Source organism: Aegilops tauschii, chromosome 4 (genome assembly GCF_002575655.3).
Source record: "Aegilops tauschii subsp. strangulata cultivar AL8/78 chromosome 4, Aet v6.0, whole genome shotgun sequence".
Classification (NCBI taxonomy): Eukaryota; Viridiplantae; Streptophyta; class Magnoliopsida; order Poales; family Poaceae; genus Aegilops; species Aegilops tauschii.
Genome location: NC_053038.3, coordinates 16,715,160 through 16,787,248, shown reverse-complemented (window position 1 = coordinate 16,787,248; position 72,089 = coordinate 16,715,160). Strand labels below are relative to the sequence as shown.

Genomic DNA, 72,089 nt, shown 5'->3' with positions numbered 1-72,089 from the left:
ATACTACTAATAGGATCGAACTAAGAAAAACGGTAAAGATAGGAGTGTGATGGTGATACGATACCGGGGCACCTCCCCCAATCTTGGCAGTTGCCAAGGGGAGTGCCCATACCCATGTGATTATGTCTCCCTTTTCGGTGATGAAGGTGGAGTTGTTGTTGATGGCGTAGGCTTCTTCCTTAATTTGCGCTTGAGGACAGAATTTTGATCCCTCAAGTCGTCAATCTCCTGCTCCAGGATTAATATCTTTTTGCATAATTCCTGCTTGTTTTCTTGCAAAAGACGAAACGGGATAAACTCGATCTTATGTTTCTTTGCTCTATCCGGGAGGCTTGACTTTTTGAACTCCACATGCATGTCCCCAGGTTGAGGTAATGGGGCTTCATCTTCATCTGAGCTCGTCTCCTCCTTCCTCTTAGGTTCATAGTCCTCTTCTTCCTCCGTAGTCCAACCACAATGCTCCACATCTCCATAGACCTTAGGATATGCAAGGTAATCATCCACATAGCTTTCTCCTTCCGAATCCTGGGACGACATGTTGCTCTAATCTGCAGCAGAACAGCTCGAAACAAAAACAGAAGACAATTGCGTGGTACGGGAGTCAAAACCTTCGGGAGATTATATAATGAATTTTTACCGACCAAAATACGTATCGTGCAAGAAAACGGAGTCCGGAGAGCACACGAGGTGCCCACGAGGTAGGGGGCGCGCCCTCCACCCTCGTGGAGCCCTCGTGTCCTTCCCAGACTGCTTATTATTTTTCTATTTTTCTAAATATTCCAAAACGGAGAAATATTGCCATAAAAATTGTTTTGGAGTCGGTTTACTTACCGTACCACATATCTATTCCTTTTCGGAGTCTGAAACATTCCAGAAAGTGTCCCTTATGTATTCCTCCGGGGTTACAGTTTCAACAACATTGGTTTCAACATTTATAGGATTACCTGAGATATAATGTTTGATTCTTTGACCGTTTACCACCTTCGGATTTGTGCCTTCGAAGTTGTTGATTCTTATGGCACCGGAACGATAGACCTCCTCGATAACGTAAGGTCCTTCCCATTTAGAGAGAAGTTTTCCTGCAAAAAATCTTAAACGAGAGTTGTATAGCAATACATAGTCACCTACATTAAACTCACGCTTTTGTATCCTTTTGTCATGCCATCTTTTAACTTTTTCTTTAAACAACTTGGCATTTTCATAAGCTTGGGTTCTCCATTCATCAAGTGAGCTAATATCAAATAACCTCTTCTCACCGGCAAGTTTGAAATCATAATTGAGCTCTTTAATAGCTCAATATGCCTTATGTTCTAGTTCGAGAGGTAAGTGACATGCTTTTCCATAAACCATTTTATACGGAGACATACCCATAGGATTTTTATATGCAGTTCTATAGGCCCATAATGTATCATCAAGTTTCTTGGACCAATTCTTGTAGATCTATTAACAGTCTTTTGCAAAATTAATTTGAGTTCCCTATTACTCAATTCTACTTGACCACTAGACTGCGGGTGATAAGGAGATGCAATTCTATGATTAACATCATACTTAGCAAGCATTTTACGAAAAGCACCATGAATAAAGTGTGAACCACCATCAGTCATTAAATATCTAGGGACTCCAAACCTTGAAAAAATAACTTCTTTAAGCATTTTAATAGAAGTGTTATGATTAGCACTACTAGTTGGAATAGCTTCTACCCACTTAGTAACGTAATCAACAGGAACTAAAATATGTGTGTATCCATTAGAGGCAGGAAAAGGTCCCATATAATCAAAACCCCAAACATCAAATGGTTCAATAACAAGTGAATAGTTCATAGGCATTTCTTGACGTCTACTAATATTACCAATTCTTTGACATTCATCACAAGATAAGACAAACTTACGGGCATCCTTGAAGAGAGTAGGCCAATAGAAACCGGATTGCAGTACCTTATGTGCAGTTCTATCTCCAGCGTGGTGTCCTCCATAAGCTTCGGAGTGACACTTGCGTAGGATCTGTTCCTGTTCATGCTCAGGTACACAACGTCTAATAACACCATCCACTCCTTCTTTATAAAGATGTGGGTCATCCCAAAAGTAATGTCTCAAATCATAGAAAAACTTTTTCTTTTGCTGGTATGTGAAACTAGGTGGTATAAATTTAGCAACAATGTAATTAGCATAATCAGCATACCATGAAGCAGTACGAGAAGTATTTATGACATTTAGTTGTTCATCAGGAAAGCTATCATCAATAGGTAGTGGGTCATCAAGAACATTTTCTAACCTAGACAAGTTGTCTGCAACTGGGTTCTCAGCTCCTTTTCTATCAACAATATGCAAATCAAATTCTTGTAGCAAGAGAACCCATCTAATAAGTCTAGGTTTAACATCTTTCTTTTCCATAAGATATTTAATAGCAGCATGATCCGTGTGAATAGTTACTTTAGAATCAACAATATAAGGTCTGACCTTATAACAAGCAAATACAACTGCTAAGAATTCTTTTTCAGTAGTAGCATAATTTCTTTGAGCATTGTCTAGAGTCTTACTAGCATATTGAATAACATTTAATTTCTTATCGACTCTTTGCCCTAGAACAGCACCTACAGCATAATCACTAGCATGACACATAATTTCAAAGGGTAAATTCCAATCAGGTGGCTGAACAATAGGTGTAGAGATCAATGCTTTCTTAGGTATTTCAAATGCTTCTACACAATCATCATCAAAGACAAATGGTATACCTTTTTGTAATAAATTAGTCAGAGGCCGAGAAAATTTTTGAGAAGTCCTTAATGAACCTCCTATAAAACCCGGCATGACCAAGGAAACTTCCTATACCTTTGATGTCCTTGGGACATGGCATCCTTTCAATAGCATCAACCTTGGCTTTATCAACCTCAATACCTCTTTCAGAAACTTTTTGCCCCAAGACAATACCTTCATTAACCATAAAGTGGCACTTTTCCCAATTCAAGACAAGATTAGTTTCTTCACATCTCTACAAAACTCGATCAAGGTTGCTCAAGCAATCATCAAAAGAGGATCCATAGACGGAGAAGTCGTCCATGAAAACCTCACAAGTCTTTTCACAAAAGTCAGAGAATATAGCCATCATGCATCTTTGAAAGGTAGCAGGTGCATTACATAAAACAAAAGGCATACGTCTATAAGCAAAAGTACCAAAAGGGCAAGTAAAAGTAGTCTTTGATTGATCATTGGCTGACACAGGTATTTGAGACAAACCAGAATAACCATCTAGAAAGCAAAAAATGTGTATGTTTGGATAATCTTTCTAGCATTTGATCGATAAAAGGTAAGGGGTAATGATCTTTCTTAGTAGCCTTGTTTAATTTGCGGAAATCAATTACCATCCTATAACCTGTAATAATTCTTTGCGGAATCAATTCATCTTTATCATTAGGAACGACGGTAATACCTCCCTTCTTAGGGACACAATGGACAGGACTTACCCACTGACTATCAGCAATGGGATAAATTATACCTGCCTCAAGGAGCTTTAGTATTTCTTTTCTTAACACTTCTTTAATTTTAGGATTCAGTCGTCGTTGATGATCATGAACTGGTTTGACATCTTCTTCCAAATTTATTTTATGTTGACATAGAGTGGGACTAATGCCCTTAAGATCATCAAGAGTATATCCAATAGCAGCACGGTGCTTCTTCAGAGTTTTCAATAATCTTTCTTCTTCATGCTCTGAAAGGTTAGCACTAATAATAACAAGATATATCTTCTTTTCATCAAGATAAGCATATTTAAGAGTATCAGGCAACGGTTTGAGCTCAAACACGGGATCACCTTTGGGTGGAGGAGGATCCCCTAGGATTTCAACAGGCAAATTGTGTTTCAGGATAGGTTCCTGTTTAAAGAATACTTCATCTATTTCCCTTCTTTCATTCATAAACATATCATTTTCATGGTCTAGCAAATATTGTTCTAAAGGATCACTAGGAGGTACGGCAATAGAAGCAAGACCAATAATTTCATCCTTACTAGGCAATTCTTCTTCACGGTGTTGTCTACTAAATTTAGAGAAATTAAACTCATGAGACATATCACCCAAGCCTATAGTAACAACATCCTTTTCGCAATCTATCCTAGCATTAACGGTGTTCAAGAAGGGTTTACCAAATATAATGGGACAAAAGCTATCTTGTGGGGAACCAAGAACAAGAAAATCAGCAGGATATTTAGTTTTCCCACACAAGACTTCAACATCTCTAACAATTCCCGTTGGTGAAATAGTATCTCTATTGGCAAGTTTAATTGTGACATCAATATCTTCTATCTCAGCAGGTGCAATATCATGCATAATTTCTTTGTATAAGTCATAAGGTATTGCACTAACACTAGCACCCATATCACACAAACCATGATAACAATGATCTCCTATTTTAACAGAAATAACAGGCATGCCTACCACAGGTCTATGTTTATCTTTAGCACAAGGTTTGGCAATTCTAGCAGTTTCTCCGCAGAAATAAATAACATGTCCATCAATATTATCAGCCAAGAGATATTTAACAATAGCAATATTAGGTTCAACTTTAACTTGCTCAGGAGGTGTATAAGTTCTAATATTGCTTTTACGAACCACAGTTGAAGCTTTAGCATGATCCTTTATCCTAACAGGGAAAGGTGGTTTCTCAACATAAGAAGTAGGAACAATAGGATCATTATAAGTGATAGTCTTTTCTTCAACTTTAGTAGGAGCAGCTACTTTTACTTCTATGGTAGGATGATATTTAAACCACTTATCCTTAGGGAGATCGACATAAGCAGCAAAAGATTCACAGAAAGAAGCTACTATCTCAGAGTCAAGTACATATTTAGTGCTAAACTTACGGAAAACATCGGTATCCATAAAAGATTTAACACAATCAAACTTAGGTGTCATACCTGACTCCTTACCTTCGTCGAGATCCCAATCTTCAGAGTTGCGTTTAATTCTATCCAATAAGTTCCATTTGAATTCAATAGTCTTCATCATAAAAGAGCCAGCACAAGAAGTATCGAGCATGGTGCGATTGTTATCAGAAAGCCGAGCATAAAAACTTTGAATAATTATTTCTCTTGAGAGCTCATGATTGGGGCATGAATATAACATTGATTTAAGCCTCCCCCAAGCTTGAGCGATGCTTTCTCATTCGCGAGGCCAAAAATTATATATATAATTGCGATCACGATGAACAAGATGCATAGGATAAAATTTCTGATGAAATTCCAATTTCAATCGTTTGTAGTTCCATGATCCCGTATCATCACATAGCCTATACCATGTTGATGCATCTCCCTCGAAAGATAAAGGGAAGACCTTCCTCTTAATAACCTCACCGGGTATACCTGCAAGCTTAAATAATCCACAAACTTCATCCACATATATTAGGTGCTCATCAGGATGCTTTGTTCCATCTCCTGCAAAAGGATTAGCTAGCAGTTTTTCTATCATACCCGAAGGAATCTCAAAGTGGACATTTTCATTTTCATTTTCATTTGCAATAGGTTAAGTAGGTTGAGGAGCAACTCTTTGCTCTACTGGTCGGGGTGAAGATACCCCGAACAAGCCCCTCAGAGGATTACTTTCCATAGTAACAAGTGACAGTAAATTTCAGCACACTATATAAATTTTTCCTTACCAAATTCCACCTACCAAAGGCGCTTCACTCCCCGGCAACGGTGCCAGAAAAGAGTCTTGATGACCCACAAGTATAGGGGATCTATCATAGTCCTTTCGATAAGTAAGAGTGTCGAACCCAACGAGGAGCAGAAGGAAATGATAAGCGGTTTTCAGCAAGGTATTCTCTGCAAGTACTGAAATAAGTGGTAACAGATAGTTTTGTGATAGCATAATTTGTAATGAGCAACAAGTAACAAAAGTAAATAAAGTGCAGCAAGGTGGCCCAATCCTTTTTGTAGCAAAGGACAAGCCTGGACAAACTCTTATATAGAGAAAAGCGCTCCCGAGGACACATGGGAATTATCGTCAAGCTAGTTTTCATCACGTTCATATGATTCGCGTTCGGTACTTTGATAATTTGATATGTGGGTGGACCGGTGCTTGGGTGCTGTTCTTACTTGAACAAGCATCCCACTTATGATTAACCTCTATTGCAAGCATCCGCAACTACAACAAAAGTATTAAGGTAAACCTAACCATAGCATGAAACATATGGATCCAAATCAGCCCCTTACGAAGCAACGCATAAACTAGGGTTTAAGCTTCTGTCACTCTAGCAACCCATCATCTACTTATTACTTCCCAATGCCTTCCTCTAGGCCCAAATAATGGTGAAGTGTTATGTAGTCGACGTTCACATAACACCACTAGAGGATAGACAACATACATCTCATCAAAATATCGAACGAATACCAAATTCACATGACTACTAATAGCAAGACTTCTCCCATGTCCTCAGGAACAAACGTAACTACTCACAAAGCATATTCATGTTCATAATCAGAGGGGTATTAATATGCATATAGGATCTGAACATATGATCTTCCACCAAATAAACCAACTAGCATCAACTACAAGGAGTAATCAACACTACTAGCAACCTACTAGTACCAATCCCGGACTTGGAGACAAGAATTGGATACAAGAGATGAACTAGGGTTTTGAGAGGAGATGGTGCTGGTGAAGATGTTGATGGAGATTGCCCTCTCCCGATGAGAGGAGCGTTGGTGATGACGATGGCGATGATTTCCCCCTCCCGGAGGGAAGTGTCCCCGGCAGAACAGCTCTGCCGGAGCCCTAGATAGGTTCCACCAAGGTTCCGCCTCGTGGCGGCGGAGTCTCGTCCCGAAAGGTTGCTTATGATTTTTCCCTAGACGAAAGACTTCATATAGCAGAAGATGGCCACCGGAGAGCCAACAGGGGGCCCACGAGGCAGGGGGGCGCGCCCCCCCACCCTCGTGTCCAGGTGGGGCCCCTCTGACGTACTTCTTTCGCTCAATATTTTTTATTATTTCCAAAAATGACTTTCGTGGAGTTTCAGGACTTTTGGAGTTGTGCAGAATAGGTCTCTAATATTTGCTCCTTTTCCAGCCCAGAATACCAGTTGTCGGTATTCTCCCTCCTTATGTAAACCTTGTAAAATAAGAGAGAATAGGCATAAGTATTGTGACATAACGTGTAATAACAGCCCATAATGCAATAAATATCGATATAAAAGCATGATGCAAAATGGACGTATCATGGTGCATTATTCGGTGTTAATTATGCTTAATGCTCGCTTATGAGATTATTCGTTTCTTGGTTGGTCGCATCTCAATCTTTTGCTAGCCTTCATTTTGCACTAAGTATGATCTCTACTTGTGCATCCAAAAACCTTTAAACCAGTTTTGTCATGTGAGTCCACTATATCTACCTATATGCGGTATTCTTTTACCATTCTAAGCAAACTTGTATGTGCCATCTCTAATTTTTAAAATAAACTTCTCTTTTGGATGTTCGTACCGCTCGCGGAGCGGTGAGGGGTGGCTAATATTTTCCATGCTAGATGTGTTATTCTCACGATGAGTGTTTATTCACTTGTCATTGCACGAGATTAAGGCAAAGGTATTAGGGATGCCCAGTCCCAAAATGAAAAATGAATTTACTTTATGTTGTCAAATAATAAATTCCTTGGAAAGTGTTGGTATGGAGGGCAACCGTGGATGCGGCTAGCCATGGAAAGTGAAAGTATGGTTGAAAAAGGAATAAACTTTATTTTCTGTTTGGGAACCGCCTATGATATATCTAGCATTGAAAGTGTTGGGAACTCTAAGTCGTTTTCGTTGGTGGGAAGGATACACCTCCCAAAATGTGTTATCTCTAAGTTTTTCGCTTTGAGCTCTGGCACCTCTACAAATCCCTACTTCCCTCCGTGAAGGGCCTTTCTTTTACTTTATGCAATTTTTTATTTTGAATTTGAGTCTCCATCTTCTCTTATAAAAGCACCAACTAGGAGGCAATATGATCGTGCTTGAGTATTGGGTGTAGCTAATATGCGAGTGTGTTTCATGAATGGTCAATGTTTGAGCATAATGGGCTAGGGATAACTTATTTTAGCGTTGATATTTTGAAAGACATGGTTGCTTTGAATCACATAAAAGTCCAAATGTCCACGCTATAATAAAAGAAATATGAGATGACATGTTAGGCAGCATTCCACATCAAAAATTCTGTTTTTATCACTTACCTACTCGAGGACAAGCAGGAGTTAAGCTTGGGGATGCTTGATATGTCTCCAACGTATCTATAATTTTTGATTGTTCCATGTTGTTATATTATCAATCTTGGATGTTTTATAATCATTTTGTAGTCATTTTATATCATTTTTTGGTACTAACCTATTGACATAGTGCCAAGTGCCAGATGTTGTTTCTTGCATTTTTTTACATTGCAGGAAATCAATACCAAACGGATTCCAAATGCAACGAAACTTCACGGAGAATTTTTATGGACCAGAAGACACCTAATGGGCCAAGGCTGCGCCTGGGGGGTGCTCCGAGGGGAGCACAACCGACCAGGGCGCGCCCTGGTGGGTTGTGCCCACCTCAGGTGCCCCCCGGACCGCCTCTTTGCTCTATAAATACCCCAATATTCCAGAAACCCTAGGGGAGTCGACGAAAATCAATTTCAGCTGCCGCAGAGTCCAGAACCACCAGATCCAATCTAGACACCATCACGGAGGGGTTCACCACTTCCATTGGTGCCTCTCCGATGATGCATGAGTAGTTCTTTGTAGACCTTCGGGTCCATAGTTAGTAGCTAGATGGCTTCCTCTCTCTCGCTGAATTCTCAATACAATGGTATTTTTGCGATCCTTATGATGTAACTCTTTTTGCGGTGCCTTTGTTGGGATCGAATGAACTTTGAGTTTATGATCAGATCTATCTTTTTATATCCATGAAAGTTATTTGAGTTTATTTGATCTCTTATATGCATGATTTCTTATAGCCTTATATTTCTTCTCCGATATTTGGGTTTTGTTTGTCCAACTTGATCTATTTATCTTGCAATGGGAAGAGGTGCTTTGTAGTGGTTCGATCTTACGGTGCTTGATCCGAGTGACAGAAGGGGAACCGGCACGTATGTATCGTTGCTACTAAGGATAAAACGACGGGGTCTATCTCTACATAGATAGATCTTGTCTACATCATGTCATCGTTCTTATTGCATTACTCCATTTCTCCATGAATTTAATACACTAGATGCATGCTGGATAGCGGTCGATGTGTGGAGTAATAGTAGTAGATGCAGGCAGTAGTCGGTCTACTAATCTTGGACGTGATGCCTATGTAATGATCATTGCCTAGATATCGTCATGATTATTTGAAGTTCTATCAATTGCCCAACAGTAATTTGTTTACCCACCGTTTGCTATTTTTCTCGAGAGAAGCCACTAGTGAAACCTACGGCCCCCGAGTCTCTTTCTCATATTATTTGCCTTTGCTATCTATTTTGCTTTTCTTTTATTTTCAGATCTACTAAACCAAAAATACAAAAATACCTTGCTTCACTTTATTTTATTTGGCGTTTGATCTATCAATATTTACAACTTTCTCCTGTCCTCATGCCAATTTCTGGCGCCGTTACCCGAAAGGGATTGACAACCCCTTTAACATGTCGGGTTGCGAGTGGTTGTTATTTGTGTGCAGGTGTTGTTTATGTTGTGTTGCTTGGTTCTCCTACTGGTTCGATAACCTTGGTCTCATAACTGAGAGAAATACCTACCGCCGCTGTGCTGCATCATCCCTTCCTCTTTGGGGAAATACCGACGTAGCTTGAACCCGCATCACTCCCCACTTGGGCCTTGGTGGCCCAAATTGCCTTCCACCGTTAGGCCTTTTAAGGCTCGTTGATATTAAATGAAATATAAAAGCCCTCTAAAAATTACTAGAGCATATTATATATAATTTAACAGCCCCAAAAACATTTTCCACCTACATATTAAATTATCGGTATTACCCAATACTCTCCGAAACCCTTCCGGTGACCCTGAGACACTTCCGGATCCTCTCGCAACTATTCCGAATATTAACAAAACTATTTCACAAATAAATCCTTGATACTCTCGTCCTACTAACACTCAGCAGATCATGATTACCTTAATCATGTGACCCTGTAGGTTCGGTAAACCATCAACATGAATGAAACCCCTTCGTTCAATGACTGATATCGGAACCGTGGACGTCCTTATCGATCCCTGTGATTACACGAATGGCATTTGAGTGAACCTTTGGTTATCATGTGATGTTCCCATTGCTTCAAGATACTTTACAAAACCCGGTGAGATATATCGATATCCTCTTGAGTCATACACATGCTCACTATACCGGCCTCCTCGTTGCCAGTTTTGTTCTTCTTTCTCGTTGCCATGTTTTGGCATCCTGGTGACATAGTTACCTGTGTCACCACTTTCCAAGATGTGACGGTATTTGAATAATTTGTAATGAGGTTGTATTTAAACTCAATGAGCTTCAAAACAGTCGTGTTGGTTTGTTCCATCACTTTGCTTTTATTTTCTCTTGCCTTTTATTTTTCTTTTTCCTTTGCAATTTTTTGTTTGCAAGTTAGTTTTCAAAAACCCAAAAACCAAGAAAATAGAATAAGCTTTGCTTTGCTCTTGTTCTTTATCTTGCCCTCTGAAGTTCATCTGCATTTCGTTTTCAGAGGAGTTGATCAATGCAGAACAACGAGGAATGCATAAGTAAGGAAGAGAAGTGTGTAAATTCGCAACCATGAAGGTATGTCCTATGACCCCCGTCTTTTGCACTTGAAATACTTAGAGTAGCTGTAGTAGTAGTATGAGTGATATGTGCAGATGGGAGTAAGTCCTGATAGTTAAGACAAAGATTTTGTTCTTATAGCCGAAATAATTTTGTAGCCTTTGTTATGTTTAGTTTAGACAATCAAGATTTGATGTGGGACTGTTTTTAAATGAAATGATATTAACCAAGAATAACTATGTGCAAGGGAAAGTCTTTCAAGACTTGGGAGTTGAGAAAAATGTATTAGAAGTGATGTTTGAACTGCTCAACCCCATGCTATTAATTTTAATAGACTTAATAGCACTTGTCTATAGGAACTTAGTTTAAGGGTGAACGAGATTATGCCAAAAATCTATGTTGTATCTTTACATGGTGCTTTAGCTCCTTATTGGTGCCATGGCCCGCTACTCTATGCACGTGTACGTGTGTAATTGTGGCCTCGTCACCTTTCTTGATGTTATGTTGAGGAATCTGCTAGCCAATGAACGATCCACCAAGAGTGATAGCTCGGATTTCGGCTAGGAGTTTGTTACTGTACGTAGTGGCAACACTACAAACGCATATTATTGGTTTTCACTTGAAATGGTGTGTATGTGGTAAATACATGGGACTGATCAAAAGAGCTCAAAAGAGACATATATCAAAGGTCCATAGTTCCCAAACATTAAGCCACAACGAAAGCCTATGCATAATCACTTAGTTGGCATAATCCGTTCACGTGACAATCAAAGTTCCAAAGAACAATGATTCGAATAAAGTGCTTCAGAGTGTTGAAGAGGAAATGATTGTGGAGGTGCTTAAGAGCATTAGAGTATCATATTTTACTACATGTTTTTCACTCCCTAACCTACATTTTATTGGCTTTATCAAAATAAAACTCTTTCGTGCATTCCCGGCAAGCAAGTGTTGTCTAGAATAAATAGAATATAGTGTTGCAGAGTTGCTTTATCTATTAGATCAAGAACTTTGTGTTGATTATCTTTACTTCACTAACACTTGCACTATAACACTGCCACCGCTACAGCTATGCTAAGTTTTCAGGTCAAGAAGCGGAGGTCTATCTAGGCGTACCGATCGTAAGTGAACCAAAACATTCTCATTATTTCGGTTTAAACAACTGAGTTCCTCATGATTCGGATTTCTCTTTATGTTGCTTGAGTTGCTCGAGGACGATCAAGTTTTAGATTGGTTCTTTTAAAAAGGTTCACGATTAGAATTTCTGTTCTTGTTTAAAAAATGAAATTCTAAATGTTGCTTATGTTTTCAAAAACAATGTTTAAATTTCATATTTTGTTCTAATTTTTCAAAAAATTATTTGTGTTTTCTGAAATTGTCCTTTGTTTTTTGAAATGTGTTAGTAGCCATAAGCTCTAGTGGCTAGTAGCACACGTAAAGGAATGGGACGTCACAATTTTGATTCCGCATAAAAACACTGCTTTCTGTAATTTTTCGCGTTATAAACACCATTTTACTTCGGTGCCTCCCTGTGGGCCGGCTCAGTCGTGGTGCCTGTGCGTTGCGCGCACCATGATGGATGGAGGCCACGGAGAGAGGAGTGGGCCACAGCTTGCCAGCCCGTCACATTCATTTTGTGGGGGCGGCTATGTGTCGCCCGCTGCCAATCGTACAACGGCTCGCCTGCCCTGACCAGCTATTGGACCGGCCCTGTTCACGTATTCCACAACATGTCATATTTTTTATTCACATTTTTGTTCTTTCTGTTTTGTGCTAATTTAAATTTTTGCTATAAGCAGTGGTAGTTACCTCCTATCTCTATGCCCTCCACGTGTCCCTCATCTTAGAGCCAAACCAACAGCGTAAAGGGCGTGCTACCGTGGCCTGTTCACGGGCAGAAACCCGCTAACCCACTTCGCACGAGCAGCACAATTAAGAGGTGGAGAAAATATTGTTTTTTCAGATAAGGTATGGCCCTGATTTTTAGGTGGCGAGGTACGTGCGTCTGATCAGGAAATAGGGGAACCGCTTCCTGATTCTTGGCTGGCTATTTGCAGCGATTCCGAGTGGATAAGCATGGATGAGAAGTAGTTTTTTTTTAGAAGCTAGCTAGCTAACTATTCTCACTGAATTCCCTTTGTATACACATCTTTTCAGCATGAGCGTATTTACCTTTTTATGTTCAAAATGACTATTTATCATGAAGTATATATGTGTACTTTATTCAAATAGAAGCATGTGTCCCTTCGTTGGAGTGGGAGTATATACACATTTTTAACTAGAAAAGTACATACGGAGCGTCTATGCTTTTGGAAATAAGAGTATGTGGTATTTCTTTTAGTTGGTATATATACTACAGCAACGGAGTATGGAGTGTCTCCAAATATAAGAGTATACATACGCCAGAAAGGAAAATCTCCAAATGAAAAGTAGTATACATGCTCCCAAAAATGGAGCATCTAGAAAATAGAGTATCTTCAAATACATACACAAAACTGAGTATATGCTACTTCGTGTTATTATTTATTGTTTAGGTAGGGTAGCATATAGTCTGGAGTGTATGGATTGCAGCGTATATCCGCATGCACTAGTAGAAAAAAAGGCTTCCATACGTCCCCATTAGTCCCCAAAATAATCGAACCGCGACCAAAGGGGTCTTTAGTCGCGGTTCGAGAGGAGACCCGCGACCAACTATCTGGGCCCAGCGCGCTCGGTCGACAGCTGGCGAACGGGAGGGGCTTTAGTCCCGGTTGGCCTTGCCAACCGGGACTAAAGGTCCTCAGGCTGGCCCGAAGGCCTTTAGTCGCGGTTGGCCAGACCAACCGGGACTAAAGGTTAGTCCTTTAGTCGCGGTTAGCCAGACCAACCGGTACTAAAGGGCCCATCAAACTCTACCCCCCCCCGGTGGACCGCCTTTTCAGTTTTAGAAAAACCAAAAGAAAATGATGGAAATGTCAAAAAAATAAAATAAAATAAGTTTCTCATGTGATATGTGGTCTAGTTGTTGGGAAAATTAACAAATATGAATTTCGACTTTATTTGCAAAATCTCTCTGAAATTTCTTAAAATGGCCATAACTTTTGCATACGAACTCGGATGAAAAAGTTTTTTATATGAAAAATCATCTACTCGAAAAGTTACATCCAAATTTAATAGGGGGAACCCCGTTAAACATTTTCAAAATCCTCAAAAACCTAACAGAAAAAAAGATACGGGGCTTTTAAGATCCGGAGAGGCAAAAAAATTCAAATTGTGGTCAAACAATGGTCAAACTAATTATTCTAGAATATTAGTGTTACTAAATAATTATTTCAGTTTTTTTAAATTTTGGTCAAATCTGGTCAAACAGTGGTCAAACAATGGTCAAACTAATTATTCCATAAATATTAGTGTTCCTAAATAATTATTGTTTTTTAAAACAATAGTTTCAAACTCAAACAGTGAAATGTGTCACTTCATGCTCAAGCTAAATTCCTGAGGGTTAATAGAATTGACATCCTACTATTGTCAGGAAAACAACAAGTGCAGACTTGGAAACGAGGGAGAATAGAACCCGGAAGTTAAGCGTGCTCAGGCTGGAGTAGTGAGAGGATGGGTGACCGTCCGGGAAGTTAGATGATTTGGAATGATGAGGGGTGATTAGAGATTAGAGGATAAATTGAGCAGTGATCAGGGGTGGTGATTAGAGATTAGAGGTTAAAATAATTCAGAAATTTGAAAATTAAAAAAATTCGCAAAAAACCAGGTTTAGGGGGGCTAAAACCCTAAACCTGCGGAGGAGGCCTTTAGTCCCGGTTAGCCACGAGAACCGGGACTAAAGGTCCTCTGCCCCGACGGCCCCCTGGCGCCCACGTGGACGGGCCTTTAGTCGCGGTTCGTAAGAGGCGCGACTAAAGGGGGGGGCCTTTAGTCGCGCATATTTAGTCCCGGTTGCACAGCCGGGACTAAAGGCCTTTGCGAACCGGGACTAAAGGCCCATTTTCTACCAGTGATGTGAAGTATGTCATGCATGGCATGGTTTCATCTACATATTTCTCTATCAGTATATATCATTGGAAGAGTGTATGGAGTATAATCAATAAGAGAGAATAGAGTATGTTGTATTTCAATATAAATAGTATGGAGTAAGGAGTATGGAATATATTCAATAAGAGAGAATGGAGTATGTTGTAATTCAAAATAAATAGTATGGAGTATATTCAATAAGAGAGAATGGAGTATGTTGTATTTCAAAATAAATAGTATGGAGTAAGGAGTATGGAGCATATATTGCATAAGAAGGTGTGATGGGCCGCCAGCATAGATTAAGCATGTCCAAAATTCTCAGTGTCCAAATATGAGAATATGACATGGATTCTTAGAAAATATGAAGTATATTGTATCTTTGATTGTAAATACGTAGAATAGATCATAGGGTACGTATACGCGGCCAGCCGGCCCGCCAGCCAGAAAGATTTACAGGACAGCGTCTGCCAATCCATTTGTAAGAAAATTAGTGAAATATGTGCACCCTTTAATTAAAAACATTTGTATATTTATCTGTATTTTTAACTAATTCTTTGTATGAAGTACAAGATCTTGTAAATACACGATGCATGCAAAAACGTGATGTCAGCCATCCATGCATGTCACTACGTGTTCTGATCCATGGAGTTGCGCGAACAACTATATTGCATCCGTCCGTCCATCGTACGTTGTCGTTGCAGTGTGCGGTCATACATTAGCGTCCTCGCCGCCGGCGAAGTAGATGCCAGCGCCCCATGTCGTTGCAGTCACAAGCTGTGCACCGCCGCACGACGTCATTACCAAGGAAACCAATGGCACCTTCTCCACTGCGGGATGCCGGCGTGCACGACATCATTATGGAGGCCGGCGTGTAATCGACAATCTGCGAAAAGAGAGTATCAAACGAAAAAAGAGAAAGAAATCATCAATTAGCGACACATCTCACATGTTTGATCAATCAACACCTTGAAACATCCATGCATTGAACCAATCCAACCGCCGTTTCATGTCAGGAAAATTCTTCTAGATGCACTAGCTGTTTACAGCAAATCCAAAGGAGAAAGAGCAGGATGATTAGGTCATGCCCATTAGGTTGTGGAACGCACCTGATTCATCACGGTGGGGCGGCGGCGGTGGCCACGCGTACGGCAGCGTCGTGTGAGGTAGATTGGAAAACGAGAGGATTAAATGATCTATTACTGTTTCTTTAACGAAAATGTTAACGCCCACACGTGTGGGCGTCTGGCAACTCGCCCACACGCATGGATCCTCGTCCAACCAATTCTGCACGAATCTTGGCGCGTTTTAACGGTTTTTGTGTGCCACGTAGGATTAAGCTGGTGTGTGGGCACTCATCCGGTCGCCCACACGTCCTTTTTTCACCACACGGGGGTGGTGTGTGGGAGTTTAGCAATTCGCGCACACACTAGTTTCACGCACGCAGAGGGGGCTGATGTGTGGGCGTTTATCACTTCGCCCACACGCCCGTCTCCTAGCCCACACCCAAAGCTGACAGTTGCCATGTGTTTCTGCAGTATATGGCAACTGCCCTAGCTTTGCTTGTAAGCAGATGGCAACTCTCTTTTACCTAAGTTGTCATGTGTTTTTGCATGGTACATGGCAACTGCCGTAGCGTGCACGTAAGCAGATGGCAACTCTTTCTTTTACATGGCAACTGCCCTAGCGTGCTTGTGAGCACATGGCAACTCTCTCTTTTACCCGAACATGTTTTTTTGTCATGCCTTCTTGTAGTGCTACATGGCAACTGCTAGTGTTTAGTGGGTGGCAACTCCTAAAGTTCTGAAATCATGGCAACTGCAGTAGATCAGACCATACATGGCAACTGCAGTTGAGCAACCATGGCAACTGTAGTTGTCCGACATGGCAACCGAAGTTCAGCAACACGGCAACTGCAGTTAAACGAACATGGACGAGGGTCTGGACCATGGCAACTGCGGGACGCGCGGTGACTGTCACGCGGGCATGCGGGACCACGAGGTACGAGGCCTGACGTACGGGGCGTGTGGGCGTTATCTATTTCGCCCACACGCACGCGTGTGAGAGGGATCGGGAGGGAAAAAAGAGGTGTGTGAGCATTACTTTTTTTTGCCCACACATGAGTGTGTGGGCTGTTCCTTTTATACACCACACAAAATGTGTGGGCAGCTCCCCTAACGCCTACACGTGTGACATTTATCGTGTCCTTTTTTAATTTATAAAGGCGCGAAAGTAGGAAAGTTTGGTATGTTATTGGATTGGATCTGGAAACCGGCAGTAGCTTTGCACCTACGACCCGTTTAGAGAAGCACGTATCTAAAAGAATCCAACGGCTTACCTCCACCTTCTAAGCCGTTGGATTCTTTTAGATACATATATATATATATATTATAATATAAACCTTTTACATGATAAAAAATGATCTTGTATTCAAAATATTAAAAGTGTATAGAAAAATATTTTTGATGTATAAAAAATGTAAATTGTGAATAAAAAGGTAAATAATGTAAATCATCTGTATGAAAAAAATTGGACATTACAAAAAATGTTCGGATAACTAAGAAAAGATCCATACATTTACAAAATGTACGTTACATTTATACAATGTTCACAAGTTTCCAATATGTGTTTGTGTGAATATTAAAAAATGTTTGTACAATGTTAGAAAAATGTTTGCTTAGTTCAAAAAAAAAGTTTCAACACGTATTTAAAAATATTTAACATGTATTAAAAAAATGGTCAAAACATGTTGTTGTGAACCAAAATCATGACACTTATTTTGGATCGGAGGAATATTTAAAAAATATGAAAAGTTCATATAAAAAATGTTTTAGATGTATACAATAAATTTACAATATGTATGAAAAAAAGTTGACATCATAATATATATTGGAAAAATGTTAATCATATATTAAAAAAATAAACCTGTGTAAAAGGAAATCCTAATCTATAAAATGTGTATGAAAAATGTAGGCATGTGTTCAAAAAATAAAAAACCACAGAAAACGTGTGAAACCAAAGAAAGAAATAAAAAAAAGAAAGTAACAAAGAAAAGCATGGAAGAAAAGGAACAAAAAGAAAATGAAAAAGGAAGAAAACCAAAGAAAACACAAAAAACAAAGAATAAAATAAAGGGGAAAAAGAAAGGGAAAAACTAAAGAAAATCCGTAGAAAACATGAGATAATCCAGGCTACAAACAATGGGAAAAACCAAAAGGAAAAAACAACAGAATAACGAACTCGCGTCGTGCAGGAGTGTCGGGTAGGCCTGCTGTCGGATGCCTATAGGCGATGAATCTGGCGAGACATAGCTGCGCCTTTTTTTTTGCCGAACACCAGCTTCGAGGGTTTCGCTTAGGGTTGCCGCCGTCGCCGGAGAATTTTTCACCCCCTAGCCTCCGGCTACCATCTAGGCACTGAGAGGTGAGAGGACCTCGCATCTTCAAGAGTTCTTCGTTCTTCGTCATCGTCGATTGACCATCGTTTTTTTGCGAGAATAAATTTACTCCCGTTCATTTGGCGGTGCCATGAGGTCATAGAGTTTTCTGTCCTCGCAGATCCGATTATTCGGATCTGATGAGTTTATGTTGGTATGTCAAACATTTTTTTTATCAGTTTGATTTTTTGTGGAGTTGAAATCTTTGATCGACATCGTGGTGAAGATATTGTGATCCGACGACCTGCACTTTTAGGGATCATCCTCGGCCCAAGAAAAAAAATACATTTATCTATCAAGACTTCACATCTTTTTTGGATAGGCAACTCAAGATGCTTTCAGAAACCATTATTGGTAATATCCGTGCGGGTGAAAGTGTGACAACATTGTTGCTCCAGTTTAAATGCAACCTCTTTACTGAAGTCTTTGGAGTATTTTTTTCTAGCAGAGATTGATACCGCGAAGAAGGTGTTTTCAAAAAAAAATCGATGTAAAATCTTAGTCATAAGAGTCACTTTATATTTTCTTGGATTTTCGATCTAAATTAGTGTACCTGAACTTGTTACGAGTGTGAATAAAATTGCATGTGTTTCTTAAAAAAAAGTAATTCATGCCTTTTTTCGTGGGTACCCTTTGGAAAAACCTTTTTTCGTCGGGATATACGAACCGAATAGATGTCTTTGTTTTTTTATATAGTTTACCATTCGTGCCAAGTGGTGGACGGAATAGAGGTCGGCAGAACTACTTTTACAGGAGGACGAGTTGTGGTCGTCTTCGTCTTGGTCACGTGATCCAAAGCACAAAAACGAACAAATACAAATGCTCCCAACAAGTCGGTCGGGGGCCCGCCATACAACAACCCACTCCCGCCACCCGGCCGGTCGGTCCCCGCGAACGGCCGAGAAAAAGGCCGACGGCGAGAGGGACGCGGTTCCAACCCTGCTGCGCGCGCGCGATGGCGCCAAAAAGAACATATTCAGTTCCGGTCTCCAAAGGGACACAGCCAAAACGACGAAGGTGCTCTGCCTCTGCGTGCATTGCATGGGATCAGCCCTCTTTCTTTCTTTTCTTTTTTTTGCAGGGAGCCCTCTTCTTTTCCCTCCTTGAGACAACGACTCGCGAGCTGACGGGTTCACCGCTCCATGCACGTATGTCTCATCATCATCTATCTATATATTCTGATCTCACGTTATTTTCACTGAGACCGACCGGTATGGAATATTGAGGGCAATTTGCTATGGGATTTGTTCTCTAGACTATACAAAAATCCGAAAAAGATGATATTTCGTTCTAGAAGGACTAGATGGAACTTATAAAATATACGTATGTGGTTAAACATTTCTCATTTATTCACAATTTTTTCCTGCAACAAAACATTTCTAATTTATTCACATTTCATTAAGAATACAGCTCCCTTCGTTCACAAATATAAGATGTTGAATATTTCAATATAGACTATATATGTACTTAAATGAGTGGAACGGACGTATAAAATATGTCTATATACATCCGATTCACAAACAAGCTGGAACGTCTTATATTGTGAACGGGAGTGGTCAGGATACCATTTGCATCCCATTCATCTAAAAAATGCAAAATATGTATAGTCAATATTTTTCCAAAAAGGATTATATCTATTATAAAAATTCATAAAAATATAAAGCATCTCAAACATAATAAAAATTACGTCGAGATTTCAAGACCACCGAACGACCACTACTGTCGCCATAACGAGACGCCGACGTGCCGTCATCGTCGCTCTCCTACCGGAGCCGACTTGACCTTGTCGATGACAGCCGGAAAGTCTTCGTGCATGTGCCTCAAAGCGCCAGCGCCCTGGAATCATTGTCATCGTCGTCGTTGAACCCTTGCATAGATCTGAAACACCCTACACCAAATCTTGCCACATGACGAGAAAAAAGTCTAACCTCACCGTCCTAGGGCCCTATTCGGATCGTCGCTAGCTTCAGCCAATAGCCAGCTTCCAGAGAAGCTAGCCGCCGCTAGCTTCCTACAGAAGTAGGATGTGTTCGGCAGCTCCAGATTTTCGCAACTCTGCCTCAGCATGAGCTTGAGGCCCAGTTCGATGTCTTCTAGCGTGAGGAAAACAGTTCGATCAGAGAAAAACGGTTCGAGGATTCACTTCGGAAGGGCATTCCTGTGTAATTTCGAACAACTTCCCCTTCTCCTTTTTGTGAAGCTACGCTTCCGCTGCTCCAGAAACTTGCACTACGGGCTGCTCTTTCTCCAGGAGCGGGCTTCTTGAAGCTGGATCGTTCGGCTGGATTCTCGCCCCTATTTTCAGAAGCTGGATCATGGAGAGGATCCGAACGGGCCCTAAGAAGACGACAGGAATCTATGATGGAACTTCGTCGACTACGTCCAGACGGGCGAACTCAAGGAGGATCAGAGCCCGGAAGGCAAACTCGAAGAAGAAGCGACGCCATGACTTGAGCGTTGCTGCTGCAAGGACTAACAAATCCTAACCTGAACTACTAACTGGAATCCACCAACACTACTAGAAAAAACACTAACAGTAGCGTAGGTTTTTTTGCATACCAGTAGCGTGGGTTCCCGCGCTACGAGAACGTATCCTGTGCTACCGCTCAACTCGTGCTATGGCTGCTCCGGTGGAATCTGCGCCACTGGATGGAAAACTGATGGACGGGATGTTATCATCAGGTGGCCGCTGGTACAATTTACATAAGGGACCTTGTAAAACCATTTAACTACGCAAAGAGTCCCTCAGAAATCCCAGCGTCTCCTTCCTCTGCTCTGTTTCCTTCATGTACCTGTACTAGGCGATCTGTGAGCTAGGGTTAGCAATTTGCTCCATCGGCCACTCTCTCGCCATCCGCCGGTCCACCCTACCTAGTTGTAGCACCAGTGGCCCTCCTATCCTCTGAAACGCCTCACCAAGCAGCCACCATCAGCGCCGTCGGGGAGCATGTTATGTAGCGCCGCCGTTCTTTAGGTCCGGTCAACGTCGGCGCAGCCATCGCCAAGGAGCCGCACATCTTCTGCAGCTTAAAGAATCATGTGTATGATATCCAATTCGTACTATTATGTAAGAGATGTCTTGGGAATACGTATGTAAAGTAAGATTTGTTGTGTTTCTCTTCTGGTTCACTTTGTTCGTTTCAAAATGAAACTGCAGTTTTGATGTCCAACTGAAATTTCTGAAAGGATGTCCATCTTTTTCCTGATTTTTTGTTCTTGTTGCAATCTACATTCTAACAATACTTTAAAATCAACAATACTGATCTGGCATGCAAATCTTAAGCAGTATGGTTCAAATGGTCTTTAGCCAACTAGATGTCCTATTTTTTTTTGACCTTTCGTCTTGGATATGCATCTGAAAATAGTTGATGTTCCTTTTTTTTTCAGGTATTGTCTGCATGTTCAGCTGCAAGCTCATCTCTAGAGAAAATAAATTGCTGTACAAGCTACTGTTGTAGTTGCATCCACTTTGTCTCTTTCAGCAAGCTTGGAGCTGGATGGTGATTAAGCCTTAAGCTATTTCGTACGCCAAGATATATTGAAATTTCGAAGTTTCAGTGTGTAAAGCATCTCTTGTAGTAAGCGGTCGATGTATGTTTGGACAGACAAAAGGCAGATACAAGAGTTGGAAAACGTCAAAACAGAGCACAGTGGGCCTTCTATTCAAGATAGTCGTGTAGAACAAAGCTATCCTTATGAAATAAGTATATTACATCATATGTATGTGCGCAATGTTTGAGTTAGACTGGGTTTATGACAGTGGTGAACAGAAATTTATATATGATCCTATCAAATTTTCTGGAGTTTTTACAGTACATATCCTACTTTGATAATTAGCCTCACTACATTAGTACAACTTCCCCGAGACAATTGTAGCCTGGATGAAACTACTTAAATACATCTTGAAGCCTTACTGCAACTTCTCCAGACAATATGGCACTTGATATGTACTCCCTCCGTTCCTAAATATATGCCTTTTTAGAGAATTCAATATAAACTAGATACGGATGTATATAGACGTAGTTTAAAGTGTAGATTCACTCATTTTACTCCGTATGTACTCCACATTAGAATCTCTAGAAAGACTTGTATTTAGGAACGGAGGGAGTAATTATTAACCCTGCCATACAAGAGCATCTCTTAATTCTGCCATAGAAATAATCAGACCATGGAAGTATCATTCTTTTCCACAGAATAGCCGCAGATTCGTTGATTCTCAATAATCTAAAGCATCCCTTGCAAAAGAAAGAAAAAAGAAGCAACTACAGATTTACCTAACTCATGTCCACTCTTTCTAGTCATCTAATAAAGCTGGTATGAACTAGTAACGAACATCACAGGCTCACAGATAATTGTACATAGATGAAAGATCATACCACACAGAGCACATCTCCTAATCTATTTTCCACTATAACATTAGTAATTAGTGGTTAAACTTTACCGGCTGAATCTCGCACATAAACTATAACAGTACTCTGTTTTCCACTATAACATTAGTAATTAGTGGTTAAACTTTACCATTATGGCTGAATCTCGTAGGGGGTTCCCTTACAGTCTTTCTGTAAAAAAAAAGGCTGAATCTCGCACATAAACTGTAACAGTACTCTGTTTTCAAACGTATTTTTTTAAAGGTCGGGGGGGGGGGGGGGGGGGGGGAGGCAAAGCCCCCACCTGAATCATTTTTCTTTTTATTGATGATCAGAGAAGTAACAGAGATCAGGGATCAGGGGATGGTACAAGAATTATGATTTTGTTCTTACGAGGAGGTGTGATTTCTGAGGGACTCTTTGCGTAGTTAAATGATTTTACAAGGTCCTTTATGTAAATTGTATCAGCGGCCACCTGATGATAACATCCTGTCCATCAGTTCTCCATCCAGTGGCGCGGATTCCACCGGAGCAGCCGTTGCACGAGTTAAGCCGTAGCACAGGATACGTTCTCCCCGTGCTACTACTACAACGCTACAGCTAACTTTTAGCAGTAGCGCGTTTTTTACCCCACGCTACAGCTAATAAAGTTAGTAGTAGCGCGATACCACCCACGCTATCACTATTCTACACCTACGCTACTACTATCTATGTACTAGTAGCGCCCCATTTACACCTACGCTACTACTACCCAAGTACTAGTAGCGCCACATTCTTCCCCCACACTACAACTAACTAATTAGAAATTAAAAAAAAGTCAGATGCAGTATTCATGGATGGAAATCAAGACACGTCCAGTGCAAATAAACTAAGTTCACATAACCATCTTAGCACTTGCAGCATTCATGGATAGAACATTGAACATCTCAACTCGAGATCTCGAGATCCCATTTAACATCAGATGCAAACAACTAGACCACTTCTCTAGATGTATCTACCAAGGCTCAGAGTTCAAACATCGGTGGATCCGAGCACTCCCTCCCGCCGGACGGTGGCGTCGAGGTCCTCCACCTCGGCGACCTCCGTTGTCGCAATGACTTGGACGATCATCTGTGCGGCGCGGTCGCCGGGCTTCACGATGAAGTCCGCCTCCGAGTGGTTGAATAGCACGACGCCACCAGGCCGCAGTAGTGCACGTCGATCACCCTTGCGCCCACGTCGAAAAGTTAAAACTTGTTAGTTGGCGTCCGCATCCAAATCCAGTAGGTATTTTCTTTCTTTTTAGCACATGCACATGAATCAATAGTAACGCATAATAACAATAAAATATAACCATGAATCCTAAAGAAAAAGATCATTCTTTGGGCCAGGTTGATAGTTTCAAGCCACGGGAAAGGATAATATTGGTAAAAGTCTTCATTAACAAGAACAATGGACCGAGATTTCTCAAATGACATTTGTTTCACCAACAATGATTAACGACGAGGCATGTAAGATTTACCTGAGCAGCATCAACATACCCTCTGATCCTTGCAAGAACTTAAAGGCCAAGCTTCTTAGCTTTCTCCCCTCTGACTAGCACAAGTCCAGCAGCACCATCGATGTACATTGAGTAATAAGAATGGCACTAGATTTACACTCAAAGTAAACATTGCTTTGCATAATTATATTAACCATGGAGAAAGCCTAAAAAATGAGCTACAAAATAAGCTAGCTTCAATACACTCTTAAGATGATACATTTACTACTGAAGATATACAACATAGTGTGGCTGCATACTACATAGAGAAGGTAGTTTGATCATGTAAAAATAAAGCTACAATGCTACACTAAGAAGTGTCAGAATTCTGAATGAAACCGTTCAGCTTAGAAGTGTTCAACAGAGACACTTCAATCACAGAGAAAACGGGTAGTATTCCGGAATGGCAAGTGCCACATTTTCCATGCACTTGCAACAGGTTTTTGTATCACAGAGAAAACAGAGTTGGATGCTTTGTGAATGACGCACAAATTTTTTCCCTCGATATGTCAAGCACTATCATGCCTAGGTGTGATTCGCCCAATGCTGCTACAGTTGGTTGGCGAAAGCGTAAAAAAGATGGTCATTTGTTCATTCACAAGATTTGGGATACCAGGAGCCGTATAGTTGACTAATGCTAGTATCATAAATAATTAGGCGGTCATGATTGACAGGGAGATTTCAGCTGGGTCGCGATCTGGAGGATGCAAGGGATGACAGGGAGATTTCAGCTGAGATCCACGAGCTTACTGACAATGTATAATGTACTTCTGCAATTTAACATCAGTTTTAAGCTGAAGAAAATTACTTCAGGTTTCCTGGTGGTCTGCAATATTGCGGCTAGTGTGGTCATACAGTGAACTTATATATGTAGATAAAGCCTTTGATTCATATATCTAGCTGAGACTGGGGACAGTGCAGCAGGTGTGGTCGCACGAGATTACAGAGGGCGAGTGTTGGTGTCAATATGCAAAAAGCTACCTCTGTCTCGTACCGTGGAAGAGGCCGAAGCACGAGCTGCCCTCATCGGCCTTATGGAAAAGTACTTTAATGGAGAGGTGGCTCTTGAGATGGATAACAAAAATATCACAACAGAATTGTCCGCTCAAGCCCCAACACGATCCCTGTGATGCCCCCGATTCAATCGTACACTAATCATACACGCAAACGTGTACGATCAAGATCAGGGACTCACGGGAAGATATCACAACACAACTCTAAAATAAAATAAGTCATACAAGCCTCATAATACAAGCCAGGGGACTCGAGGCCTCGAATACAAGTGCTCGATCATAGACAAGTCGGCGGAATCAACAATATCTGAGTACAGACATAAGTTAAACAAGTTGCCATAAGATGGCTAGCACAAACTGGGATACATATCGAAAGAGGCGCAGGCCTCCTGCCTGGGATCCTCCTAAACTACTCCTGGTCGTCGTCAGCGGTCTGCACGTAGTAGTAGGCACCTCCGATGTAGTAGGAGTCGTCGTCGACGGTGGCGTCTGGCTCCTGGGCTCCAGCATCTGGTTGCGACAACCAGGAAGAAAGGTAAGGGGGGAAAAGGGGGAGAAAAGCAACCGTGAATACTCATCCAAACTACTCGCAAGCAAGGATCTACACTACTTATGCATGGGTATCTGTGTAAAGGGGCAATATCGGTGGACTGAACTGCAGAATGCCAGAATAAGAGGGGGATAGCTAATCCTATCAAAGACTACGCTTCTGGCAGCCTCCATCTTGCAGCATGTAGAAGAGAGTAGATGGTAAGTTCACCAAGTAGCATCGTATAGCATACTCCTACCCGGCGGTCCTCTCCTCGTCGCCCTGTTAGAGAGCTATCACCGGGTTGTATCTGGCACTTGGAAGGGTGTGTTTTATTAAGTATCCGGTTCTAGTTGTCATAAGGTCAAGGTACAACTCCGGGTCGTCCTGTTACCGAAGATCACGACTATTCAAATAGATAAACTTCCCTGCAGGGGTGCACTACATTACCTAACACGCTCGATCCCCTTTGGCCGGACACACTTTCCTGGGTCATGCCCGGCCTCGGAAGATCAACACGTCGCAACCCCACCTAAGCACAACAGAGAGGTCAGCACGCTGGTCTAAATCCTATGGCGCAGGGGTCTGGGCCCATCGCCCATTGCACAATTGCACGTTGCGAGGGCGGCCGGAAGCAGACCTAGCCCCCTTAATACAAGTGCAGGCTTACGGTCCAATCCGGCGCGCGCCGCTCAGTCGCTGACGTCAAGAAGGCTTCGGCTGATACCACGACGCCGAGTGCCCATAACTGTTCCCGCGTAGTTGGTTAGTGCGTATAGGCCAGTGGCCAGACTCAGATCAAATACCAAGATCTCGTTAAGCGTGTTATTTTAAAGTAACCGCAGACCCCGACCAGGGCCAGGCCCACCTCTCTCCTAGGTGGTCTCTGAGCGAGTCCTGGACTAAGGGGCCCTCGGGCATCCGGCCTGTTATCCACGGGCCGGATTGATGGGCTGTGAAGACACGAAGACCGAAGACTATACCCGTGTCCGGATTGGGCTCTCCTTGGCGTGGAAGGCAAGCTGGGCGACCGACTATGAAGATTCCCTCTTATGTAACCGACCTCATGTAACCCTAGATCTCTCCGGTGTCTATATAAACCGGAGAGCATAGTCCGGATAGGACAGATTCATTACCATATACTCATAGGCTAGACTTCTAGGGTTTAGCCGTTACGATCTCGTGGTAGATCAACTCTTGTAACACTCATATTCATCAAGATCAATCAAGCAGGAAGTAGGGTATTACCTCCATAGAGAGGGCCCGAACCTGGGTAAACATTGTGTCCCCTGTCTCCTGTTACCATCGATCCTAGACGCACAATTCGGGACCCCCTACCCGAGATCCGCCGGTTTTGACACCAACATTGGTGCTTTCATTGAGAGTTCCACTGTGTCGTCGACGAAAGGTTTGATGGCCCCTTCAATCGTCAGTAACGACGTGGTCCAGGGAGAAACCTTCCTCCCCGGACAGATCTTCGTATACGGCGGCTTCGCACTGTGGGCCAGCTTGCTTGGCCATCTGGAGCAGATCGATAGTTACGCCCCTGGCCACCAGGTCAGGTTCGGAAGATTGAACTACGTCGCGGATATCCGTGGAGACTTGATCTTTGAGGGATTTGAAACCGCGGCGATCGCTCCCCCTTTCTCCAATGAACATGACTTAAATCTGTCATCGGAGCACATCCAGGAGATGGATCATGTTGCTACAACGGCCTCAGTACCGAAGCAGATCATCCCCTCCGAGGCCATAAAGCCCGCGGCATTGAAGCCGCACACGGACTCAAAATCCTGCAATGATGGCGTCAATGGAACTCCGGACTCGTCTCCGGCAACACGTTCCGGATCAAGTGCACCGGCGGATACTGAGCTGGATCGGTTATCGATTTTCGAATTTAGCGCCGCAGACATCTTCCAGCATTCGCCTTTGGGTGACGTACTAAATTATTTGAAGAACTTGTCCTTGGAGGAAGACTCACAGCCGAACTATGTTTGGTTCGAGCTAGAGGCGGACGACGAGGAATCTTGCTTCCCACCCGCCAACCACTTCATAGCCACTGTCGACGACTTAACCGACGTGCTTGACTACGGCTCCGAAGACATCGTCGGTATGGACGATGATGCCGACAATGAGCAAGGCCAAGACCCGCCATTCACTGGACGTTGGACGGCCACCTCTTCGTACGACGTGTACATGGTTGATACACCCCTTCTGAGACGCAGTCCAAGCGCCGGCCCCCCAAACGCTGTTCTAAGCCTCGCCGCTCAAAAGACGACAACACTGGTACCGGAGAAAACAGCACTCCGGGCGACGCCGAAAACAATTAAGACCCTGTCGGTGCTGCATCCGAACAGGAGGAACATGACGACAGGCAAGACAACCCTGATGAGCAGGCCATAGAAGATGACTCGGCGGACGATAGCTACCGTCCACCTTCCGAAGAGGAAACAAGCCTCGGCAACAAAGATTTCATCGTGCCTGAGGACCCTCTGGAACAGGAGCGCTTTAAGCTTCAACTCATAGCCACTGCAAGGAGCCTGAAAAAGAAACAACAACAGCTTCAAGCTGAACAAGATCTGCTCGCCGACAAATGGACTGATGTCCTGACAGCGGAAGAATACGGCCTCAAGCGCCCAACCAAGAGCTACCCGAAACACAGACTGCTACCTCAATTCGATGAGGAGGCACCTGAGCACACATCTCCCCCGCGTAATGCGGAACGACCACCGCGTGGTCAAGACAGGGCGGCCGACCGGCCGCCACGCTGTTGGGATAAAGCGGCCACTCAGGCCAAACAGCAGCCTGCCCAACCGCCCCGCAAAAATAAAGACGGAAGAGTTCGGGGTCACACGTATGACCTCTTGCAGACCCTGGACAGTAGAGCAGGACATACAAGATCGATCTACGGATCGCGAGGATGTCCTCGAGGCACGAAGACGGCTACCTATTCGGACGCGACAAACCTAACCACGCCCGGTCTGAATGCCGCAGACGGACTCCATCAGAGCTACGCCGCGACACGGCCCGATACAGAGGTGCCGCACACCCCCTCTGCTTCACAGACGAGGTACTGGGGGATTCAAGCCCGTCAATATCGAATCATACGACGCCACAACCGATCCCGCAGTATGGATTGAGGATTTCATCCTCCACATCCACATGGCTCGAGGAGATGATCTCCACGCCATTAAATACCTCCCACTCAAGCTCAAAGGGCCAGCTCGGCACTGGCTTAACAGCCTGCTGGAAAATTCTATCGGCAGCTGGGAGGACTTGGAAGAAGCTTTCCTGGACAACTTCCAAGGAACTTATGTCCGGCCACCTGATGCCGATGACTTAAGCCACATAGTTCAACAACCTGGAGAATCAGCCAGAAAATTCTGGACTAGGTTCCTAACCAAAAAGAACCAGATCGTTGACTGTCCGGACGCCGAGGCCTTAGCAGCCTTCAAACACAGCATCCGTGACGAATGGCTAGCACGCCACCTCGGCCAAGAAAAGCCGAAGTCCATGGCAGCCCTCACGGCACTCATGACCCGCTTTTGCGCGGGAGAGGACAGTTGGCTGGCTCGTAGTAACAACACAGCCAGCGAGACAGGCCCCTCCAAGGCCAAGAATAGCACTGACAAGCTCCGGCGCAATAGGCACAAACGCCGAAGCAATGACAACAACACCGATGACACCACAGTCAACGCCGGATTCAATGGCTCCAAGTCCGGCCAACGGAAGAAGCCCTACAAAAGAAACAATGAAGGACCTTCCAGCCTCGACCGCATACTCGACCGTCCGTGCCAAATACACGGCACCCCGGATAAGCAAGACAATCATACCAACAGGGATTGTTGGGTTTTCAAGCAGGCTGGCAAGTTAAATGCCGAAAATAAAGAAAAGGGTCACAAAGTGAGGACGAGGACGAAGAGCCCCGGCAGCCGAACACTGGAGGGTAGAAGAAATTTCCCCCTCAAGTCAAAACGGTGAACATGATATACGCCACACACATCCCCAAAAGGGAGCGCAAGCGAGCACTCGAGGACGTCTACGCGGTAGAGCCAGTCGCCCCAAAGTTCAATCCATGGTCGTCATTCCCGATCACCTTCGATCGACGAGACCACCCAACCAGCATCCGCCACGGCGGTTCAGCCGCACTAGTCCTGGACCCAATTATTGACGGGTTTCACCTAACACGAGTCCTGATGGACGGTGGTAGCAGCCTCAACCTGCTCTGTCAAGACATGGTGCGGAAGATGGGCATTGACCCCTCACGAATCAAACCAACAAAGACTACCTTCAAAGGAGTCATACTAGGTGTCGAGGCCCGCTGTACGGGCTCAATCACGCTGGAAGTGGTCTTCGGATCTCCGGACAATTTCCGAAGCGAGGAGTTAATCTTCGACATCGTCCCATTCCGCAGCGGCTACCATGCACTGCTCGGACGAACAGCGTTTGCTAGATTCAACGCAGTGCCGCACTACGCTTATCTCAAGCTCAAGATGCCCGGCCCACGCGGCGTCATAACAGTCAATGGCAACACGGAACGCTCTCTCCGAACAGAGGAGCACACCGCCGCCCTAGCAGTAGAGGTACAGAGCGGCCTTCTCAAGCAGCACCATAGTGCGGCTGCCGAGCCCCCGGACACCTTCAAGAAGTTCCGAACTACACTGCAGCAGGACAGCAAGGCTCGTCAAGAGATCGACTAGCAATTTGGCCTCCGTCCCAGTCCCGATGAAGTAGTGGCACTCGTACCACGCATACATAATTACGCACTCGAAATTCCATGGACATCGACGGAGGCACGAGCTGGCCCGGGATCCACAGTTCGGCTAGACCGACCCCGGACACACTTTTTCCTTTCTGTTTCAGGTTCCTTTCCCCGCGAGCCTGATCACCAGCCCTTTTGAAGGATCGGCATACAAAGGGGGCATGCAGCATAGGTGCGCAGGGTAGCCTCCATACGCTCTTCTCGACGGTATTTTTATTTATTTCCCAGGACCCGCACGCTGCTCTTTCTTGATCCCGGCATGTTAAATAGTCCGGGTGCCTACCGCACTATTTGTATAAAATACGCCTTGACGTATCCATTCAGCTATAATAAAAATGATTCGCGGCCCAGTTTTTGTGGTTTTCGCTTCTTACTTCATTTTATTTTGATCTGCTTATCAGCTACATCGGTACTCTTTTGTACGTTTCATATTCGCCAGGGGCTGCTTATCACCCCATAACACGGCAACAAAGTCCGAACACTTCTTGTATAACAGTTCGGCACCCCAAATTTAGCATTATATGCATTAGCTCCGAATCATGTCTTTGGTCAATAGTTGGGTTGCCCGGCTCCTGTGCTTGCTACCCTACGTTCCGTTCGATCGGCTAGGGTAGTAAAGGGAGAACTACTGCGATTGTGCCCTGGCCTTGACCGGATGAGCACCTCAGTAGAGAAAGCCGAAAACTGACTGTCATGATACGGCGCGAGCCGGTCAGCTGTTCGAGGGTTAAATCGTTGGAGATTTTTTCTGCATCACGCGAAGGATCGGCACTTCCCGATCGGATGCGGACAGCACCCTGGCTTCGACCAGGGGCTACGCACTTGCTTAATTATAAAACTCCTATGGCTAAGTGAGGGCGTTTAAGCCGTAGTCTGATTGCCTTGTTCGTTGCACTAAACAACTCCTTCAAGGACCATGTAATTGGATCAAGATTGTTTAGATCCCATCCCGAACACCTTCGTACTACTTACGTGAGGGCAGAAGCCGACGACTGGCCAACCCTCAGATTGTATATAACACGGCCACACAGGAGGAAACAATTTAAAGCATAACGAAATTACATTACAGAACAAGCTTTGTCTTTATAATACAAGGCAAAGGACAACACGAATATATTCTTTCAAAAATAACGTCCTTCGAACACTGAGCTGCCACAAGTCGAGACCCTTCTAAGACATCCGCAAAATATTTCTCGGGTGTGCGGTGCTCCTTGCCCTCTAGCAGCCCGCTGGCCACGTCAACAGCGTTCATCTTCGCCCACCACATCTTGCAGCGAGCGAAGGCCATACGGGCACCTTCAATACATGCAGAGCACTTGACGACCTCCAGCCACGAACAGGCCTCCACCAGCCGCCTCACGAGTCTGAAGTAGCTGCCGAGTATAGCTTCGGCTGGCCATAGACGGATTGTCAAATCCTTCATGGCTAGTTCGGCCACCCTGTGCAGCTCCACCAGCTGCTTCAGCTGATCGGTGAAGGACACGGGATGCTCCGGCGTCGCATACTGCGACCAGAATAGCTTCTCCATAGAACCTCCTCCTTCGGCTCGGTAGAACACTGCAGCGTCTGATACGCTGCATGGTAGATCCGCAAAAGCTCCTGGGGAACTCCAAACCCGGGTTAGTAAAAGGTACTGCATCTCCGCATACTTGCTTTGCATCTTAAAAGCCTTACCCGCCGTGATCTTCCTGGCCTCCTGGATCTCTTGGATGACGGCCCGGGCCTCATTCCGCGCGGTTTCCGCGCCCTGACGAGCCTTGGTGAGTTCGGCCTTCTGAGCCAACGCATCATTCTCCAAGGTCTCACATTTTTTCACTGCATCTTGGAGCTCGTGCTGGATTTCCTTGACACGGGCCTTAAGCTTCTTACGGGCGGCTTGCTGCTGGACAGCCTTTTCCTCGGCCTCGCCCAAGGCCTTCCTCAGGGCCTCGACCTCGGTCGCAGCTCCTGCATACATTTCGACATTACAGTCAACATACAGCGTCTGCGCTCTCCGAACACACAGCAAGACGTTACTAACCTTGCTTCTCCTGCAGCCGCACTCTAACCTCGCCGAGCTCGTTCTCGGTCTGCTCCAGCCTCTGCTTCAGTTCAGAGACTTTGGCAGCATGTGAGGTCGCGGCCAACAGCGACGCCTGCTCATGCACACATATCACGTTAGTCTCCTACACTAGAGGATTGATCCCCTGTCCGATTCCTCTTGCCGAGACCGGACAGTGTCTCAGGGGCTACTGACTATATGTGGTTTTTTCTCTGTTATTTACCTCGAAACCTGTCAACAGGTTGCTGCAGGCTTCGTTCAGTCCACTCTTGGCGGACTGAACCTTCTCGATCACCGCGCTCATAAGAGCACGGTGCTCGTCCATAACGGAGGCGCCTTGTAGCGCCTTCATCAGGTTATCCGGCGCCCCTGGATGGACAGGGACCACCGGCGAAAACGGGGCACCCCCCTGAAGGAAATATGCCCTAGAGGCAATAATAAAGTATTATATATTTCCTTATATCATGATAAATATTTATTATTCATGCTAGAATTGTATTAACCGGAAACATAATACATGTGTGAATACATAGACAAACAGAGTGTCACTAGTATGCCTCTACTTGACTAGCTCGTTAATCAAAGATGGTTATGTTTCCTAGCCATAGACATGAGTTGTCATTTGATTAACGGGATCACGTCATTAGGAGAATGACGTGATTGACTTGACCCATTCCGTTAGCTTAGCATCCGATCGTTTAGTATGTTGCTATTGCTTTCTTCATGACTTATACATGTTCCTATGACTATGAGATTATGCAACTCCCGTTTACCGGAGGAACACTTTGTGTGCTACCAAACGTCACAACGTAAATGGGTGATTATAAAGGTGCTCTACAGGTGTCTCCAAAGGTACTTGTTGGGTTGGCGTATTTCGAGATTAGGATTTGTCACTCCAATTGTCGGAGAGGTATCTCTGGGCCCACTCGGTAATGCACATCACTATAAGCCTTGCAAGCATTGTGACTAATGAGTTAGTTGCGGGATGATGTGTTACGGAACGAGTAAAGAGACTTGCCGGTAACGAGATTGAACTAGGTATCGAGATACCGACGATCAAATCTCGGGCAAGTAACATACCGGTGACAAAGGGAACAACGTATGTTGTTATGCGGTCTGACCGATAAAGATCTTCGTAGAATATGTGGGAGCCAATATGGGCATCCAGGTCCCGCTATTGGTTATTGACCGGAGACGTGTCTCGGTCATGTCTACATAGTTTTCGAACCCGTAGGGTCCGCACGCTTAACGTTACGATGACAGTTTTATTGAGTTTTGATGTACCGAAGGAGTTCGGAGTCCCGGATGAGATCGGGGATATGACGAGGAGTCTCGAAATGGTCGAGACGTAAAAATCGATATATTGGACGACTATATTCGGACTTCGGAAAGGTTCCGAATGATTCGGGTATTTTTCGGAGTACCGGAGAGTTACGGGAATTCGTATTGGGCCTTAATGGGCCATACGGGAAAGGAGAGAAAGGCCTCAAAAGGTGGCCGCACCCCTCCTCATGGTCTGGTCCGAATTGGACTAGGGAAGGGGGGCGCACCCTTCCTTCTTTCTCCTTCCCCCTTCCCTTCTCCTACTCCCACAAGGAAAGGAGGAGTCCTACTCCCGGTGGGAGTAGGACTCCCCCCTATGGCGCGCCTCTCCCCTTGGCCGCCTGCCTCCCCCTTGCTCCTTTATATACGGGGGCAGGGGGGCACCCCAGAGACACAACAATTGATCCTTGAGATCTCTTAGCCGTGTGCGGTGCCCCCCTCCACCATATTACACCTCGAGAATACCGTTGCGGAGCTTAGGCGAAGCCCTGTGTCGGTGGAACATCATCATCGTCACCACGCCGTCGTGCTGACGAAACTCTCCCTCAACACTCGGCTGGATCGGAGTTCGAGGGACGTCATCGAGCTGAACGTGTGTAGAACTCGGAGGTGCCGTACGTTCGGTACTTGATCGGTCGGATCGTGAAGACGTACGACTACATCAACTGCGTTGTGATAACGCTTCCGCTGTCGGTCTACGAGGGTACGTGGACAACACTCTCCCCTCTCGTTGCTATGCATCACCATGATCTTGCGTGTGCGTAGGAAATTTTTTGAAATTACTACGTTCCCCAACACCCCCTCCTTCAAAGAGGGCTGCCCGCCCGACTCCGGAGCCGTATGGGTCTCCGGAATCACATCCGGCGGAGGGCCAAGCTGGATGCGGCCCTCTTCGCTAGTCTCCATGGGGATCATCTCCTCCATGTGTCCGGCAGTGGATGCTTCGCCTCGTGGCGCCTCCCGGACAGCGTCCTGGGTTCCTCCCCGGCTCGGATCGGCCCTCCGGGACAGCGCCTCAGCGTCGTCCCCGGCCCCAGGGGAGTAAGCAGGCGGTGGCGACTGGCTCGCCATCTCTGACGGAGCCAACGAACTCCCAGACGAGGATCGCTGGACCAGGTCGCGGGCCGGACTGCAATAGTACAACTAACTACATCAAGATAATGGAAAGAAAGGACTGGATGAGCGCATAAATAAGCCATGTCACTTACGATGCGGCCTGGGGCTTTTGGCGGGGGCGTCGTTCCGGACTACTGTCAACGTCCCACGCGGTGTTGGCTGCCGGAACGCCCTTTCCCTTTTTGGGCGCCTCCGCCTCCAGATGCGCCGGAGCCGCCCTCTTCTTCTTCCTCTCCTTAGGGGGAGGATTGTTTTCTTCCTCCTCCTCCTCTTCCCCGTCATTATCCTCAGGGACAGAGGAATGAGTTTCGTCGTCTTCGGACGCCGCGTCCGAAGTACCCTTCGACGGAGGCCGCTCTTGGCCCCCTTTGCCTTCTTCTTGGCCTTCTTCTCCGGCGCCGGCACTAGCATCTCCGCCAAACGCAGAATGACTGGTTCTTCGGGCAGCGGAGCCGGACACTGGATCCGCTTCGCTCTCTCCGTCCAGTCCTGAAAAGAGCAGTAATAAAAAGCTCAGACATCATCCTTGAAACAATTGGGTTGAGGACTCATTCGAAATAACATACCTTGCTGGCGGGGTGTGTACAATCGTGACCACGGTCTGAATCCGTGGCCGGTGGTTTTTCATTGCCCTTGAAGAGCAATTTCCATGCGCCTTCGTGTGTAGTCTCGAAGAGCCTCACCAGGGTCCGGCGCTTCTTCGGATTGAACTCCCACAGTGGGCGGCTTCAGCGCTGGCATGGAAGGATCCGGCGAACTAACATCACCTGGATCACATCAACGAGCTTGATGCTCTTGGTGACCATGCTCTGAATGCGCGTCTGCAGCACTATCAGCTCGTCAGGAGAACACCAGTCTGGACTCTTCTCGACCCAGGAAGTGAGTCGCATAGGAGTGCCGGAGCGAAATTCGGTAGCTGCGGCCCAGGTGGTGCCGCGTGGTTCTGTGATGTAGAACCACTGCTTCTGCCACTCCTTTACTGTATCCATGAAGGTGCCTTTGGGCCAGGAGACGTTGGACAATTTGCTCACCATTGCCCCTCCGCACTCCGCGTGCTGGCCATCCACCACCTTCGACTTCACATTGAAGACTTTGAGCCACAGCCCAAAATGGGGTTGGATACGGAGGAAGGCCTCACACACGACTATAAACGCCGAGATGTTGAGGAAGGAATTCGGGGACAGATCATGGAAATCTACCCCGTAATAATACATTAACCCGCGGACAAAGGGGTGGAGTGGAAACCCTAGCCCGCGGAAGAAATGGGGGGAGGAATACCACCCTCTCTGTGGGCTCCGGCGTGGGGACGATCTGTCCCACGGCCGGTAGGCAGTGGACGATCTCCTTCGCCAAATATCCGGCCGCCCGGAGCTCAGTAATGTCCTCCTCCGTGACTGAGGAGACCATCCATTTGCCCTGACCACCGGTTCCGGACATGGTTGCGGGAGTGGAAAGGAGATGAAGACTTGGGCGCTGGAGCTCGAGATCGGGAAGGCGGAGACGGAGAGAAAGCGTGAGAAGAGTAAGAGGGGATCCTTATCCTCTTATAAAGGCAGCAAACACTAAACGCCTCCTCGCTCGCCTTAAGATTCGCCTACTCCTAAAGGCTGTGCAAACGGCACGGTTCGGTTACCCATGCCCGCATTGATGAGAATCCCGCAATAAGGGGACACGATCTCTGCTTCGACAAGACGTGCCAATAGCCACCACGTCTCGCAACGTGGGGTGGCAGATGAAAAACGGTTCAAGATTATAACCGGACAGGCATACCGTCATGAAAAACTGTTAGCAGATTAGACTCGTGCAAATATTATATTCTCTCTGCGGTTGTGTGTGGAATGCGTTACAGGTCCGGATACAATCATCGCATCCGAAGACTATCTTGGAGTTCGGAAGAAGGGGAACCCGCCTTGCAATGCCGAAGACAATCTGCGCGCCGGACTCCTCGTCATTGAAGCCAAGTTCAGGGGCTATTGAGGGAGTCCTTGACTAAGGGGCCCTCGGGCATCCGGCCTGTTATCCACGGGCCGGATTGATGGGCTGTGAAGACACGAAGACCGAAGACTATACCCGTGTCCGGATTGGGCTCTCCTTGGCGTGGAAGACAAGCTGGGCGACCGACTATGAGGATTCCCTCTTATGTAACCGACCTCATGTAACCCTAGATCTTTCCGGTGTCTATATAAACCCGAGAGCATAGTCCGGATAGGACAGATTCATTACCATATACTCATAGGCTAGACTTCTAGGGTTTAGCCGTTACGATCTCGTAGTAGATCAACTCTTGTAACACTAATATTCATCAAGATCAATCAAGCAGGAAGTAGGGTATTACCTCCATAGAGAGGGCCCGAACCTGGGTAAACATTGTGTCCCCCGTCTCCTGTTACCATCGATCCTAGACGCACAGTTCGGACCCCCTACCCGAGATCCGCCGGTTTTGAAACCGACAGTCTCAACCTGCCCTGTCGCTCCGCCACAAAGTAACCATCAGGGGGTTGTCGGGAACCCAGGCCCATCACTACCTGGATGGAACCACCTGCCCCTTCAGCCCCCATCTCCGAACAGTAACATAAGTATGTAAAAGTATATAGTATATGTACCCGTGATCACCTCCCGAAGTGATCACGGCCCAGTAGTATAGCATGGCAGACGGACAAGAATGTAGGGCCACAGATGGAATACTAGCATCCTATACTAAGCATGTAGGATTGCAGGTAAAGGTAACAACAGTAGTAGCAAGGACAGGCTATGCATCAGGATAGGATTAACGGAAAGGAGTAACATGCTACACTACTCTAATGCAAGCAGTAGAGAGAAGAATAGGCGATATCTGGTGATCAAGGGGGGGGGGCTTGCCTGGATGCTCTGGCAAGAAGGAGGGATCGTCAACACAGTAGTCGATCTGGGTAGCGGCGGCGTCGGTCTCGGTGTCTAGCGAGAGAAGAGGGGTAAGAAACAATAAATATAAAAGCAAACATATGCATGACATGACAATGAACGGTGCTAAGTGTGCCCTAACGCGGTAGTAGGTGATATCGGCGAAGGGGGGAAACATCCGGAAAAGTATTCCCGGTGTTTCGCGTTTTCGGACAGATGAACCGGAGGGGAAAATTGCGAGTTTGCTATGCTAGGGATGTGTGGCGAACGAACGGGCTGCGTATCCAGATTCGTCTCGTCGTTCTGAGCAACTTTCATGTAGAAAACATTTTCATCTGAGCTACGTTTATTTTATATTAATTTTAAAAGAATTAAATTGTTTTTAGGATTTATTTAATTATCTTAAATCAACATTAATCAGAATAGTGTTTGCTGACGTCGGCAGTCAACAGTGACCGTTGACTGGTCAAACTGACGTGTGGGTCCCGCATGTCATACTCTGTCTAATCTAATTAGGGTTTAACTAATCTAATTACTGTTTAATTACTTAACACTAGTTAATTAGGTTAATTAAACATAATTAATTAATTTAATTAATTAATTAATATATTTTTATTTTTATTATTTTTAAATCTTTTTTTAACATTCTGTGGGGTGGGGCCCCATGTGTCTGTGGCCCAGAGGGGCATAGCGGGTTGGGCTACCGGGTGCGGGCGCACCCGAGCGGGCACTCGCCTGTAGGGTGGGACGAGGCCGCCGGGGCACTGACGGCGGGGCAAGCCGGCGCGGCCAGCCGGGGCCACGGCGGGCGGAGGCGAGGGGTACCGCCGGCGCGGCCAGTGGCGCGGCCGCGGGAGGAGGAGATGGCGGATGCGAGGCGCGGCGAGGCACGGGACCATGGGGCGCCGGTCGGAGCGGGGCGCGGGGAGGCGGCCAGCGCCGCGACAGAGAGGGCAGCGCCGCAGCGGCGGCAGAGTAGCAGCAGCAACAGGGAGCGAGTACTATTCGAAATTCAGAAGAATTGCGTAGAGGGACCATTGAGCAACTCGAAAAAGCTCGGATTCGATTACAGAAAGTCGAACTAGAAGCGGATGAGTATCGAATGAATGGATACTCTGAGATAGAACGAGAAAAAGCAAATTTGATTAATGCTACTTCTATTAGTTTGGAACAATTGGAAAAGTCTGGCCGCGGGAGAGCGCGGGGGGCGCGGGGCAGCAGGAGCAGAGCGGGGCGGTCGCCGCGACGGCGACGGATGGCTGTAGCGAGCGGTGGCTGCGTGGCGCGCACACGGCGGCGCGGAGCTCGAGCGATAGCAGGGGAGCACGGCGGAGCGGACGCGGAGGGGCCCGAGCGGCGCGTCCGAGCGAGGTGGGCGCGGGCACAGGTAGGGGGCGCGGGCGCGGTCAGGGCAGCCGGCGCGCGTGCGGGCGCCGGTGAGCGAGGCCATGGCCAAAGTGGCGGGAGCAAGGGAGGCGGTGGTGCACCGCGGGCGCGGGCAGTGAGGCAAGCGAGGGCCGCGGCGGACGCGAGCGATGCGCGCGGTCAGGACGGTCTGGCAACCAAGGGCTCGCGGTGGGTGCAGCCATGTCATGCGCGGGAACGGGAGAGAGAAGGTCGCGGTCCTCACCGCGGGTTGCAGGGAACGGGGCAACGGGGGGCGTGGAGGAGGACGGAGACGACGGGGACGGAGAGGAAGCAGTCCGGCGGGGAGGAGGAGGCAGGCCGACGAGGTTGCGGTCTGACAGGGTGGCCTCCAGCGACGGCGTCGAGCGTCGAGCGTGGGCGAAGGGATTAGGCTCCTCTCGATCCAGATCCAGAGCGAGGGGGGAAGTGGTGGTCGGTGGGTTAGGGTTTCGGGGTCCAGGGGATAAGGAGAGGAGTGGGGATGGGCTGTTTGGGCCGACCTGGTGGCCAGCTGGGCTGGTTGGCCCAGTGGGGGGGGGTCCTGCTGTTTTTCTTTTCTTTTGTTTTATTTTTCACCTTTTATTTTTATTTATTTTCTTTTCTGTTTTATTTCTCTACTCTTATAAAAAACAGAGTTGGTGATGATGTGTGCCTGCCATCCTGCAATATAGGCCGTCCGATTTATATCTGACGGATAGGAAGGAAACTATGGCAATTTTATAAAAAGATACCTACACCCCTCTCCACATTTGCAAATAATTCCTTCCCTCGTTCATCCTTTTCTCCCAGAAGATAAAATACTCATACAAATACATCTTGATGTTCCGTGCAACGCATGGGCATCTTGCTAGTCACTTTAAAATATTTAGGCATTTTCTAAAATAAATGTTTTCTCAATAATTACCAGTGCAATATTTGGCACCCACCGAACATTTTTGTTTCAATGTTTGAAAATTTTTGTTGTTTGCCATATTTTGAATTATTTTTTGAATCGGTTTTGAACTAACGAAAGATTAGCAACAGTAACGGAGGTGACGTGGCATCATTAGCATTTTACTGTCGCTTAATTATCCAGGCGTCACAATCCCATGCTATGGCCTAATTATGGACATTAAGAAGGCAATGACTACTTTCGCTGTCTGCAGTGTTCGATGTGTGAAGAGGCAGAGCAATGTCTTGGAGCACGGTTTGGCTGCCCTGACCAGGAGCACATGCCACCAAGAGATGATCTCAGATGTCCCGCATAGCTTACGACCTCTGTTGATATCTGAATGTAATGCGCTCTCTGAGTAGAAAGTTTCTACTCTGATCTAAAAATAATAATATTTGGGCAGATGGCGAGGGAGAGGGAGGGGGCAGATCTGGGGACTGCGGGAGCATGCATACCAGAACATGAACTTCGGGAGCCTCCTGATGAAGTGCTTGAACTCGCCGGATCCGAGGTTGGGGAGGGCGTGCGCGTCGTGGGCGGCGGAGGGGTCGAGCTCGGGGTCGACCATGGGGGAGAGGAAGCCAATGAGGAGGTAGATCCCGAGACGACGACGGCGGCGACGACGAGCGTGCCGGCGTGGGCGGCGGCGGCGAGGAGATCGTGGTGGAGAGTACCTCGACCGAGGGATGGGGGTGAGATTCGTGAGAGAGAGTTTTTTTTAGGTTTCGCGAGAGAGAGTTTGGTGGGTGGGAGTGGATGGAGGTGGATGGTGGCGGTGGACACGCTAGTAGTGGCGTCGGTCTCTCACTTGCGCTTTAGCTATTCACTTACAACCTGCGCTACTACTCTGTTTTGTCTGCTAGAGATATATACTAATAGCGTGTGTTTTTGGCAGGCGCTACTAGTAATTAGCAATAGCGTGAGTTAATATAGCGTACTACTAGTAAACGTCTACCTATAAGCAGGGGCGAATCTACGTGCATCGCTGTGGGGGCGAATGCCCCCACTTGTTTTTTTTGCCCACTTATGCTAGGCCCAGGATACTCAGCATTGCCCCCACTCAGGCCAAAATATTTGCCCCCACTGCTTTATTTTTTGTTGTATTTTTAAAGCCCATGTATGAGAAATATATAGCTTATTGGCCCAGCTACTCATCTAGGGAGAATGACGGGAGGCGAGCAGGCCTCATGCGCGTATGATGATTCTCATCGCTAGAGACCTTGTCTTGACGAAAGCCCTCGCGCCGCCGCCTGCGGCTCTACTGCCCTGTAGATACATGATTATACGACGCCCCTCCACCGATGGCGATCAGCCGAACATCTGCCGTCCGCGCACTGTACACACCGGCCGGACGGCTTGCCATCCCTAAGGAAGAAGCTCTACTGATCAATATCAAGGTAATACGTGAGACCTAGGTTTAGTTCTCTTATTATCTATTCTGATTTCCATGTTAAAAAGGCACTGTAGCAAATTGTATCAAATATCCATGTGTATACATTATAATGTACAAAATGATTATTAGATTGATTGGATCTAGCTTCGCGTAATAATTTTGTATGAATAAAGTTTGAGCATGTGGGAGTAGAATAAAATCTATAGCAATATTCTGCCTTCATGTATTTCAGTTTATTTAACATTCAACTATATGGCGTCGACAGGCGAGCTAATGGAGAGATGTTTAGTAAAATCGACAACTGGCGGTATGCTTGAAATAGTTGATCTAAACAGCTTACACTGGATCCATAAAAAAGAAGAGACTTACATATTTAATATCAACAATCATGGCGAGATTAGAAGAAATTCTTTTACATGGGAAAAATCGTCACGGGATGAAACAGAAGGAGATAACGTGTTTAAGATTTTCTTTATCTAAAAATGTTTCGGAAACACTAACTCCCACACGTGTGGTACTTCTCCAACTCGCCCACACGCCTGGATCATCGTCCAATGCAGTTTGCACGAATCTTGACATAAAAAGGTGGATTTGATGTGCCACGTAGGACGGGGCTAGTGTGTGGGGCGTTGGAGAGTTTGCCCACACGCCCCGCATCACGCTGTTTGCCAGCTGCGTGTGTGGGCGAACTAGTTTCTGCCCACACAGCCACCACCTAGTCCATGCGCGTTTGGGCGAACTGCTTTTCGCCACACGACGACTCCTACGTTGTGGATGGCAACTGCAGTTACACAAACGTGGCAACTTGGTACACACACATGGCAACTGTGATTCTTTGCTAGACGGCAACTGCAGTTGCGCGTACGTGGCAACCAGATAAACACACATGGCAACTGTGATTAACCATACATGGCAACTATGGTTGGACCACACGTGACAACTAGGTAAACACACATGGCAACTACTGTTTGATCATATGTGGCAAGTAGTTAATCACACACGGCAACTACGGTTTGATTACACGCGGCAACTACCATAAATTAGACATGGCTACTATAGTTAACCAAAACAGATAGAGTTGCCATGCTTTTACAACTACACTTGCCATCTCGAATAACTGCATCTGCCATCCCGGATGGCAACTAAATCGTCATCCCGCGGGTACCTAACGTAGCTGCGCCAGGACGTGTGGGCATTCTTGCTTCGTGCCACATGCACGAGGTGGAGATGAGTAGTACTTGTTGGGCGTGTGGCACGAAATAGCCGCGCCCACACGTGTGGGCAATTCTAATGAACGCTCACACACAGCCCGTGTGGGCTGCCTCGTGCTCACACCACACACGATGTGTGGACGGATGCCTAATATACCACACGTGTGGCAGTTATCGGCGTCCAAATGTTTACATTCTCGATTTTATATTTTTTGTGCAGCTCTAAGGCTAGAAATCAGGGATGTTGCAACACATATTTCTCAAGCTATTGTGCCTTCAGTGGTTAGTTTACTTTTTTTTGGCAATGACTGGGTCATAATTTTGTGTGTTGACATTATCATAAAAGGACATATATGCAATTTTGGTTCTTACACACTATATGTATGCTTGTGTGGTTGGTTTTTAAACTGATCTAGCCATTAGCTTGTATACATATTTTTGAAAAAAAAATCATGTATATCTTTGCCCCCTCTTGTTTTTCATCCTGGCCCCGCCCCTGCATATAAGTTATTTCTAAGTAGTGCAATCAGACGCCACACGACGCGTGGCAAAGGATCTGCACTAGCTTGGAGCCAATCCACAGCCAATTAAGTGGACCAAAGCACGTTTGTGGAATAAAAATAACGATTAATAAAAAGGGAAATATAATACGAATTATTAGTCACTTTTTCATGTTGCATAAGTTGGGTGTTTGTACCATTCTAGAAAAAGAACAGGAAAATAAAAGGTTATATTAGGTCCTTGCGTGAGAGTAATAATAGAGGAGTTCTAGTTGGGATGCATCTATCTCTTTCTAGCAGGATCGTAAGATCACCACTGCAGTAGCGTCTTTCGAGCTTTCTGGTGAGGGCGCAAATCCAGCTCTTCCGTGTGTATATCGTGGCCACTGGAGGCTCATGCATCCCACGCCCGCCAAATTGTTTCTTATAATCATATGGCTCGTCCTTCGCACGCCATGGAGAAGGACACGCGCTGAAAGAGGAAGCGGAGCAGAAGCACCGACGTAGGAGTATGTAGTGGGAGGGTAGGGGAGGGCACCAGTTCCCAGCACTCAACGAGATCGCTCCTTCTGGAAGGAAGGGGGCAACGAACCAGAGCCGTGCACGCACCAGGCACAGGGAGCGTGATGCGGACGGAGACACACGGCACCCGGCCGCGGGCTCACGTCGGCGGGCCGCGGCCGCGTCTCCTCCTCGGAGCGCCCGGGCCGGAGGTGGGTGGAAAAGATTCCCCTGGCCACCGGCGCGCGGCACGTAGCCGGCCTGCCGTCATCGGAGAACGGCGCGTCGTCTAGTCGACAGAGCGTACTCTTCAACCAATTTTATTACTGCTTGCCAAATGTGCGCGTCGTCTTCTTTCTTACTGCTTCTTTCTTTGGGGGCGACTTGTTGGTTCAAACAAGGCGGCACGGTGGGGTGGAATCGTCGGTTTAATTGGCTGAATACTCGTACCCTGCAGACAACACGGGCACAGGTGAAAGGTCTATGTCCGTCAGCGTGAGGGCGGGTCGCCGTAGCAGTAGCCTTTCTTGGTAGCATGATGATGGGCGATGAGATCATTCTGGTTTTGCGACGTCGACTAATAAACCCTTTCTTCTCAACTGTTGAGCTACCTGGATGATGATTAAGCAGCTAACACGCAATACAATATAAACATGTCGCTTTCATTTTATTATATTATAATAATTATAGAAAAGAAGAAGATACTATACTACTATACATGCATCTTCTGATCTTCAGGGCAGCGCCTTGACCCATCCTAATAGCGTGCGGCCATATGACACGCCAAAGCCGAACTCGACACAGAATCCGTCGTCGCTGCAAACCGTTCGAGTTTTGTACGGGTGATTTTTTTTAGGGTGATATGTAGGTCCAACAACAAGTTCAATGTATTCCCAGATACTCCCTCTGTAAACTAATATAACAACGTTTAAATCACTATTTCTAAACACTCTTATATTAATTTACAGAGGGAGTAATAAACAATCGACGATCATCATGAATACTGGTGCTCATTTTTTTTCTTCTGAAGAACATCAGAAGGAGGCAGCTCGAAACCGACGACGCATCATCAGAAGCTTCAGGGCCGGAGCACAGAAAATATTATATTGAATTAAAATATTAATCTATTAAGCCGATCGAGGCAAAAGAAAAAGGTGGCACTGTCTTTTGGGCTCAGACGAAATGATGACGTCCGTGGAAGTGCCGCCGTCCTTTCCTTTCGCTCCCAGCGGCACTGACGTCCGGCTGCTGCGACGGCGCCGTGGACACTGTCCACGTACGGCCAAATTTCGTGTTTTGACTTTTTTGAAAGTTAAACCAGATCTGACCCCAGTTTATAAAAATTTCGGGATCTGATCATTTTTCCTACCGCCACAGTGTCTGGCGGTAGGGTATAACTGCCTACCGTCATGTAGCTTGGCGGTAGGACTTAACTGCGCCGTCATCCCGATTTAATGTGAAAAATATCTTACCGCCAGAGCCTTTGGCGGTAGGCTGTGCAATCCTACCGCCAAAGAGCCTGGCGGTAGGCAGCACAACCTAAACGTGCATGCGACTGGCAGCTCGTCCTGTAGCATCACCTATGCAGCTGGTTGCGATTATTAACAGCCTACTTTGCCTGTTGGCCTGCCTAGCCACTAGCTAGCTAGCTACTAGGAGCATGTACATGCCCACATGCCTGCCTAGCCACTAACTAGCTAGCTACTAGGTACGGTGCCCACACATACTTAAAATATTACATGTGAGTGCAGCGCAATAGCATATAAATGAGATGACACTCGACGGAATGGACTGCATGCATGCAGGTTGCTGGGCATTAGTGCAGACCCCTACCGCCAAGGACTATGGCGGTAGGGTATAACGGGCTACCGCCAAGAGCCTTGGCGGTAGGGTCTTTTTCACACTAAACGGACGTGACGGTGCTGGTAAGTCCTACCGCCAGAGACGCTGGCGGTAGGTTGTACAATCCTACCGCCAAGATGCCCGGCAGTAGCAAAAGGGTCAGATCCCGAATTTTTTTCAAACTGGGGTCAAATCTGAATTAACTTTTTTTTTGAAAGTAAAAGGTAAAGATCGCTCTACCTTATATATTTCAAAACAGGCCATAGCCTGGGGGACAAAAGAGTCCAATACAAGAACCAAGAGAAACGCACCAAGGTGCGAAAAGACAGGGAGGAGAGGAAAAGAAGGAAGGAGAACATCAGGAAATTACAGCATAATTAGTTGGACAAACAAAGCGCCCAATTCTTCAAATCGTCCTTGTCCTGTTGCCGCTTAGCTCTGTGCAGCCAAAGGCGAAGTAAGTCCGCAGCATAGAACCTTGTGTATGGGTCAAACCAAGAAGCACTGTTGAACACGCGATCATTCCGAGCATGCCATAGAGTGACGACGCATGCTGCAAGGGCGACATTCCATTTTCTCTTGAGAAGTGGCTGCTGGGAAACGCGCTCAAAGAAAGAGGAGATCAGGTGAAGCACAAGCCAACGAGTTCAACTGCAGCTTGCCCCAGAGATGCTCAGCAGACCGACACCGTAGAACGACATGATAAATGGACTCCACAGCAGGGCAGATATTACAAGCAGCATTGGAGACAAGCGCCGACCAGCCTTTTTTGAACATGTTGTCCCTTGTGTTTAAGCGCCCATAAAGAGCCAGCCAAAGGAAAACCTTGTGCTTGTTAGGAATGATCTTGTCCCAAATCCACTGCTCAAAAGCACATCGCATTCCCCGGAAGGTGAGCATCTTGTAGAAATAACATGTAGCAAGCTCCTTCCTAGAGAGAGAAGAGACCCGGTGATCAACATTGGCATCGGTCGGAGTGAAATTTGCGATGAGATCAAGCAGGACCTGCAACTCTTGTGTCGCTGTGTGCGAGAGATTTGGGTACAGCTGTATATCCCAACCATCCTGAGTTATTTGCGACTGGATTGAACAAAGCTTATCCTTGGCAAAAGAGTATAAAACTGGCAGCACAAACATCAGCCTTCCAACCTCGAGCCACTGATCTTGCCAAAAGGAAACGAGAGCCCCGGAGCCAAGTGAGCAGCGAGAGGAAAACAAGACCAGCGGAATGTAAGTTTTGAGACCTCTCCAGAAAGCTGTGTCGCGCGAGCTGTTGCCACTGGGTAGATTGTTTCTACAGTATTGCGAGGCCAGCCATTGATAGCAGGGTATGTCTGAAAACTGAAGAACTTTGGCCACAAATTTGCACATCATAGCTTGGTTGTGAGCAGATAGATCCCTGACTCCCAGGCCACCCGCACGCCGTGACTGGATAACTCTGTCCCAAGCCACAAGACAGTGGCCGCCCGAGGTTTTGTTCTTCCCTTGCCAGAAGAAGGCGCGCAGCAAACCCTCCAGCTTATTGATGGACTCCTTTGGCCATGGGAATCAAGTCATGAAGTAGCTCGGAATGCCGGCAAGCATCGAGTTGATTAGCGTAAGCCTGCCTCCCCAGGAAAGAAAAGTAGCTAGCCAGCCCGACAGCCTCTTGTCAACTTTATGAATCACTGGTAGGAGCATACCATGTGTAATCTTATTCAGAGACAAAGGCAGGCCGAGGTACGTGCACGGGAAGGAGGAGACTGGACAGCCAAGAAGATGAGCAAACTCCAAAGCAGTGTCGGTCTCAACTGAAACCGGAACCAAAGTGCTTTTGTGGAAGTTTATTTGCAGACCAGAGAAATCCGAGAAAGCAGAAAGAATATTTTTGATAACCTGAGCTTGTTGTAAATTTCCCTCGAAGATGAGCAGAGTGTCATCCGCATATTGCAAAACTGGAAACAGAACATCTGAACCGAGGGGGTGCAGCAAACTGCCGGCCTGGAAATGCATGCAGCATAGGCGTTGAAGCACATCCGCAACCAAGATGAAAAGGTAGGGAGAGAGAGAATCCCCTTGACGGAAGCCCTTCTTGGCAGAAAAAACATCACCAAGCTCACCATTCATTAAAACACGCGATTTGCCAGTGGATAAAAGGGAGGAAATCCATTGGGTCCATCTCTGCGGGAAGCCTCGAGCTTGAAAGATCAGCAAAAGGCAGCTCCAACTCACACTATCAAAGGCCTTTTGAAAGTCCAGCTTTAAGGCGATAACCGGCAGCTTTCTTTTGTGAGCAGTCTGAACCAACTCGGTGGCTAGAGCAAAGTTTTCAATGATCGAACGACCTTTCAAAAAGCCCGATTGCAAAGGGTGCACCAAATCCGGAATTCGGCGTTGAAACCTGTTTGTTAAGACCTTAGAGACCAACTTGGGCATACTGTGAACCAAGGAGATAGGTCTGTAGTCGCCCAGAACAAGCGGGGTATCTTTCTTAGGCAGCAAAGTGATATGGGCCATGTTAATTCCTTCCAGCGAAACATTGTTTGCATGGAAATCAGCAAAGAATTTCAGAATATCATCCTTGATCAGGTGCTTAAAGGCCTTCTAGAACTCATTAGTGAAGTCGTCCGGGCCAGGGCTCCTGTTATTTGGGGCTCCATTGATTGCGGACACAATCTCTGCCCAAGTAAAATCAGCCACAAGCTCGGTCAGGTCCGTTGGCGCATATAAGGAGCTGAGCTGAACTGTAGGCAAAGACATCGCAGGCTGACCCAGCAGACTTTTGAAGTAACTAGTAGCCAGGGCCAGCTTGAGGTTGTTCTGGTAGATCTCCACTCCATCTTGAACAAGAACCCTAACTTTGTTTCTGCGGGCCTGGCAATTAGCAGCAGCGTGAAAGAATTGGCAGTTCTCATCTCTAGACACGCACCAACGAATCTTGGCACGACGACGCCAAAGAGCAGTTAGCCATAAAACTAGCTGCTCAGCCTTGGCAGAGGCGATCTCCCGAAGCACAGCTTCGAGAGTTGAAAGGGGGCGCCTTTCCTCGACTGCATTCAGGAAATTCACCACATGCTTGTTGTTGTCTATATAAACTCTGAGACTTGATTTCTTCCGGCTCCAAGCGCGGATGGCAGCTCTAACTCTCCTCATCTTGAAACTGATGACAGAAGCTGAAGAAAACATAGTTCTGTGTCCCCTTGTCCAACTGTCAATGATTATGCTTCTAGTTTCCTCCATCGCTAGCCAGTGGTTCTCCATCCTAAACAAGCTGCTTCTCATGGCATTAGTATCGAACTGGACCAGAATGGGTGTGTGGTCAGAAGTAGTGGCTGGCACGACGGCGGCAGTGGTCTACAAGAAACCCAGATTCCAAAAAGCATTTTCCAACACACGATCTAACCGAGCCAACGTAGGGGCATTTCTCTTGTTGGACCAGGTGAAATTTCTGTTATCCAGCTGAACATCGTCCAGGCCGTTATCCCTGACCCAGGAATTGAAAGTTTCCATGACTCTCTAGTTTATATTTCCTCGAGACTTTTCATAAGCAAACCGGTACATGTTGAAATCGCCCGCAAGCATCCACGGGGCCTCAGCTGGCACAGCAATATTGTTCATAGCTTCAAAGAAAAGAGGCCTCTCCCGATTTAGACAGGGAGCATATACTGATGTGAGCACGAAAACAGCATTGGTAGTTGTGGATGAAAAGCTGACATTAACATGGTACTTGTGTGTTGAGACTGGCTGTCCAGTCACCACGGTTGAGTCCCAGGAAACAGGAATGCCCCCCGAGGCACCATCAGAAGGAGAGGCCGCATGATTAGAAAGGTTGGCGGTAAGAAAACTGCGTAGCTTGGACTGAGTGAGATCTTGCAGTTTTGTCTCCTGCAAACGCACAATGCTAGGGCGGCAAGAGGTTAGAACATCACGAACTAGCGAACATTTGTCATCATCACCGAGGCCACGAACGTTCCAAATAAGAATCTTCATAATATAAGCAAGAGCGTACAACCCATGGAGGAGACGAGAAAAGCCAAAAGCATGTTCAGCAGAAACAAACTACTGAAACCATGAAGCCCATAGGAGGGATGCAAGCGGACTCGATACAGACTGACAGAAGAACATAACAGCAGCAGCAAACTAGCTTGGACAGGACCTAACTGCAGAACTAGGCAGATCATAGGATAAAAGGTAGAACGATGAACTAACTTAGCATAGAGCAAAGCTGAAACAGGTAGCATTAGAAGGCACTTAAAGGAGCATGCACTACACATCAAGAACATTGGAGACGCACTGGCTGGCAGGAGCAGAGTTACTGGCAGAAGCACTTGCTGGCTCGCGTGCACGGGCTTGGTCCGGGATGGCATCGGCGTTGAGGTCACAATGCATAGCAATTTGCTTGAGCTTGCCTCTGGTCAGAGGCGCGGGCGTGCTCAGCAGCGGCAACTCCAAGAGACCAGCCACCGCTGTTGCCTTGGCCTTCTTGCGTCTCGAGGAAGAGGCACTTGAGCGGCTGCCAGAGGAGCCACCGCTGGAGGCAGAAGCAGAGGCAGCAGCCTTGCGCTTGGAGGCGCGCTCCACCGACCCCAGACGGACCCCGTCGTACGCAGCACGGATGCGGGGGCTGCGATGGGGGATGGAGAGGCAGCCACCGGCGCCTGGACGGGCTGGCCACCGAGGAGCTGCCCATCGGAGCCGGGGGTGCGGGTCTCCTGCTCCGCTAGACCAGATGCAGGCCCCAAGTTGAGGTCGAGAGCCTGCACCTGGACAGCCGCGGCCGGCCCGATCGAGAAACCGATGAGGGGCGCAGGCGAAGGGAAAAGCGGGAGCGCAGGCAGGGAGCGATTGAGGTCGCCAGCCTCGGGCTCACGCGGCGGCTCGCGACAGCTGCAGAACGCCGTTGCGATGTGGGAGGGGAGCGCAGCGCAAGCCCCATGCCTGAGATCTGTGGCCGCCACCGGAGACAAGTATCCGATGGGTAGCACCCCAGGCTCTGGACGCGGCACATGGGCCGCAGGCCGTGTGCACACCGGCCGCGACGTGAGGATATGGTGAGCCCGCATGTGATCCTGGCCCGGGAAAAGAGACTCAAAAGGAGGGATGTCACCACCAGCCAGGGATAGCGGAGGCCCAACAGCAGGAAGCAGGCCTGCTGGCACGTTGGGCTTGGGCGGGTACTTGGACTCGATGGCCGGCAGCAGCGGCAGCGTACGGGCACACAACCCACCATCCACCACCTTGGGCTAGAATTTGAAAAGCAGGGAGCGACAGCTTTCCCGCGCGAGCAAACCCGCGAGGTAATCAAAGCACGGGAAGTAGCCGTCATCCATCGCCATCGGGTTTACTGGCATGACGCCGGAGGCAGAGCGGCAGTTGCTGAGCTCTAACTGGAAGGAGAAGGTCATCGCCTCTGGGTCGAAGGAGACCGGGGCGCGCGGCTTGCGCACGTCCGCCGCCAAAAGCGAGGAGAGCAGGCAATGACGGCCCTCGTCTTCATGCCCGATCTGCGCCGCCGTGGGGAGGGAGAAAACCGCACCCTTGGTGAGCTTGGGCTTAAAGGAGATCTTCAGCATCGCCATGCAGTCTCCAACAGAGGCGAGATGCGGGTGCAGAAAGGCCCTGAAGGCTCTGTCCGCCATGCCAAGGCCATCCGCCGCCTGACCAGAGCCCGATGCAGATGCCCGAGGATGAGCGTGGCCTTGGCGTGGGGGAGCAAGCGGACGGAGCTCACCGATCTCGCCGTCGACTCGGCCAGCAGGACGGGGCGGAGCAGAAGGGGCACCAAGCGAACAAGCGACGTCCCAGACCTCATTGATAACGACGTCGGCGTAGATGCCGGCGCCATCAATGCGGTGGAACGTCAGGTGGTGCGGGATGTGCTGGAGGGCCTCCACCTTGACCAGCACGAAGATGCTTGAAAACTCGCTGCCATGCAGACAGGCATGCTCAACCCTGAAGAGGCTGGCGAAGCCGGCTACGCTGGCCGCAACGCCCGCCTGTTCCAGAGCTCGAGGGGCAGCTTCTCCAGAGAAAGGTTCACCACATGGCGGAAGGAGAAGGAGAAGGCGTTGTCGCCCGCATTATGCGGCAGGATGTGAACCAAGCGGTTTCCAACCTCCAGCGGGCTGGCGCGCATGGCGCGGGCCTGCTCAGACTCCCGCTGGAACACCACAAAGACGGTGCCCACAGCAGAGCCAGCGAAACGGACCGCCGAGATGCCAAGCAGCTGCCGGAAAACACGCCGGAGCCATGGCAGGAACGCAGCTCTAGGAGGGGAGATGTTGACCAAACAGACTAGGGAGTTTTGGTCGAAGACCATGGGATAGTGGACATCGAGCTAGGTGGGGCGACCGAGCACGACCGGCTCCATGGCGGGGCGGGAGCTGGGAGCCAGGTGTAGAGGAAGCAGGTCAAGCGAGGGGGCGGAGGCAGCGGTGTCTATGCAGGAGACGGCCTGGGGTGTGGTATATAAGGCTGTAGACGAGGACGGGGCAGAGCGCAAGGAACGCAAGGGGCACTGGAAGCTGAGGTGACCGATGGCGCGGCAGAGCCAGCAAACAGCCGGATCCCGGCAATCCCGCCTGCGGTGACAGCACGAGAGACACCGGAAACAACGGCGGTGCAGGTCCCTGGGCTTCCCGTATCTAAAAAGCAGATTAGGCGCCGCACGCGAGGCAGGAGCAGAAGCACCCTTGGCAGGATTAGAGAGCAAAGCGTCTCTATAGGGCGTGGGGCTGCTCAAGGTCAGAGGAGCCTACTGGACGCCGTCTCGGTCAGCCGAAACGTTGCCATGCGATCCGGCAAGATCAAAAGGGCGATCTTCCGCGGATTGGCTACAAGGCAGCGGCGCCAGCGGAGTTAATGAGCTATTGGAGGTAATCAATTGATTACACTCGGGCGTGCTGCTGCATGCAGCCGAGAGCTCAGCGGGAAGACAAGCGCTGCCTCCCCCGAAAACCCGGGCATGCGAAAGGGACGCAATCAAGCGATCGCTACCCTGATGCCTAGGCGCGGAGCCAGGGCGGGGCCCAAGTAGAGACGGCAGCAAAGAGTTGGCGAGCCAAGCATCATGGCGTGAACACGGCACGAGCTCAGACGCATGCATGGCAAGCGGACGAGCAGAAGGGGCCGAGCTGGAAAGCGACATCTTAACAAAAATGATGCCGGACCTCCAGCAATCGCGGAGCACTATCTCTTTGGCAATGCACTCATGCGCAACATGGAAAAGAAAAAAACCACGCTGATGACGGCTGACCCGGTAGCCGTTGGCGTGGCCTTCGAACCAGCTAACCAGGAGCGAGGCAAAGAACGCAGGGGAGAACGAAACACCTTCGTTGAGAACGGTGGCCAGCACACCGGCGGGGCGGCTGCGACCCGCCACCGCCTCGACAGTCCCGCAGCCATACTTGGCCAGCATGGCATCCTCGAAGCAGAGACCAACCATGGAGCCCCACAAGAAGCGAGCGAAAGCCAGCAGCCAGCGAAGCTAGGGCAGACTAGAAGCGAGCAAGGCATGCATCAAGGAGGGAGAGGGGAAGGCATGCATCAAATCGGAGAGGGGTTGCAGCTCAGACTTACGCCAGGAAGAACTTACAGCGGAGATTCGAGGCCAGTCGGTGAGGAGACAGAGCTATAGGCAGTTCGTGAGCTAAACCCTAATGGCGGCGCGGCGGAGCACTCAGTGGGAAGTGGCTGCCGTGGCTAGGAGCAGCGCACGACAGGAAGGTGGACGCCGTATCCACGTGGAGCACGGCGTGTTCTGTGGCCGCCGGCGCCGGATCGGCGGACAGCGGGAGTGCACTCGCCTCCTAGCAGCTCAGCTCACTGGATCCTCATACGTGCTTGTTATCTGAATTACCTTTCAAAAAAGGGTTAAAACATGAAATTTTGCCTCCACGTACACCAGGAAAGGTTCCCAGGAGAGACAGCCTTCAGAACAAGGAAACATTTAATTTAAGGCGTGTGCCTCGTCTCATCTGTCACTTCGTCACTTTAACCTCTCCAGCATCCTTTGCCCTTTTTTTGCCTTCACAAATACTACATCAATCCATGATCCATCGGATTAGCCAGCGAGTGGACACGCCATGTCTCTTTGATTCAAGACAAGATTCAAATGAGTTATACATGATTTTTAGAGGTTCTTTTTCTTTATGTAGTGTTTCATTTGTAGGATTAAACATATTTCCCAAGGATTCTCGTATAAAAGTCTACTATCAACTCATTGTGTTTTTCTTGTGTTATACAATCAAACAGAACTCAAAATCGTAAAGGGTAGAACTTGCGTGGTGGTGCAATCTTTATATTTTTTTTTGATAAATATAGTATAAATGCGGGCGCTCACATACATGACTAGTTTCTATGGATGCACTACATATCTCTATGAGCACCTTCGAGAGTTTAAGCCGACAGAATTTGCATTCTTACTTTTTGTTATTCACAAGTTTTTGGAAGCGCGCGAATAAAAGCAAAGTTCAAGTGCTATGGGTTCAACTCCCATCCCGAGCCTAAGTGGTATAACATATACCGCGGACCAACTTTAAGATATCTAAATAGGCAACCATTTAGGACATCTTGCCCATGAGCTTGAAGACATTGCCCAGGCGTGATATGAAATCCGATTGGACGAGACACTAGATTGGGAAATCCAACGATGGAGGAGATAAGATGCATGCGACGACGCATAGGAGAATGCCCTGTTTGAATGTTCTAAATAAATAAGAGAAAAGTATGTTTTTCGTCCCTCAAGTTCCCAAAAAGTGCAGACTTCGTCCTTCAACTTTTTTTGGTCTACTTTTGGTCCCTCAAGTTCCAAAACCGGTCAAGTTTCGTCCGAATTCCGGTTTCGCTAGAAAACAGGACACGTGGCGTGGTATTCTCTCTCCCCTCACTTGCCACGTCCGACCCGCCGTTGGGTCAAACAAACCGCCCGCGCGACGCCGTCAGCTCACTCTCCCCCTTTCCCTTTCCTCTGTGACCTCTCTCCCAAACCTAGGCTTGGCGGCGGCGGATCCCGATTTGGCGTGGTGGTCGGCGTTGGCGTCGGAGCCAGGGACGGCGGCGCCGATCTGTATACACCGGCGACGACGAGAACGCTCACTCATCCACCCAAGGATCTCCTCGCGAGTTCGCATGGCGCCGGCGGGGAAGGGGAACAAGGCGCTGGCGGCGAGCAAGGCGACGATGCCGGGCAAGGCGACGACGAGGTCGGGACGGAGAGAGAGAAGAGGAAAAGAAGAGCGCAAGGGGGAGAGTGAGCTGACGACGTCGCTCGGGCCGTCTGTTTGACCCAACGGCGGGTCTGACGTGGCAAGTGAGGGGAAAGAGAATACCACGCCACGTGTCCTGTTTTCTAGCGAAACCGGAATTCGGACGAAACTTGACCGGTTTTGAAACTTGAGGGACCAAAAGTAGACCAAAAAAAGTTGAAGGACGAAGTCTGCACTTTTTGGAAACTTGAGGGACGAAAAACATACTTTTCTCAATAAATAAACACAACACATGTTTGACCATCTAAATAGGCGGCCAGCATGGTTTACACACTTTTTTTCAACAAATTGCTCCACAACGTTCTATGTTCCTCCTAATTTGTGGCTGATGGAGAAACACAAGCAGGTGGTTTACCACTGTATAGTGATTGCCCACAAGCAGGGAGGTTCTTGTTGTAGGCCGTCGATGAGCCCTAATTGTTCCTCGTCAACGTCATACATTGTTCTCACTATCGTTCCTTCGATCCGATTGACGCTCTCCTCCCTGCAAACACTCCTCTGCATTTTGCGGTGCCAATGTTCAAGCATGTGTCACCCAGAGCGTGTGATTCTATGATCTTGTCAATGTGTCTCGTGACTTCACCATCGCTGACAAGGTAGACACACGCTTCGATGGTCCCGCTGGTGTTTCCCCGCGCATGCGCCCTACTATCGCGGTGGTGTTTCACACAAATGATACAACCTAGCTGTGTGACGCATCCTAGTTCCATCGAACAAAATTCTAATTCTAGTAGGAAAAAGTTATTTTCTTTGGAAGTAAATTATATTCTTTGTTGGAAGCAGTGTTGATAAATACAAATACTTCTATACATTGGAAGCAAGCAATGTTTTACTTGGGAGAAAAATCTTTAATCATTCAGAATCAATGTTGATAGAAACATTTTTTTTCATTGTACGCAATTTAATGCTAATGAAACAATTCTTTGGTCGTTCAAAGCACATCTTTTATACGTTGGAAACAAAACACTAGATTGAAAGACTCTTCATTTGTCTTGCAAATGATCTTGTTAGCCAACGGAATAAAAATATCCTTGATAGAAAGCAAAACCAAATGTCACTCGAAATAAACTCACCACATTTGGAACACGATTTCTTCATATGGAAGCAAAATTGAATGACGTAATAAGTTTTGCTTCCTAAGCAAACTAGATGATGTGAAATCTCATCTTGCTAGAGTTATGAGCCCCCTACTATGTTGGGAAATGGAAACCATATACTAGAAGGAAACACCATCTGATTGTCTTCGAATAATCTTATTGGCCACCGAAAGAGAAGTATTCTTGTTAGGAAGCAAAACTAAGTGTTACTACAAATAAAGTTCACCATAATCGAAAACATAATTTGTCATATGGAAGCAAAATTGAATAAGGAAACAAACGTTGCTTCATAAGGAAGCAAAATGGGAACATCATCCTGATAAGGTTATTAGTTATTTTTTGAAACTTCCAATGGAAGTTGCTACGCGTTCTGACCGCACATGCACGAGCGTGTGCCCATGGGGAAGATGTGCTCTCTTCTGGCATGATAGAGTTATTAGTTTCATCAATATCCAACATTGATTTATAAATCTGAAGAACATATCTTATATCTATCTATATCAATATACCATATCATCAATATACTAAAAAGATCCAAAACGTATCTTATATTTGTCTATATCTATCTATATCTATATACCATATCACCAATATAAAAAGATCCAAAACATATCTTATCTTTATCTATATCTATATAGCACATAATCATCAGTATAAAAAGATCCAAAGGGGCAGATCCTACTAATCTCGGCCACAAACTAGGTCAATCGAACGACCTACATTGTTTCAATGGTGAGCACTCAACATGTTTAGCGCAGATTAATATCATACCAAATATTTACATAAATGTCAATTACATAATTAATGCGCAAATAATATCTTACCTAATATCTACGCGAAATTAATACACCGCCTAATATCAACGCGCATTGCAGGCACACATTTACTAGTTAACACAAAGAGATTGTCTCCTAGCTTAAGAAAAAAGAAAACTATGTTCGCGCTCGTTTTCCAGGATTAGCCACTAAGTTTCGTGCAAGGCGTGTGGATCCAAAAGATTAAGTAGGAGAAACAAGTTTTTCAAGAGGTAAAAGGGAGACCCGACGGTAGCATCGTACCAAATGTTGGCAAGAAACAGGATGGTGATTGGTGAAGGACCACAAGCCCCCCATGGACCATGGTACGCGTTCAGTGCACCTGGATCGGATGGATGCTTCGTCCCAAATCTGGCAAATATAGTCAACGGTCAACGCGCGAAATTCGTTTTTTCCCCAATGGTCAACGCACTCTTCGTGCGGCCACCGTGCGGTGTAACATTGGACGTCACGACGGAGGGTCAGGCCGGGAGTTGGCTTTTTACCTTGCACAACGTATGCATACGTTTTTTTTACCCTTAGAGCATCCCCTTGTCTGGCCGAACAGTCGGGACGATATCAAGACACTAAATGCTCCTTCGACTGAGATCTTCGACACGAACCGTATGTTCAGACTATCCGTAAAAAAAAAAACCCTAAAACTCAGCCCACCATATATGAAGAGGATATGAACATGTCCGGACATGTCTGTATCGTTTTTTCCCCTTCTCTTCTCCCTTCATCCCATCAATCAATCATACGCATGTGTCGGACGATTCAAACATAGACGGGAGGACATCAATGTGTATCCGAAATTCCGAACGTGTCCGCGCATGAAGATGAGATCAAATTCGTCCATCGCGGCCGCCGGACAACCACCGCATGGCGTCAAATCCAATCTCACCTACACGACGCACATTGCACGTCGGTCGTCACTCCCTCACCCAGAGAAAAAGCCTGCCCCTAACTCCCACCAGAAAAGCAAAAGCCGCGGGCCCCACCCGAACCCGGACCCAAACCCAACCAGAAAGGCCGAGCCACCCACGAACAAAAGGAAGCAGCAGGGCACCCACCAAGGACCGCGTCCAGGAGCGCGGCGCCTCCCCTCCAACAAATCTCCATTCCCCCACCACCCCGCAGCGGCAGCACTCGTGTGGGAAGCCGAGCCCGCCCGCCCGCCCCGCACACACGCGCAGGCACACCGCAGCCAGCGCCTCCCTGTTCCTCCTCCATCACCACCACCACCTCCCTCCCCCCTCCCTCCACCACCACAGCCACAGAGTTCGCTCGCCCGCCCGCCCGCCCATAAAAACAAAAATCTCCCACGCAACCGCACCGATCTCCAGCCCGGCCCCGACCCCCACCCCGACCCCCACGCGGACGAGGCCCAGCGCCGCGCCCGCCAGCCACCTTCCCCGCGCCGATCTCGGCCGACGGGGGGCCCCGGCTCGGGCGGGCATGGGCACGTGCGTGTCGCGGCCGAGCGCGTGCGTGGGGAAGCCCAGCACGCCGCGCTCCGGCGAGGCGGCGCGGGCCGGGGGGGCCTCCTCGCGCAGGCGCCGCCGCCGCGGGGGCAAGGGCCGGAGGAAGGCGCCCTCGCGCGCCGCCTCCATGGAGACCATCCAGGAGGCCGAGGGGCCCCCCGACCCCTCCAACCCCGCCGCCGCCGCTGCCGCCGCATCGGCCTCCGGCGACTGCCGGACCTACAGCAACCCGGCCTTCCAAGGTGGGTAGGGTGGGTGGGATGCGCTCCCTGCTGCTTCCCTTTCCGCCAATCGCCTTTCCTGCCTGCGCTTGTTTGGGGAATAGATAGATTTGATTGATCTCGGCCCAGGGGACCATGGGGACGTGAGATTGCGCGCGTCCGTCCTTGTTGGGGATTAAATTACTGCGTCTCGGCATCGTGCGCATCTATCTAATCTAGCCACGGCCGGGGACTTCTTTTTTTTATGAATCGATCGCTTATTGAATTTCACTGCCGCGGCCCTCGTTCCGTAGATAGATAGAGTGGGATCACTGCGCGCTGTAATTGGCAGTACTGCTAACTATTTTGGTTAGCACATGCCGGTTTATTGCGCCAATCAATGGCATTGTACTCTCGCTAGTCCGAATTGGCACCCACCTGACGCTGAATCGGGGGTACTTCCTTTCCTGCAGTGACCGGGAGCATGGAGGAGGCCTGGTACGACTCCTTCGCCATCAGCGAGTCAGACGGCGAGGACGATTTCCACAGCGTGCAAGATGGTAACTACTCTCCGTATTATATCTCTGCAATGTACTTGCCTAGCTATACGCCGCAATGTGTTGATTTCAAGTCTGTTGAGCATTTGAGCTTTTTTTGTCTACTCTGCAGATGCCTTTTCACTCAACGGCTTCGAGAACGAAGCGGCATTGGGTATGAGGGACGCCAATGGTGGGAGCTTCAATGGAGCTGAACACCACCATAGGAAGCCAAGGTCCAGTGAGCTGCCCAAGGGGAATCTGGAGAACGGTGCGAGGCCCTCTGCTAGCCATGAGGATGGGGTGAGTGTTTCAGGCGGTGCTAGCCCAAATACTGGAGGGATACTGGACAATTGTGGTCTCCTGCCAAATAACTGTTTGCCATGTATGGCCTCTGCTGTTGGTGTGAATGAGAAGAAGAGGGCGCTCTCCACAAGCCCGACTCATTCGATGAAGATGCCTTCGTTGAAGCTCTCGTTCAAGAAGAAGTCTGGGGAAGCCAACCCGTCGTCCACACTATGTAAGCAATTCTTCATCAATCACTGGGTCACATAGTTTTTTCTTCTTCCTAAAAGCTCAATTACACTGGCATCATGAATTAAATTACTAAAGAAACATTTGTGTTTTGTTCAGTGTCTACAAAGGATTTCCTTGAAAGGCCTCTAGCAGGTTCTCAAGTACAGTTATGTTTGTTGGAAAAGAAAGTGCTGAATAGCTGGTCTCATATTGATCCTGGTACATTCAGAGTCCGGGGATCTAACTATCTCAGGTAAACATCATTCACTGATTATTCTCATAGTACGTACTACGGTACTAGCAACCTTGTTCATTTTCACAATGCACATTTATTTGGGAAGGCTGGATTCTTTTGGGAAGTGACTGACCTTTGGTTCGATTGAAATTCTTCAGGGATAAGAAGAAAGAGCTTGCTCAAAATTGTGCGGCGTACTATCCATTTGGAGTTGATGTATACTTATCGCCGCAAAAACTCCATCATATATCTCGATTTGTCAAGCTTCCTGATATTCAAACCTCCAGCAAACTCCCACCTCTTTTGGTGGTCAATGTACAGGTGTGTTAAGACTCTGCTAAACAGTTACACATTTGTCGAAATATATTCTCAAGAGTTAACAACATTGTTGATGCACTGATTCAGAGCTAAGGTTCTGCCCACAGTTCCTTTCTTGTGTTTCTTAGTTTCTGTAATAATTACATGTGAAAACTCTTGTTTGTTTGGGTACAAACATGTGAAGATGTAACTGTGTGTTTTACATGCTTTGAGCCATCTTTTTGGGTTTATCTGTTATTATGCTTTTAATATGATGTGCAGTTTGTACATAATAAAATAGTAGCATTACAAACGATAGAAGTTATTGTATATTTGTATTTGACAAAGGCTGCAACATGTTAGGTATTTGCATTTGATGGATACCTAGGAGAAAGAGGAACCCGTTACTGATTTAATTAAGTAGCAGAATAGTATGTGGCTATGTGCCAAATTCAAGTTGAAGAGGACTTGAACCTGGTTGGTGGGCAGTGGGCTTGTACATCCACTCCCCCTCCTACCAGTTGCTTATGTGACCCCTGGATGATTACTAGCTGAGACAGTGTGTTCACGAAGAATACTTTTAACTTTCAAGATAAGGACACTGCTATAAAAAGTAGAGGCCAACGGGGAAAGGAGGTTCTGTGGCTTTGTCTTCAGAAAAAAGCAACCTGATTATGAGAGGCAATGTCTTGTTCATCCTACAAAAGAAATCAACAAGCTTTAATTTCGCCCCACATGGCTTTGAACTAGGCTCCAAAGAGTCGTTAGTGCTCCCAGTATCAGGTTCCATGATACAAACGGGCATGATAGAGCCCCTGTTCAACTGTGTCTAAAGAGATTACCGTGCCTGAATTCTCTTGCAGTAGTTCAGTAAATTGTCAGTTGCGTAATTAAGATTGATAAATTTCAATTTTTGCTTAACTGGAGTGTTTTTTCCTACTGACATTCTTTGCCCCCGTCACATTTTAATCAGTGGTTTGACATTGTCGCCTTTTATGCATTTTTTATCAGGTTCCACTATATCCTGCTTCACTCTTTCAGAATGAAACCGATGGGGAAGGCATGAGCTTTGTTTTGTATTTTAGGCTTTCCGAAGGTTACTCAAAAGAGCTTTCACCCTTATTCATAGAGAATATCAGAGTAAGATTTTTGATGGTTCTCATATATTTCACAGCTTCGCCAACTATTTACGTTCTGTATATATAAGTTAGCTATATGTAATGAAGATGATAGTTCGGATGCCGTAGTGCAGATGCTGTTTGTTTGGTATAATATCCTTATGTTGAGAATGGCCATTTTCTAATCAGTTTGTGAATGTGGCGAAAAATTGGTACAATGCCCAGTGAGTAGCTTCTCTAGATGTTTGAAATGGATAAAATAATTAGAATGATATTGTTCAGGAAATATAGAATATTCTTAAGTTGATGAACAAACTTTTCCTGCATTTAAACCTGGGAATACCAGCTTTAGTGATAACTGAAAGGCGATTTCAGGCCTAGAGCTAAAACCTTTATATTTTACGAAGGTAAAAAGGTATACACTGCATTTTCTTGTAAGTTATGGGCTGTAGGGTCAACTTTATAGGCATAAACTCTATAGTTGATCCAAGATAAAAACTATAAAAGGTGTATTCTACACATTTTCATGCATTGCTGGCTGATGGTTGACCTTATAAAATGTGGTTTCAGCAAAGGAGGTTTATTCAGGAATTCAATTTATAAATGATAATCTGCTAATGGCCACCTTTGGCATTTTTAGCAGAGGCACTTTTGCATTTGAAAGCATTCGCGAATTACTATATGTAGTCAGTCTTTTTCCTGTACTAATTATTTTTAGAAGTCGACAACATTGTGACTCTTCTTGTTTGACTTGCCAAACAGAGGTTGGTTGATGATGATGTAGAAAAAATAAAAGGATTTCCTATGGAAACAAGTATATCATTTCGGGAACGGCTGAAGATACTTGGACGGGTGGCTAATCTGGAGGACCTTCCTTTAAGTGCCGCAGAGAGGAAGCTAATGCATGCATACAACGAGAAGCCTGTGCTTTCTAGACCTCAGCATCAATTTTTCCTGGTTAGTTGTTCTTTTAGTACCTTTCTAGTAGTAGCACTTAGGTAGTGCGCCACTGAGCAATAAGTGCAATGCTATAAGATACCATTAGGTCCTGTACTTTTGTTACTTGTACAAGGAGCGTGAAAGCATTTTATCTTTCTGTGCAGGGTGATAACTACTTTGAGGTTGACATTGACATGCATAGATTTGGCTACATCTCAAGGAAAGGTTTCGAGACATTCCTGGACAGGCTAAAAATATGCATGCTAGATGTTGGGCTAACCATCCAGGTATGTCACTCATATAACTGTTTCTGAGCTAACACCTCCTTTCACTTTGCCATATGCAAGATAGTTTATTTACTGTTCCTGCTTCTTTCCAATTCTGCAGGGAAACAAACCCGAAGAACTGCCTGAGCAGGTCTTGTGCTGTGTTAGGTTGAACGGGATAGATTATGCAAAGTATCAGCCACTGATGACAAATGGTGCCTGAAGTTGGTGACTTGCAAGGACCCGCTAACCATTGTTTGTTTGGGATCTGGGAGGTGGCCTGATCATGCCAAGGCGCGGCGAGGCCCCTCGAGGTTTCTGGCCAGGAAACCCGAGGCGGGCTCCTCGTCGGTCACCGCCGTAAGAAGCGCGAGCGGCTGCATGTAAATCTGTATATCATTACATGAGCTCTGACTGCCTCTGCTGTTGTTGCTGCCCGTGATTCTGGAGCTAGTAAATAGGGCTAATTTGCCCGTGGAATGGTAGGTTTCGATGCGCTGCCTCGACAAAAAAATAGGTTCGGTCGGGCGCACCTGGAACATGAGGAGGATTTGTGGTGAACGCGAGCTGCTTGCAATGGTGTGGAATGTCAACACCGGAGGCGTTGTATAAGTGTAACCCATACCTCACATGACCTCACATGAGACGAAAAATAATGGAGCATGTTCTGCAAGCCTGGAACACATTGTCGTGCACGGTTGTTGAGTTGGTTGGTTCGGAAGTTGCCTGAAGCCTTAACCCTCTCCAGCGAGCTTTGTCTGCCCTCGTCTCCACGGGGCTGTTTGGTTCATAGCCACGCATTACCACCCTCAGCCACACCTTAAGTTAGTTAGGCTAGTTTGATCAAATTTAGGTGGTTGTTTCGTTTTAGGCACACCTAAGGCGATATTCTTTCTGTGAGAAATAAACCCACATGCTACACACGCGAAAGGTGTGGCAAAATTCTGTTAGGCAAGTTAAAGTGTGGCTAAGAACTTAAACACCCATGGAAGACAAGTTCAGCAAAAAATAGTATGGCAAAGCAATGACAAAGTTAGCCATCAACCAAATCTCTCTCCCAAGTTACCGTTTTCTCCGCATCAAACAAGTGCTCCGTATGAGTGAGTTGCAGATATAAAGATAGGGTTTACCGACAAAAGAAAATAAAGAGTAAGTAACAGAAATAATTGAAGGGGCAAATGGAGGTGTTGTTGTAAATTTTGGAGTTCAAATCATTGGCATATGTCCCTGTTGGAGGGGCATGGATACGGTGTCTCCTCGGCCAGAAAAGCCTAACCATCGTATTTTTGAGTTTTGGCCACCAAGCCTGAGTTCAAACACTAAGCGTACATCTTGAACGATCTTCCGGCTTTACAACTGGATGCTCTCGGTGGATCCCAACCGCTTAGAGCAAATACAATAAGGTATAGTCAGCAGGTTGTAAGGAGTAAAATAATATTTCTATGCTTAGTTGAAGGAGAGAGGATAGGAGAGAGAATGTAAGGGAGCTCCCACGCAAGAGCTAGTTGTGCCACGTGCTCCTAGGCACTATGTGAGAGTGAAAGGTGGGCCATATATTAATAAAGTAGCACATACTTATAGCCAATTGTTATACATATTGGCTATGAGGTTGGCTATAGATGACATGACACTTTCTTATAGCCAACAGTCGGCTATACTATTAACCATGCTCTTAGGAGTCCCCAAACTCCAAGGACTGCGATGAATGATGAGAGAAGGACTTGATGGTCTTGTCGAGGAATAACTCAAATCTTGCTTGAATCTCACTTCTATGTTGGACACCCTCACTCCCAATTAGGGTTAGCTCAAATGGTGGTTTGGAGGAGGAGGAGGAGGGGGGGGGGGGGCTTTGGATCTCACATCTGGAAATTTTCAGATATTGCCCCTTTCTCTCACGGGGTAAGGAGTATAAATAGGTCTACCTTAAAATCTGCCATTGCAAAAAAATAATTCCGAAGACTTCGGGAATCAAGTCCAAACAATTGATCAAAGGAGAAAACAAAGGGCACAAATACAACGTTCGGAAACTTCAACACCCCCACACTACCAACATCATCGCACACACTCCAGGGAAGCTGGTCTGTAGTCAATCTCAGGCACTTGTTCGTAGTTAATCTCGAACATTGGTTTGGCCTCCGGGTTCCATTTCGGATACTCCGAGCCCCTCATCGAGAGACTCAGACTCTGGACATAGGGTCAGAGAAACCCTCAGACAGTACGAAGTCCTACTGCAATATTGTCGGCGTCCTGAGAACGGGGGTCCACAGACTTGCCTGCCTGCGGCCCACGGCGTGGCTCCATCAGCGGCCCCGTACGGTCCATCTTCACCAGCAAACACTCAAGACCCTCGCGAGGGGTCAAGCCTCGCGAGGCGGACGACGCAGGACCTTCTCGGGGGCGGCCTCACCAGGCTGGCTCGCGAGGGGCGGAGAGATCAAGGCAAGGGGCACCTCACGAGGTCCCTGTGACGCAAGCCATGACAACCAAGGCCAGGCGGGCGCCAGCGCGCGCAGTGTCCTCGTTTTCTCTTTGGTGCTAAAGAGGCAAGCACAGGCGAGGAGTCCCGAGGCATCAGGCAAAGGTTTCCATATCAGTGCAACGAGACCAAGACCAACAGGACGACAGGAGGGAGGTCACCATGGAGCCCAAGACGGCGTCACCACCAGAGCCTTTGGCAGTCGAAGACCATCTTTTGTCAGGATAGCTTGTACTAGCTGCCCCCCTTCAAATTGGTCGTTGTGGGATCCCTTCCCGCCTAACATTTGGGAAGAGGACCCGGGCCTCTATATATAGGACTAGCCACCACCGTAGTGGGCATCTCATCTGGATCGAAACCCAGACTATCCCCAACCACACCAACTCACCAAGCACAAGAGCACCTCTCCTCAGGAGGCTGTTCTTCCCTTGTAACCGTTCATCCTCAACCCAAGAGGCAATCCACCACACCACACTGGAGTAGGGTATTACACCACATCGGTGGCCCGAACCAGTATAAATCTTGTGTCCCTTTGTTCTGCGAGTTCGGCAAGCTAGGCTTTGAGATCGCGGTGAGGGCGCGAGCTAGAGAGAGGAGAGATCTTCGTAGGCACCCCAGTGTTCGAACCTCAAGGGTTTTGCCGGAACCCGAAATCTGACATTTGGCGCGCCAGGTAGGGGTGCGCCGAAGCTTTCCTTCCGTCGATCCACGCTCCACCGCGTCCATGGCAGATGCTCGCCGAGTCCGCGCCGAGCGCCGGGACGCCCAGGCCGCCCGCGTCGCTCAGACGGCTCCCCCTGGCGGGCCTCCCCGTCGTTCTCCATCACCCACCGCCAACGCCGCCACCGACCCGGCGGGGAACGAGCAGCAAGCATCATCGCTGCACCCCTCCATGCAGTGGGACGGCCGCACCGCCGCCCCATCGCTGACTCCAGCCGGCTCATCATCCCATGCTCGCCGTGCGCCCTCGGACACGCAGGCCGCGTTGCTCATGGCACGCGAGCTCCTGCGATACCGCCCGATCGACGACCTCTACAAGGACTGGTTGGACCGCATCGCCGAGCTCGTCAGCGCCGCTGGGGGCTCCCCCGCGCCGTCCCTCTCACTGCCTCGCCCTCCGCCAGCTGCGGGCGACGTAGCTCACGGAGCGCCTCCACCACCTCTGCACCAAGACGGCGTCCTGGCACCAAGACGTGCGGCTCCTCGGCGCGACCCGCCGCGCCGGGCGCCCGCGCGGGAAGAAGGAAGCTGCCAAGAGGTTCCTCGGCCGCGGGATAACGCTCCCGCACTCCCGGCGCTGCCGCGTCAAGACCGCGGGCCGCCTGTAGTGGCGGAGCGCGGGCATCAGGGACAGGCTCCACCTCTGCAAAGGGCCCCGGTGGCCACGGCAGGCTGTGGCGCCTTCACTCCCGAGCTGCGTAGCGTCGTCTGGCCGGGCAAGTTCAAGCCAGATCTGCCTCCTCGCTACGATGGCACCCCCGACCCCGCGGAGTTCTTGCAGCTCTACGAGCTGAGCATCGAGGCGGCCAACGGGGATGAGAAAATCATGGCGAACTGGTTCCCCATGGCTCTCAAGGATGGCGCTCGCTCGTGGCTCCTGAACCTGCCTCCAGGCTCGATCTCCTCCTGGGGACAGATGCACCAACGCTTCATCGCCAACTTCCAGGGCACTCGCGACTGCCCGCCGGCTGCGGGTGACCTGCATCGCATTAAGCAGCAGACAGGAGAGACCCTGCAGAAGTATATCCAGCGCTTCAACAACGTTCGCCTCAAGATCCCCAAGGTGACGGACGGGGCCATCATTTCAGCATTTTCCGATGGCGTCCACGATGTCAAGATGAAGGAGGAGCTCGCCATCCACGAGGAGCTGTGCACGGCCCTGAAAATGTTCAACCTGACAACCAAGTGCGCAAGAGCTGAGGAGGGGCGCCTTTCCCTCCTCGAGCTCCCCGCAATCGACCCGGAGGAGAAGAAAGCCAAGGCCAAGGACGTGAAGCGCAAGGGGGCGGCCGTGCTCGTGGCGGAGCCAGACACGAAGCGCGGCCGGGACCACCCCGAGTCGTCCAAGAGCAGCCGTCCGTTCTGCGCCTTCCACAACGTACATAGACACAACACCAACGACCGACGAGAGCTCAGGGCCATTCGAGATGGACGCTTCGGTCGACGCCCCGAGCGCAACGACCGGGGCTACTGCCGAGGAGGAGGACGAGGTGGAGGACGCTGGGAAGATCGCGGCCCCCGCCAGGAGTGGCGCGACCGGCCTCGTGAGGACCGTTGGCAGGACCAGCCTCGTGAGGGCGCATGAAGGGACCAGCCTCGCGAGGACCGCCCTCAGGGCAATGCTGGTCTCCCTCCACTGCCGCCACCGCCAAGGAGGAATGACGACCACCAGCAGGACGAGGAGGCTGGGGGCTTCCAGGAACCGCGCGCCATCGCCTGCATATTGGGCGGAGCTCAAGCCCCAGCATCTCAGCGTATCTTCAAGCAGTTTTCTCGCGAGGTGAATGCAGCCCTTCCCAGGCTCGAGGCCACGCGCCCTCTCAGGTGGTCCAAGTGCGCCATCACTTTCAGCTCGGCGGACCAGCTCAAGTGTGTGGCCACTGCTGGCGCCCTCCCGATGCTCTGCTCACCCGTCATCAGCAACGTACAAGTCGCCAAGACCCTCATCGACGGCGGTGCATGGCTCAATGTCCTGTCTGTCGAGACGTTCGACAGTGTCCAAGTGCCATACGATCAGTTTCAGCCCACCAAGCCTTTCTCAGGAGTGACCGACGTCTCCACCACCCTGATAGGGCAAGTCCTCCTTCCTGTCACCTTCGGCCAGCGCGACAACTACCGCACCGAGCTCAACGACTTCGACGTCGCCCACATTCGTTTGCCGTACAATGCCATCCTCGGGTATCCAGCGCTGGCTAAGTTCATGGCGGTGACCCACCAGGGCTACAACGTCCTCAAGATGCCAGGGAGTGGCGGCATCATCACAGTCCCCTGTGAAGAAAGAGATGCGGTGTGCTCCCTTGAGCACACTTTCCAAGCCGCAACAATCGAAGACCCCGACAACCAAGGCACCCTGTACCCTCCTGAGGCCATCCCCAAGAAGAAGAAGCAGTCACTCCATCCAGGACCTCAGGGAAGCGGTGCCTCCAGCGGTACCACTTCAGGATCTGTGCCCCACAGCAAGGGCGCCTCCCTCCCTTGCATAGGAAGGCGCGCCCGGCGCCCTCCTCAGGCTGGGCTCGGGGGCTCTCTTCTGGAGGGCCTCAGACCTAGGCAATGTCACGAGGGAGGCGCTCGGGCACCACGTGGAGGCGTGCTTTGCGGCGCGCTTCCCTCAAGAGGGCGTTGGGCGAGGAGTGCCCGACTCTCAGGAGTTCATCACCAAGTCTACTCAGGAGCTACAAGAAGCAAGAGCCATTCGCGGCGATCGCCGCTCACCTGACGCAGCTCCCCATCCCGGCGAGGACGGCGGGCTGCGCGTCTGCATCAACATTCCAGGGCTCAACAGGGCCGCAACTCAGGAGCGCTTCTGGCCCTCGCGTGTTGGGTGGTGCGAGGGTCCGCCCCACATCTATGTTCGCATGCCATTTGGCCTGCTGAACATGGCAGCCGCCTTCCAGCGCAATCTACGGAGCATTCTGGTGGCTCAGGAGGCCAGGCACCACGCAGTCTTGGCAGAGATGGCAACGGTCCTCAAGGAACCGCCTGAGCCCCCAAAGCCTCCCGAGGCTCAGGGACTTGGCGGCTCGTGAGGAGCGACTTCTTCAGCACGTACCTTCAGCTACCCCAACAACCCTTCGACAACGGAACCAGGTGACACTTTCCAAGTTCATTCAGCTGGGAGCGCCCCTCGGGCTGCATTATTCCCAGGTCACACGAACCTGTCCCTGCGGCATGTATCTTTCCTGCATTTTTAGCTCACTCTGTTGGGGGCGCCCCTCGGGCTGCATCATCCCCAGGCCGCTCGGGTCCGACTCAGTGGCATGTATCGTTCTTGCATTTACCTAAGCTAGTTCGCTTTCCATGCATAAACTATCTATGGTTATTACTTGCTTGATTATCACCCACCACGGGAGCCGCGCGCCGATCGTCTTTCTTCAGGATCCTTCGCATAAGGAGGCTGGGCACGGCGTCTGTGCTCGGGTCTGTCCCTGCAGCGTCGATAAATCCACCGGCTGAACTCTGTCTGGCGGGCCGGTCCCGTTCACGTCACCTCCCGGGGTCGTTGGTAGTTCGCCTTCTCATGCGATAACCTCAGGAGATTCATTCAGCGCAGGTTGCCTAATCATCTCGCAGGACCACCACCGTCAACAAGAACCAAGACCAGGCGCAACCCGCCTTGAGGTAGGGCCTCGTGAGTCTCGCACTGGCTCACGAGTGCCCAGACACACCTCGTCTAGCCCTGCCGTGCAAGCCACGTGTCAGGGCGGGGCTGTACACGCCCCGGGGGCCCCACTCAGAGGGAGCCCTCACCCACGCACCAGTGGCAGACCGACAATCGTAGTGGCAGTTTGTATCCCTTCTCGCCCTAACCTGCAGGAACCTCCTGAGGACAACAACATGCGGTACCACGGGCTCCCTCTTCTCCCATGCAATTCGCCTGCGCATTAAAAGGAGGGCTTCTGAGCATCGCGACTTAGGAGCTCTTACTGGCTCTCCAGCCCTCACCCCCTGGCCTTGACCACGGCACCGCGACCTGGCATACCGGCGGCGGCTGAGCTCGCTCGAGGGCCGGGACCTGAGGACGTAGGGCACACAGAAGAGCGGGGAGAAGAGGGGGAGGCTCGCACGGGCCCAACCTAGCTACACTACAGCCGTCGATGCACGAGTCTGGTGCAGCACAAGGAACCAACTCTGGACTGCCAAGATAAGTTTTGCGCCCGGGTCGACCAGGCGCTATGGCATAGGATTCTCACTTGTTGCAGCCTTGTTACGACAACGTTGCCTCCCTTCCCTACCTCTCGGTGGATGCTTGCATGCTAAAGGGGACCTCTTGAGCATCGCGCCTCAGGAGCTCTTACTGGACCTCGGGCCGCTCACCTCCTGGCCTTGACCACGACATCGCGACCTGGCATACCAGCGACGGCTGCAACCTGCCTGGGGACCGGGACCTATCGGCGTAGAGCACCAAGCTGCCGCGGGGTTGGAAAGGGGAGACCGAGCCGAAACAGGACAAGCGTTCGCAAATTTTCATAATAAGGATAATGTCAACAAAAGACATTATAGACCCTTTACACGCCCCCACGGGGTCCATCTCGGTTCCTCACAGGGAACAAAAGAAGGGAGTTTCTAGAAGCCCTATCTACATGCGCCAGCGTGGCCGACGCCATCATCAACAGTGAGCCACGAGAGGCAGGCGCCAACCCCATCCAGATCAGCAACAGCGACGGCCTGACGCTGCGGCCTTGCTCCGGGCGCGGCGGGAGCTCGGGGGCACGTAGCCGTCGTCACTCATCTCCGGGGTCTCATAGGGCTCAGGAGAGTCGCTGGACTCCCAAGCGCCGCCGCTACTGCTGGAGGAGCTGCTGGCGAAGCCAGCGGCAGGCTCGGCGTGAGCCGCCGCGCCAACACGATGACCCCTTCCTGGACAGCACTCCAGGCGGCGGCCTTCCTCGTTGAAGACCTTGAAGAACACGGTGGAGGCGCCGTCGTATTCAAAGTGGATGGCGAGGGCGCCTTCCGCACGGCAGACCCGAGAAACCTCGCCTCAGCCACGGGTCATGAAGATCTTGCCTGGGGAGACGGCTTCAACCTCCGCTCCAATCGCCGGGGCGTCGCAGTCGGCGTGCTGCAGCTAGAGCTCGAGGGGGCCCCTCGGCGGCATCTCGGTGGAGAAGAACTGTGGAAAGCGGATCCAAGTGCGCGGAGGCATCGCCGCCCACAACATGCGTTCGCGCGAAGAGTCCGCAGCGTGGGCTCCTGGGGCGATGGCGTGCGTCACCACAGCGTGGCAACCACGGCCACGGCGTGGACGGCGCCGCCCGCCGCCTCTCCCTCCGGAGCCCTCGGCTTGGGCGTACAGAGGCAACGGATACCCGGGAGGAGGCCGCTCGCACCAAGGCCTCGACACCTCCGGCCGCACGACCACGTCACGGCGGTGAGCCCGCCTCTTCTTCGGTGGAAGTGGCTCGGGCTCGTCGCGGGGGTTTTTTCCCTTCTCTGCGGCCGAGAACCTCCGAATTGGCGCCATGGGTGTCGCTGCTAGCAATGAAGCAAGGGAGAAGAAGCGAGCGGAGCAGGAAGAGATGAGCGACGGGGGCTCCGCCACCTCCTCATTTATAGCGGGAGAAGGCCAACCGGCGATCCCCACGATCACATGTAATGATGGTTTTTCTCTGCATGCAGCAGGGACTCGTCAAGTCGGGCAGTTGCCGAGGCAGCGTGGGGAAGCGGAGACGCCCACGTCCAATCAATCGCTACGCGTCAACCGAAGCTGCAGGCTGTTGGGGCCCGCGGCGCTCTGCACTTGCCCTTGGCTTTGCCTCGAAGCCAAGTCCAAGCGCGCCTTGGGCCCGGGGGCTACTGTCGGCGTCCTGGGAACAGGGGTCCCCAGACTTGCCTGCCTGCGGCCCATGGCGTGGCTCCATCAGCGGCCCTGTACGGCCCATCTTCACCAGCAAACACTCAAGACCCTCGCGAGGGGCCAAGCCTCGCGAGGCGTACGACGCAGGACTTCCTCGGGGGTGGCCTCACCAGGCTGGCTCACGAGGGCGGAGAGATCAAGGCAAGGGGCACCTCACGAGGTCCCTGTGACGCAAGCCATGACAACCAAGGCCAGGCGGGCACCAGCGCCCGCAGTGTCCTCGTTTCCTCTTTGGTGCTAAAGAGGCATGCGCAGGCGAGGAGTCCCGAGGCAACAGGCAAAGGTTTCCATATTAGTGCAACGAGATCAAGACCATCAGGACGGCAGGACGGAGGTCACCATGGAGCCCAAGACGGCGTCACCACCAGAGCCTTTGGCAGTCGAAGACCATCTTTTGTCAGGATAGCTTGTACTAGCTGTCCCCCTTGAAATTGGCCGTTGTGGGATCCCTTCCCGCCTAACATTTGAGAAGAGGACCCGGGCCTCTATATATAGGACTAGCCACCACCGTAGTGGGCATCTCATCTGGATCAAAACCCAGACTATCCCCAACCACACCAACTCACCAAGCACAAGAGCACCTCTCCTCAGGAGGCTGTTCTTCCCTTGTAACCTTTCATCCTCAGCCCAAGAGGCAATCCACCACACCACACTGGAGTAGGGTATTACACCACATCGGTGGCCCGAACCAGTATAAATCTTGTGTCCCTTTGTTCTGTGAGTTCGGCGAGCTAGGCTTTGAGATTGCGGTGAGGGCGCGAGCTAGAGAGAGGAGAGATCTTCGTGCGCACCTCAGTGTTCGAACCTCAAGGGT

The 72,089-nt window shown here is 48.4% G+C and overlaps 2 protein-coding genes and 1 long non-coding RNA gene across 3 annotated transcripts; 2 read left to right on the top strand and 1 right to left on the bottom strand.

Moving 5' to 3' along the window:
* The first annotated feature begins 20,912 nt into the window (after positions 1-20,912).
* Positions 20,913-21,954, top strand: LOC123493504 (uncharacterized). The gene is made up of 2 exons (XR_006662008.1): positions 20,913-21,201; positions 21,548-21,954. It is a non-coding gene; the product is annotated as an uncharacterized lncRNA (long non-coding RNA).
* A 26,121-nt stretch (positions 21,955-48,075) lies between these two features.
* Positions 48,076-48,711, bottom strand: LOC141021614 (uncharacterized). The gene has a single exon (XM_073497455.1). It carries the CDS (start codon positions 48,709-48,711, stop codon positions 48,076-48,078), a length of 636 nt encoding a protein of 211 aa, XP_073353556.1.
* Positions 48,712-57,714: 9,003 nt separating this feature from the next.
* LOC109741725 (uncharacterized) lies at positions 57,715-62,900 on the top strand. Its single transcript, XM_020300800.4, has 9 exons — positions 57,715-58,354; positions 58,786-58,872; positions 58,982-59,368; positions 59,482-59,617; positions 59,758-59,920; positions 60,908-61,036; positions 61,777-61,971; positions 62,118-62,240; positions 62,341-62,900. Exons 1-9 carry the CDS (start codon positions 58,087-58,089, stop codon positions 62,440-62,442), a joined length of 1,590 nt encoding a protein of 529 aa, XP_020156389.1. The 5' UTR covers positions 57,715-58,086; the 3' UTR covers positions 62,443-62,900.
* Positions 62,901-72,089: the final 9,189 nt, after the last annotated feature.

What these genes read in the sequence shown, in the direction of transcription:
- LOC109741725 (XM_020300800.4), top strand. Translation starts at nt 58,087, where the DNA reads ATGGGCACGTGCGTGTCGCGGCCGAGCGCGTGCGTGGGGAAGCCCAGC. An exon ending in CAACCCGTCGTCCACACTAT is followed by an intron (nt 59,369 to 59,481) that starts GTAAGCAATTCT and finishes TGTTTTGTTCAG; the next exon opens with TGTCTACAAAGGATTTCCTT. An exon ending in ATGTTGGGCTAACCATCCAG is followed by an intron (nt 62,241 to 62,340) that starts GTATGTCACTCA and finishes CCAATTCTGCAG; the next exon opens with GGAAACAAACCCGAAGAACT.
- LOC141021614 (XM_073497455.1), bottom strand. Translation starts at nt 48,711, where the DNA reads ATGGAGGAAACTAGAAGCATAATCATTGACAGTTGGACAAGGGGACAC.